Source organism: Cyprinus carpio, chromosome B15, assembly GCF_018340385.1.
Source record: "Cyprinus carpio isolate SPL01 chromosome B15, ASM1834038v1, whole genome shotgun sequence".
Taxonomy (NCBI): domain Eukaryota; kingdom Metazoa; phylum Chordata; class Actinopteri; order Cypriniformes; family Cyprinidae; genus Cyprinus; species Cyprinus carpio.
Genome location: NC_056611.1, coordinates 3,493,591 through 3,565,679, shown reverse-complemented (window position 1 = coordinate 3,565,679; position 72,089 = coordinate 3,493,591). Strand labels below are relative to the sequence as shown.

At 40.9% G+C, this 72,089-nt stretch overlaps 1 protein-coding gene across 4 annotated transcripts; it reads left to right on the top strand.

The window, feature by feature from the left end:
- The first annotated feature begins 33,961 nt into the window (after nt 1-33,961).
- LOC122139764 (elastin-like) lies at nt 33,962-71,618 on the top strand. Of its 4 annotated transcripts, none has more exons than XM_042738935.1 (24): nt 33,962-34,325; nt 44,823-44,900; nt 45,235-45,273; nt 45,678-45,740; nt 60,127-60,207; nt 60,289-60,351; nt 60,454-60,480; nt 61,094-61,135; nt 61,242-61,337; nt 61,444-61,491; nt 63,466-63,528; nt 63,616-63,651; nt 63,803-63,874; nt 64,847-64,885; nt 64,983-65,066; nt 65,743-65,814; nt 66,539-66,583; nt 69,659-69,727; nt 69,822-69,866; nt 69,963-70,031; nt 70,123-70,158; nt 70,257-70,322; nt 71,232-71,296; nt 71,459-71,618. In XM_042738935.1, the coding sequence occupies exons 1-24, from the start codon at nt 34,250-34,252 to the stop codon at nt 71,474-71,476; spliced, it is 1,392 nt and encodes a 463-aa protein (XP_042594869.1). In that variant the 5' UTR covers nt 33,962-34,249; the 3' UTR covers nt 71,477-71,618. The 4 variants fall into 4 exon arrangements, with proteins under 4 accessions (XP_042594869.1, XP_042594871.1, XP_042594870.1 ...); XM_042738934.1 differs by having other exon boundaries at nt 33,971-34,325; nt 45,675-45,740; nt 71,459-71,614; XM_042738936.1 differs by lacking the exon at nt 61,094-61,135 and having other exon boundaries at nt 33,970-34,325; nt 45,675-45,740; nt 71,459-71,615.
- The last annotated feature ends 471 nt before the right edge of the window (nt 71,619-72,089 follow it).

Sequence of the window (72,089 nt, the reverse complement as noted above, 5' to 3'; positions counted from 1 at the left end):
GAGAATTCATTATCTAACAGGTCAGCAGCACAAAAAACATGAACGTTAAAATCTCCTAATATCAAAAAGTTTATCATATTTTCGGTATAAGATTTTCTCCCAAAAAATCTGCAAATTCAGTTAAAAAAAACACTGTTGTAATTTGGGGGACGATATATTACTGCAATCAAAAGAGGCTCATGTAGTTCCAGTGTAAACAACTGTAATTCAAAACTGGTGACAAGGTGACTGTCACGAATCCGGTACGTGGCCTTCCATCCGATTGGCACCAGAAAGAAGCTGTTCCATTATGTTGACTCTCATACTACACAGACTGTTTCATGTTACCTTGGACTACATTTTCCACTTGCCATTTCACTACTCACATGCTCACCTGTAGTCAGTTACACACACTATATAACACCCACTTAGATCCTTTTCTCATTGGCAAGTATTGTTTTGCATTAATCACTCACTTAGCGGTAGCAACTTTACGGAGACTTTCAACGTTTTCATAGCTCTAGTCTAGTCATAGTCTGTTTATCCTGTGTTTAGAACCTTGCCTGGTATTCTCGTCTTGCCCAATTCTCAGCCTGCCCTGGAGTCTCAGATAGCCCCTCTTGTCTCGCCCTGTCTTGGACATTGTTTGCCCCTCCCCTGGACTCTATAGCACATTTATCTGGAATATCCCCTGCCTTGCCCACTGGATAACGTTTGCTGATCGTTGACCATGCATATCCTTGGGAATACTCTGTGTCTTGACTGTGATATTCCAGTTTGCTATGTTTTCGAACCGTGCCTGTTTTGACCATGTCATTTAATAAAAACCTTGCAAATGGATCCGCCCACCTCAGTTGTTCACTCCATAACAATAACAGGAAAACATGTCTTTGTAGACAGAGGCCAAATCTCCACATCGACCAGTCGAACGAGGAGTATTTAAAAACAGACAATTTGATGGAAGCAGTTCAGAAAAAGTGCTCAAATCCCCAGCAGAGAGCCAAGTTTCAGTTATGAATAAAAAATCAAAATCATGAGACGAGAAAAAAATATTAATGATGAAGATCTTGTTTACCAAAGAACTGGCGTTGATCAATGCCATTTTAAGCTGTGCCAAGTGCTCGTGGATTCCTTAGGCTGCTTTGCCCGAGGTAGCATGTGAAGATGGTCCGTGCACACTCCTTCATGGTAGAAACGCTGAAAGCAGAAAACAGGGAGTGGAGGTGCTACCGCTGTTAGAAACAAGGGAATGATCCACTTGCGTACTGGCTCCAGAGAGCGCCATTGGATGAAGTGGTTATTTTCAAGTCCCTCTGCGCAAAGCCCCAGTGGAGGCTGAGATTCCAGATAGAGTACCAGGGAGAGCTTGAGTTTCACAACTAAGCCTCGGTGTATTCCGCATCATCTCCTGTGCTTTCTCACCGGTAGGTAGCACAGCAACCGGCATAGACAGTCAGGTATTGGACATCAGTAAGGGAGGGGGAGCATAATACAAACCAGTTCTCCCTTACGAAAAAGAAGTTTATTCAAGTGTGCTATTAGTATACTTCTTTTTTAAACTAAAAAATAGGAAAGTATGCTTTTAGTTTACTTTTTTTTTGTACTTCTCAGAAATGGGCTTTATGTACTTCTCAGAAATATACTTAAAATGACATTTAAGTATACTTGACTTATACTTACAAAAAGTCTAAATATACTTGAACTTTACTTAAGTATACTTAATAAAATAAACTTGAAGTATACTACTTTTTGGTAAGGGCTTGCTCGATTAAGCAGTTTGTTTGAAACATCTTGCAAATTTAAAAGAGATAATCGATTATAGTTTAAAACTGGTGAAGCACACTGCGTCAAAAGAAACATAAAACAAAATAAAACAAGACATCGCAGCAAGCGAAAGACGGCAAGCTACATACAAAGGTGCCATCTTGAATCCCTAGCGTTAAGGTTTCTTTTTAGAGGATGTATTGAAGTCAGTTCTTCTCATATTCACATAGTTCTATCATGGCATCTCCCGGAAGATTTTAGCATGGTAATGCATATGACCGTGTTAATGATTGTGTGAAAATGTTGATTGTTATTGTGTTTGTGTACTGATGTCTTGTTGTTTTTTGTTTATATTTCTTAATATTTTAAAGGGTTCTGAAACAACTTGCCAAAGGACTGCATTTGAAAATTAGCTGGCTGGTTAACACTGGCACATTTACAGTAATGTTGATTAATGTGTGTTGTCATTATAAATTAAATTAAATAAAAAAATAAAATCTATTTGGTCTTGGCAGAATACCCTTACCAAAAAGTAGTATGCTTGGAGTTTATTTTGTTTTGTATACTTGTTTAAAGTTCAAGTATATTTAGACTTTTTGTAAGTATAAGTCAAGTATACTTAAATGTCATTTTAAGTATATTTCTGAGGAGTGCATAAAGCCCATTTCTGAGAAGTACATAAAAAGTAAACTAAAAGCATACTTTCCTATTTTTAGTTTAAAAGAAGTATACTAACAGCACACTTGAATAAACTTCTTTTTCATAAGGGTAGATCTGCTATGCTGTTGCTGAATAGCTGCTGCTGTTGGTTATTGCTGTTGTTTTAGATTATTTCTGCTGCACTGCATGGTCAGGGCTTGGCAGAGTTTGTGCATCTCCACATGCTAATGCTAATGACAGGTTCTTTGAGAAAGTTTTGAAGGAGTGCCTTGCCACTTGGAGAGCCTGGCTCTGACATCAGAGCCGTCCTCTTATATCATGCCAGAGTATAAGAGCAGAATTGAAGCCTAATTTCCCATTTCACACAGGATGCCTATGCAGAGAGGAATCAGTACAAGTACTAAAATGCAAGTAAACCCCCAACCTCCACCAGAAAAGCATGGCATGGAGGAGATAAGAGGACAACAACCCAGCAGGACCGGTAACTGATCCTTTGTGAAAGAAGGAACAGGAGGAACACTGCCAGAGCACTCAAAATGACCTCCAGCAGGCTACTGGTGTGCATGTTTCTGACTAAACATTTAGAAACAGACTCCAGAAACAGTCTTAACAAGTGTTAGCTTGATGTCCTGCAGTTGGACCTGTGATCACGTCTAGACATTGTTAGGAGTGCATACAGGCATGTAGGAGCCATACACACTACTGACTTACATTATGAGTTGCTTTGATGAAATTCATTCATGTTCGATCAGCCTGTAATTTTTTTTTTTTTTTTTACTTTTTTTCATGTATGATTTTGAATTCAGTTTAATTGTTTTCCTCTGACCACAGTGACATAATTTTGTTGTCAATTAATTAATACACAATGTATATAAGTAAAGTTTTTCAGCCAATGTGAGATTTAAGTGTTTCCTTTTTTTTTTTGGAATATAATATAATATAATATTACCAAGGTCACACAGGTTTGTTTGCACATTTAACATGTGGGCATGAAAAAAAGGTTATTGATCCCACAATATAAGATCACAAGGGCCACAACTGCAGATTGTGTAGTTTCAATGTAAGGATATTGTTATCCTGGCAAAATTGTATTGTGGTCAAAACATATTGTCACATTTCCAAGAATAAATATGTTGTAACAAAACTAAATGAAACGAAAATGTCCCTTCCTGGTCATAGAAGTTCTTAACTAGAGAAACAGCTCCAGTCACAGGCCTGTGATGATGACACAACCCTTCCAGATGCACACAGCCACTTCCATGCTTAGTGATTTGAAAACACTTGACCAACACCTGACAACATAAGTGACCGTATACTAAGTACCTAACACACTCAACCTGCTCTAATTTGCTTAGTGTCCAAACCGCTCTACGGACGATGCAGTACGCCTTCCCTCCAGCCTGACCATTAGCCACCTAGAGCACAGAGATTTGTCTATCGCTCTGTAACTGAAGCCTGGAATTTTTTAACTAGAGTTTTTCACTAAAATTGCTAATTGCTAACGGAAATTACACCCATATCCTACATTTCTTAACATCATCGCCAAAATGACTACAAATTGAATTTGAACAATATTACACTTGCATTATACTTTTTGGACAATTGGTTGTGTTCATTTAGGACAACAGATTTTGAATTTGATTGGCTTTGTTTTACACAATTACGTAACAGATGTACAATGAAGATAAGGAAAGCCAAAGCTGATTGTTTTTTTTGAATTAAACAACTCATAATCTATTTTGACTCTATTTCCTGTGTATAAAAAGGCTGCAGGATTTCCTTTATACTTAATGGACAATACCATAAAAATCTCGGATAAAGGAGCCATGCTGAACTGTTTTAATAAATATTTTGTTGCTGCAGGATCATCGTTTAAGGTACCTGAAACTATAGATATGAAAAACAATATGGAAAACACAAGAATGCATTTAATGGCTCTTAATTTTAGTTTTAAACCACGTTATACTTGTCAGATAAAAAAAAAAAAAATAAAATAAAAAATATTATTATTATTATTAGTTAAAGACTCAGCTGGTCCTGAAAAAATAGAATTATTATTATTATTATTTTTTTTTAAACTTAGCTGCAGATTACATGTAACGATTTTCAAGAAGGTGAGGAAGCAAGTGCGAGTTAGGGTATTTATTAAATGACAACACAAACAATGAACACGAAGACAGGTGGAACGGAGAATCTGGAAGGTCAGGGAGATATCCGGGAAGAGACTAGGCTCACGGGTGATCCAAGGTGCGATGGTGCGTTGGCAGCAGGAGAGTGTGACACAGGAACTGCGGGGGCAGAGCCGCGAAGGTGAGTGGTGAGATCCGGGGATGAGGAGGAGTGGATGGGGTTCCAGAGACAGGACAATCCAACGATGACGAACATAAACAGGAACACTAGAAAACATCGAGTAACACTCGAGACTGACAAACAACGCTCTGACAAACACGAGACGAAAGACAGGGCAATATGTAGGGACAGGGTAACGAGTGGCAGCTGGTGATCATTAACAATTAGCGGAGACGCCCACACGTAAACCCGAGACCATGGTTTACCAACCGTGACAGTACCCTCCCCTCTAGGAATGCCTCCTGGAGTTCCCAGACGGGCGTACCTGTTGATTGTACTCATCAATCAGGGAGTGATCCAGTATGTCCCTAGCAGGTACCCAACTCCTCTCCTCCGGACCGTAACCCTCCCAGTCCACCAAGTACTGGAATCCTCATCCCTCCACCTCGAGTCCAGAATACGAACCACCGAATAGGTGGGTTCCCCATCTACGAGTCGCGGCGGTGGGGGAACCGGGGTAGGCGGGTTAATACGTGAATAAAACACGGGTTTGATTTTGGATACATGGAAGGCGGGATGAATCCTCCTGTACGCTGGAGGTAGTTTGAGGCGGACTGTCACTGGACTAATGATCTTGGTGACAGGAAACGGGCCAATAAATTTGGGAGCTAACTTATTAGAAACGGAACGGAGCGGAATGTTGTTAGTAGAAAGCCACACTTTTTGACCCACGACGTATACGGGAGGCTTCGACCGGTGGCGATCGGCCTTGGCCTTGGTGCGCGCCCTTACCTGGAGCAGAGTCTCGCGGGCTCTGGTCCAGGTGCGGTGGCACCTCTGGACAAATGCATGAGCGGAGGGAACCGCGACTTCAGATTCCAGACTAGGAAAAACAGGTGGCTGGTAACCTATACTACCCTGAAACGGAGAGAGACCCGTGGCAGACACTGATAACGAGTTATGAGCGTACTCAACCATAGAGAGTTGTTGGCTCCTAACAATTTACAAAACTCTTCAAAATTTGGATACAAATTGGGATCCCCTGTCAGAAACCATGTCTACCGGGAGGCCATGTAACCGAAAGACGTGATCAATAGCAGTGACCGCTGTCTCCTTGGCTGAAGGTAATTTGGGCAAGGGAATGAAATGTGCCACCTTCGAGAACCGGTCCACTACGGTCAAAACAACTGTCATGCCATTAGAGGGCGGGAGGGCAGTAACAAAATCTAGTGCGATATGGGACCAGGTTCTCGAAGGGACAGACAGCGGTTGAAGAAGCCCATCCGGGGGTCGGTTAGACGACTTACCGCTGGCGCAAACTGAGTAAGCCAACACAAAATCGTGAACGTCGCGAGCGATCAGTGGCCACCAGAATTGTTGCTTTACTAAGCACTTGGTGCAGCTTATCCCTGGATGACAAGCCACATTAGAGCAGTGACCCCACTGAATAACGTCAGACCGTAACTCCTCCGGCACAAACAACCGATTCAGTGGGCACCCGGGCGGAGGCGTTACCCCTTCTAAGGCCGTCTTGACGTTCGATTCGACCTCCCATACGAGTGATGAGATGACTATACTCTCAGGTAAAATGCACTCGGGAGTCACCGGGCGTTCGGAAGGATCAAAAAGACATGACAAAGAATCGGGTTTGACGTTCTTGGATCCCGGACGGGACGATAGAGAAAAATCAAAACGTCCGAAAAAGTGCCCACCGAGCCTGCCTGGAATTGAGTCTTTTGGCAGTTCTAATGTATTCTAGATTCTTATGATCGGTCCAAATGATGAAAGGTACCCCTGACCCTTCCAACCAGTGACGCCACTCCTCTAATGCTAATTTGACGGCCAACATTTCTCTGTTACCAATGTCATAATTACGTTCTGCAGGAGATAAACGATGAGAAAAAAAACGTGCAAGGATGCATCTTGTTGTCTGAGGCAGCACGTTTGGAAAGAACTGCACCTACTCCCACCTCTGATGTGTTGACCTCCACCACAAACTGACGTGTGGGATCAGGGGCTATTAAGATGGGAGCTGAAACGAAGCGGCTCTTGAGGTTGGAAAATACAGTTTCGGCTGTATTAGACCACCTGAACGTAATACTGGGGGAGGTCAAGGCGGTCAGAGTTGAGACTAGTTGGCTGAAATTACGAATAAAACGTCGATAAAAATTGGTGAACCCCAGAAACCGCTGTAGGGCCTTACGGGAATCTGGGCTTGGCCAATCTATCACAGCCTTAACCTTATCAGGATCCATACGTATTCCCTCAGACGAGACGATGTACCCTAGGAAGGGAACAGACTGTGCATGGAATACGCATTTCTCTGCCTTGACAAAAAGACCATTCTCTAGCAATCTCTGGAGCACTCGTCTGACGTGTTGCACATGTTCCTGGAGAGATGAAGAAAAAAAATAAATAATAATAATAATAAATAATAAACTGATCTACCATGTCTCTCAACACGTCATTCACGAGTGCTTGGAAAACCCCTGGCGAGTTGGAGAGCCTGAACAGCATCACCAAGTATTCAAAGTGCCCTTTAGGGGTGTTAAAGGCGGTTTTCCACTCATCCCCCTTCCTGATGCGGACCAAATGATAAGCATTATGTAAATCCAATTTTGTGAAGACGGATGCTCCCTGTAACCTCTCGAACGCTGAAGACATCAACGGCAAAGGATAGGTATTCTTTACCGTGATGTTGTTCAGCTCTCGGTAATCAATACAAGGTCGCAGAGAAACCATCCTTCTTCCCCACAAAAAGAATCCCGCCCCCGCTGGAGAAGAGGAAGGGCGGATGAACCTCGATGCCAAAGAATCAGAAATATATTTCTCCATGGCCTCCCTCTGGAAAGAGAGTAAAGTTTGCCCTTAGGCGGAGACTTACCTGGAAGTAAATCTATGGCACAGTCATAGGGACGATGCGGAGGGAGAGGAGCAGCACGGGACTTACTGAACACTTCCTTCAGATACAGGTACTCCGCGGGCACGTTTGACAAAACCATGGTCTCCTCCTGTAAGACAGAAACAGACACAGCAGGACAAGCAAATACCAAACAAGACTCATGACAACTTTCACTCCACAAGGTGACAGTGTTGGAACCCCAATCCACTCGTGGGTTGTGCTTGACCAGCCAGGGGTGACCTAATACCAGGGGTTCCACAGGGGAGTTCATTTGGAGAAAGGATAGGGTTTCGTTGTGGTTGCCAGATGTGAGGAGAGTTATGGGTTCCGTGGTGTGGGTGACGGGCGGCAGTTCCTGGCCATTGAGTGCGCTGACATGGATCTGACGGGACAGGGGAAGGACAGGAAGGTTCAGGTGATGTGCAAGGTCAGTGTCAATTAAATTACCTTCGGCTCCAGAATCCAGAAGGGCATGACAGGTGTGAGTGTTGTTGCCCCACCGCAGTTTCACCAGGAGGAGAGTTGACGATGTAGTTGAGGACTTCCCGGCGGAGATCCCACCCGATAGTAGCCCCGATAGTAGCCTCAAACTTACTACCGGGCTGGCTCTTTTACCGGACACGTGCATAGGAGATGTCCCGAGCCACCGCAGTAGAGACATAGTCCGCGGGACTTCCGCCTCTCTCTCTCCTCCCGGGACAGTCGAGCTCTACCCACCTGCATGGGTTCGTGATCGATGACAGAACCGACCATGTTCTCTCGACTCGAGTTACCACTCTCCGGGATGCTGAGAAGGCCTGTGTGACTGGTCTGCGCCCCCAGGCGGTTAATCCGAGAGTCCACGCGGAGCGCCAAGTCGATGAGCCCGTTGAGACTGGTTGGCAACTCGAGGAGGTAGATCTCCTTGTGAACACGGTCGGCCAGCCCATGCAGGAATCTATTCCACTGCGCCTCCTTGTTCCACTTGCACTCGGCCGCCAAGGTGCGAAACTTGATGGAATAGTCAGCCACGGATAGATCTTCCTGCCTGAGATCTGCGAGCTGACGGGCTGCTTCCTGGCCAGCCGCGGCCCGATCAAACACTCTCTTCATCTCTTCCGAGAGGGAGTGGAACGAGGCGCAGCATGGATGGTGGTTCTCCCACACCGCCGTTCCCCACTAAGCGGCCCTACCGGAGAGTAATGTGAGGGCGAATGCTACCTTGGACTCCTCCGTCTCGAAGGTGCGAGGCTGTAGGGAAAAGTGCATGGAACACTTGGTTAGGAATGTTCTGCAGAAATCTGGCTCACCAGAATAACTCTCCGGCGCCGGAAGACGAGGTTCAGGTCGGTAGTGGGCTTCGGGATGTCCCAGGGAACGAGCGGTGCGAGGGACGCAGCGGGAGAGGTCAGCTGATGGATTTGCTGGGTAAGCTCAGACACCTGTGTCACAAGCGTTTGGACCGCGCGTCTGGTGTTGACTATACTCTCCTGTTACTGATCCATACGGGTGACACTGTGGTGAATGAAGTCCGTGAGAGAAGTGGTGCTAGCTGCCTCCATGGTGGGTCAGAGCGTTCTGTAACGATTTTCAAGAAGGTGAGGAAGCAAGTGCGAGTTAGGGTATTTATTAAATGACAACACAAACAATGAACACGAAGACAGGTGGAACGGAGAATCTGGAAGGTCAGGGAGATATCCAGGAAGAGACTAGGCTCACGGTTGATCCAATGTGCGATGGTGCATTGGCAGCAGGAGAGTCTGACACAGGACCTGGGGGGGCAGAGGTGAGTGGTGAGATCCGGGGATGAGGAGGAGTGGACAGGGTTCCAGAGACAGGACAATCCAACGACGAGCAGAACATAAACAGGAACACTAGAAAACATCGAGTAACACTCGAGACTGACAAACAACGCTCTGACAAACACGAGACGAAAGAGAGGCCAATATGTAGGGAAAGGGTAATGAGTGGCAGCTAGTGATCATTAACAATTAGCGGAGACGCCCACACGAAACAATTAGTGCTGACGCCAGACACTCACTCACTCCACCCACATAGTGCAAAACCCGAGACCATGGTTTACCAACCGTGACAGTACATTGCTGCCCCCTTTAAAATATATTTATAATCTCTCACTGAATTCCCTAAGATATGGAAGTCTACCTTTGCTGTCCAATTGTTCAAAGGAGGAGATCCATCCGATATGAATAACTATAGGCCAATTTCTAAACTCTGACCCTGAGTTTGTCTAAGGTTTTTGAATCTGTCTTTAGGAAGCAGCACAGCACAACTACAGCAGTGACTAGGGTTATAAATGATATCACTTGATAAAGGTCATTATTGTGTATCACTTTTTATTGATCTGTCCAAGGCTTTGAATACTGTTGATTTCAGTATATTAAAAACTAAACTGAAACAAACTGGATTGTCAAATGACACAATCTCTTGGCTTGAAAGCTACTTAGTGGGCAGAACACAATAGGCACTTTTCCACTGTCGGGCCAGTGCGAGCCAGTTATTTCAAAGGGCACTATTCTCTTCACGCACAGGACTTCTGCACTCTTTTGGTTCCATCTGCATGAACTGAACTTGGAAAACAGTCTTTTCAGTTTGCGGCAACCAATGAATGGAACTCTTTACAATACAACTTAAAGTTGCAGACCTTAAGTGTCAATGAACACTTACATTTTTGATCAACGAGCAGTTAAAGGAAGAATCAACTTGTAAATCTTTTTAATTGTGTTTGATACAGTGTTTTTGTGTTCTGCTTCTGATAATGTAGCACTCCATCTTGGCCAGGTCACTTCTGTAAAAGAGATGTTTAATGTCAGAAAGGTTTTTTTATTTATTTTTTATTTTATTTTTTTACCTGGTTAAATAAAGGACATGAATTAATGAATGAATGAATGAATGAATTTGCCTGAAATACTTTGGCACTAATGTCTCTGCTAAACAAAATAATAAACACAACCGCGCAGATCTAAAGCCAAAGGATCATTTACAGTAAATCATCTTCGAGTTGTCCAGCCCTAAAATGCCTCTATGTATGTTCCGTTACTGACAGTGTGATTTTCTGTGTAGCTGTTTTGAAAATATGTGTTTTGTGAAAAGTGCTGTCAAAATAAATTTGACTTGGCTTGACTTGACTTTGCGTGGAACAGGTCGGTAAAATAAAGTGCTACTCAAATACTTTTAGGGGTATTGCTTGGAGATTTTGCATAAAAGTTCCATTTTTAAATCTTTTGACAATTCTCAATATTTGGGCAAAAGAACAAAACACTTCAAGGGGAGATGCATCAAACACAAACATATAGTTTGAATAGAGCAAAGCATAAAGAAAAAAATGAAGTGTGCCAAGCATCAGCCTGTGGCCCCTCTCTCAGGCTAATCAATAGAGTAGTGTGACATTTATTTGGCTGCAGAATCAGAAACATATTAGCCCCTGCAGATTTCTGGGAACAGTTCTCCGTGCCGAAGACTGCGTGTTTTCTCTCCTAAAAGTAGTGGTGATCTCATTGACTGAGTATACAGAAAACGAGAAGAGAGAGAAGAAATGCAGAGATAGAATATTCATCAGATGGTCACAAACTGTAAAGTCATGACACCATAACATAACTTCAGACACATTTTTGGCTACACCGAATGAATTGCTCTTTGTGTGACAAAAAAGACTAGAGTGTTGATTGCATATTGTTTAGTCTCTTATGAGTTTGCATGCTTAGCTGTTGTGCATGTAGCCACGGTTCGATTTCACGAGGTCTCTGGCTTACAGAGAACACATCTGGCAGTGGAGAGCAGGAAAAATTACAAGTAAAGTCAAAATCTTGTCACGGTTGGTTGCACTGAAAAGTCAACTATATAAAATTACAGCTCAGTCTAAACCGAAGGGTCAATGTTTGGCCAGTTAGCATGGCCCAGTTAGTCCCTCCCGGTACATGCCGTACCTACACACTTTGTTTCCAAAAACATCATATTCCACTGACAGTTATTCAGAAGTAGCTGTGTGTTGTTCTTGTGGCTGCGGACACCAGGAGGGCAAACAATTGTGTACTTCGAAGGGAGCCTAAATCAGTAGGCAACTACCACTGAGAATGATTACTGGATAATGGATGGCTTTCTCCAGATATAAGAGATTCTTGGTCTAAACAGGTGTGAATTTGTTAGTAAACACAATATATGACAATATATTAGGAAATTGCTTTCAATTATTGGTTTGGAAACCAATGAGAAATCAAGGCCAAAAATCATTTAAATGTAACTTATGTCCCAGATAGTTATGGATCAACTTCTACTTGCCTTGAAAACAACTTATCTATTGTGCTTGAACTGTATATGGTCATAAAAAACAGATGCCTTACATTATTGGACACATCGCACATTTTAACTCCCACTTGGCTTGTCACTGAGGCAGAGTTATGGCTTGTGTGGGCCAGTGCAAGCAAAGGTGTTTACTGAGGAATTCTTGCATAAATTTCTTGTGGTTCTTTTTTCCCTTCTTTTGAACATAATAGTCTTTTTGTGATTATTTGTCAATTCTTTCATATTTCACAGATTTTCACAGATTTTCGGCCCTGTTCCCATAACTAAATGTTTTCGCTAAGAGCCTTCCTTCTACTTTAATTGCAATATTAAGTCAAATTCTCTTTGGCCATTACCAAACAAAATCACTTAAAGCTTTAAACTTTTAAGTAGGAAATTTAAGGAAAAGTTATTAGAAAATGCACTGCACCGAATTGGTCTGAATAGGCCTTGTAAAAGCTCCATTAGCAGATATCTCAAAAGACATTTCCTATAGTGTGACCACTCCTAACATTACACTGTGATGTTTTTACTTGTAAAACATGGGTCTGACTCAACGGACAGCATCTTCCAAGTAATCATTTTTACATTGCCAAAAATTGGCCACTTATGCGTCTTTGGTGTAATGACAGTCTCTGGTGAATTAACTTCATCATGACCTCTGCAACTTATCTACAATTTTAAATAATTTCATGCTTAATACTTCACATGTTCAAGACTGCATACCTGTGCACATGCCAAGAACAACCTAGTCTTGATTAAGGGCTGTATGTTAGTACATCATTGCCATGTCATATGTCATTACTGATGGCCATAAATATGTGGGATTTCCAGAGTGATGGTTACAAGCTGGCACCAGCTCATATTAGTATGTTTGACTAAATATACTGTCTTGGCATCTGTCTGTCTTAATTTTTTTTTTTTTTTTTTTTGAAAGTTTGAGTCAGTAGAAAGGAAAAATGGCTATAAAATTTGTGACAATGTGTTTTTTCCCCAACATGAAACATATGTCTTATTCCCTGTTTCCCCATGATTTAATTATGAATTCACATGGGAAAGTATCATTATGTGTCACAATTAATCCTGCCCTTGTGCAATTTAAAAGCCTTAATTTTCAGGATAGTGTTATTTGTTTATTTATTCTTGTTATCCATGCTTATCCAAACATACTTTCAGTGATCTCTCACCCCAGACCTTCACACTAATCCCCAAATCACCCAATGTAGATGCAACATTTTTTTAATCTTTGATCCAATAAACCCTCTTTGCATATTATTTCCTCTGCCGACAGTAAGCACAGAGGGAGGAAGCTCTATTCTTTTCTGAATAGTCCCTCATGTTTCCATCAAGTGGGCATTGTGCTGTTCATTTCCTCCATTATCCCTGTTCAGTGCCAGCCCCTGGGGATGGAGCTGAGGTGATGGCTGAATGTTATTTTCGGATTCTAGCCAAGTACTGCATTTCATGGTGATTGATTTGACACTTAATTGGTTCCCAAGGTGAACATGGCCAATCCTACTCAATTGTTCTAAGAGGGCTTGCTGGCAATCATTTGCTGTAAAGGGGGACCCACCCTGACTTGGCATGGGTAAATGTGAGAATGATTTAGTGGGGGAGCGGGGGGCTGATCTGGCCATTGTCCAGCAAGTGTGTGGACGGTATCAGAAATGAGAGTCTGTATAGACGCCTGAGAAGTAGGTCAAGGATTTGAGAGCTCAGTAGTGGAGCTGGGGATGTTTTTCACTATGAGACGTTTGAAAACATGTTTTTTCACTTTTCACATTGAAGTTGTTTTAAACACAACTTTCTTTCCATCTGTGGAACACAAAATTTTATATAAAATTTTATAGAGTCATTGAAGATTATTGAAAAGAGTTGGCTTTAAAGAACCACTCATTGAAGAGTTAATAGCAGTTTATAAGTAAACAAATAACAACTAAATTAGTCAAATTTTGGTTTTGTTCATCACATAAAACTATGAACTACTCAACGGAGTGAAGATTCTTAAAAATTCTCACTTTGTTCTCTAGTGCTCGAGTAGACCAACAGAATACAGAAATCATTACAGACATTTCATTTCCGGGTGAACTATCCCTTCAGTAACAAATTTTAAGGTCATTTTGAGGAGTTAAAGAATGATCTTTTCATTAACAACCCTCAAGGAACACCCTTTACACAAGCAAAACACTGATACATTTCTCCTAATCAGCTGCAGACATACAGAGATAAGCTAAGTTCCTTTCTACACTGCCTCTAAATAAAATAAAGGTTGCCAAGTTCCTGTTCTCACTTTCTATGGTCTGACATGCCTTGTGCATTTGAAGAACTCTGAGAAAAGTGGCTGCTGAGTCTCAGTGCATTCCAATAGCATTCTGATATGGTTTTAGCTTTGCCAAGCATTGTAGTCGTAAGGTCATCCTTGCGCATGATGAGTGTTTGTGTATGTCTTAAGCTAGATTGAGAGCTCTGTGAGAATTTAGATGTGGTAAACGAGTTGAGGGTGGGTGAAAGCTGGTGAAGAAAGACGTGAGGTTCATATGCAGACAGGATTTGAGGGTCAAGACAAATGCTTAAGGAGAGCTGTAGGGTGGACAGAACTCGACACCCTCTTTTGCTGGTCTTCATCTCATCTGTGATGGCCTAGCTATGGAGTGGGTCATTTGTAGAAAGCCACTTTGATCTTCCTGCACAATAAACTATTAGGAATCATTTCACTCAAGATTTAAAGTGTGCAGTTGGTAGTTTGGTCAAAAAACATGACAGCGGTAGAGCATTGTTTTTGAAATATCTAGGTTATTAGGAGGAAATGTGAAGTCATTGACTGACTCTGTCCAGACCAGCATACGTATATTGTGTTTTGGTGCTGGTTCTCAGTATGGGATATTGGTTTGCTGCCATCTACACTCGGCTTCCTTAATGAAGCAAAACCTCTTTTGACTTTGCTTTGGTTGGGCTGATCCCATAGGAAAATGCAATATACTGTATGATATCTGTTCGCCTATATTAAGAGTGATATTACCATGTACCGTATGTTACCTATAAGATTATATAATTGGGATTTGTGCAGGCCAGTCAAGCTCTTCCATAGCAGGTTTAGCTCTATATGGATCTAATATTATGCTCAGAGGTGTGGTGGTATGATAGTGGAGAGAAGGTAGAGTAAATATTGTAATCTAACGAGATTGCATGGCTGTATGCTTAATTCTTGTTACTGAAATGGCCAGATCTGCATTTTAAACATTTACCTGTATTCAACCTCAGGAGACCTTTTAGCTTTAAAAGCTATATTTAAAAAATCAAATTGAATAACTTTAAATAGTACATTACAAGTGCATATTTATGCTCATGTTTTATGTTGTTCAGTGTTCTGTTGTTTCACACAATATTGTGAATGGAAACAGATCTTAAATCAGTATGTCTGGCCACTTAAACCTTTGTGAGTGAAAGCATGATGCTTTTTAACTACTAGTTAGTACTAGTTAGTTGATTATGTCTGTGAGAAAATAAATGCATGATCATAGGGGCTGGGTTTTAATTAAAATGCTCCACATGACACTTAAAGGAAACAGTGCCTTCATTAAGTACTGTAGTTAAATCCCACTGGTTTTCTTCTTATTGCACAGTTGTATGTACACTGGGACAGTTGTGGTCTAATGGTTAGAGGGTCGGACTTGTAACCTGAAGGTTGTAGGTGTGATTTTCAGTACTGGCAGGAAATGTAAGTGAGGGGAGTTAATGACCAGCGCTGCCTTCCACAGCTTCAATATCCACCACTGAGGTGCCCTTGAGCAAAGCACCGAACCCCCAATTACTCCCCGGTGCCTCAGCAAAGGGCTGTCCACTGCTCTGGGTGTGTGTTCACTACTCACTGGTGTGTGTGTGTGGGTTAAATGCAGTATGGGCTACCATACTTGGGCTACATGTCACATTGTCATTGCACGCCCCAAATTAATACTTGATTCTTATTAGTCATATGCTGCTTTCAGCTGTTACTGCCATCTAGGGCATCACTGTATAACTGGCTGCTTTTTCGGGCAAACGTCCTCCTACATACTGGCAGGGCACAAATCCTTCACCACAAGCTCCCCGGTACATTGACTTTCCGTTGAAATCTGTGTCTAACATGGAGCTTTTGACTGATAGCTTCAAGTACCAGCATCTTCAGTCAAAGCAAGAATACAAAACATAACAACATAACAAAACCAATTGGATTAGAGAAAAATCTTAACGTGAATTTTAGATTAATTACTATATTTGAATGGATTTTAAAATTTGTTGGGTTTGTTTATTTATATAGCACTACTAAAGACCCCATGGGTTAACCACAGTGCTTTACATAAAAAGCTTAAAAAATATGTTACACACATATTGACAAATCAAACAATCACAAATACCACATATTCTAAAGTTTAACTGTCAGGCTGCCACCACAAATTGAGCTTTGAACAGATTCTTAAACACTGACAGAGGTTTCTGAAAATATCTCTGCAGTTCTCTTAAAGGTTTAGATTTTTTGCAGTGTTCATCTCATTGTCTTGCTGATTGTTTTCTTTGTTACAATTGGCTATTTTATTTATTTAGAATTAACTGTGTATCTATTTTTAGCAGAAGCTTTAGAGAGAATCTAAAAGGATGATAAGGTAATTTCTCAAATCAAAAATGCATTTCTAAGTAGCTGTGTTTGTTTATTTTCTTCTTAACGCCATTCCAGCTTCTATGGCTATGTTCATGGCGAGAACCAGTTAATCCATGAAATACACAAGTGTTTCTTATACACAAGTTGGGGAGGAACAATTTAGAATCTTCAGTTTACCTAACCTGCATACTTTGGGCTGTGGGAGGAAACCAGAGTCCCAAGAGTAAACCCACGCTGACACTGGGAGAACATCATCACCACACAGAAAGGCCTTTCATCCCTGCCCAGGCTCAAACCAGGGACCTTTTTGCTGTGAGACAACAGTGATAACCACGAGCCACTGTGCCACCTCCGAAGTAGGTGTGTAACAGATAGAGGTGATAAAAAACTCTCCATCCTCATATCGCTATCCTGATGACACTGTCAGGGTTGACCAGCTGTGTTTGTCAAATTAAAGCAAATTTGAATGAAATTTTTAAAACTTTTGTTTTTAAGAATATGTTTAATGAAAATTTAATGAAGAAGAAAATGTAATGGACTATGTAACGGATTATTTTCTGTCTATGTTTATTAACACTTTATTTTAGAGCCTCTTATTAGACTGCATATTACTAGAATATTAGACATTTATTAGTACTAATTAAGCACTTATTAATGCCTTGTTCTACATGACCTTATTCTACATCCCTAATCCTACCCAATACCTAAATTTAAAGGGGTCATCAGATGCCCACAAGTTGATATGATTCTTTAGGGTCTTAATGAAAACTCCATAACATACGTTGGTTAAAATCTCTCAATGGTAGTGTAAAAAAAAAAAAAAAAAAACTTTTTGCCCTGTCAAAATTAGCTCTGTTTTCAGCAAGCTATTTTTTTAGTCCATGTCACTTTAAATGCTAATGAGCTCTGCTGACCCCACCCCCTCTTCTGTGGGGTGATGAGCAGACTGTAAACTTCAGCAACGAAACTTGCTTTCTAGCACATTATAGACCCCTTAAAAGTTTGTAAACATTGCAACGTCTCCGGGTGGGCGGGGCTTAGCTGGAGGCAAAAAGAGGCGCGGACGCAATGTTGACAAGCGTAAACTAGCACGTTTTAGGAGGGATTTATTAAACATGGATGCAGAAGAAGGTTCGGAACTGTCTGAATATGTACAGTCACTGACTCTGCGGGACCGTGACAAAAAAATAATAATAAAAAAAGTGGGAGTTAGCATACATTTATCAATTAATTCAGTTGATCACTCAGTTCACTGACCAAACTGGTTATCTGACCAAAATATAATGACGAGTGGATAACATTACAGTAGCCTAATTTATTTATTTATTTATTTTTAGCTGGTGTAGTTCTTGAATCTTGTTCTCATTGGAAACTAGACAATACTTTCCTAGACAACATATGAATTACTTTCGGGTGGTTTGGGGAATTTTGTCAAGGCTTATTGTCTAATGTAACCTATCGCTGTGCTAACTATGATTAGCAATGTGGATTATTTTAAGAGACCATTCAAAGCATGGCACACACATCTATCGCTGTATGTTTGTTTAACATTTAAGCTAGCTATTGCGCTGAAGGTTGGCGACTTTTCACCTATAAAACATAAACTTGCTGATTTGTACTAGATAAAACCAACACACCAGTACATATGCATAGATTATTTTACCTAATATGAAGTGTGCACTGCAAACACGAGCATTATTTATGATCGTCTCTGTCTAGTCTGTACGCCGTATTGCATTCAACCACAATTGTCTTCTTGATTTCTGTGAAGGAATGTCGGCCGGGATCCGGTGAAACTTTAGTTTTGAACCAAAAGTGCTGTTCCTTCTATTCTGGCAGCCAAAAACACAACAAGACGACATTTTAAAGCCAAAACCTCAAACTTTTAGCGTGCCTGCTATGAGTTCTTCCTTATGTTTTGCCTCCAGCTAGAGCGGTGTCGTCACAGTGACGTAGGCGATTAAGGGGTCTATTAGGAAAGACAATTTGCAAAGATTCATAAAAAACTTTAATACTCACTTCTGTAGATTAAGCTGGATCATGAACGTTTCATGCAGTCTGTTTAAGCAGATCAGGATCGGTGCATTCCCTTCAAAAATGAAAGTTATGTTAATCTCAGATGTCGGGAGTAAATGACGAAATGCTTTATTCATTATTATATAATTCCATAAACAAAGCACCTCAATCGCTTAATCGGAGACATTCTTGTCTTCGCCCGCACCGGGGTCAACACAATGGCAAACAGCTCACAGCTCACTCAGGGCGGGTCTAAGGCAAGACAGCCTTGTCAATCAACTATTGTGGGAGGGGCCTGTGCAGAACTACGTCATACTGACAGGAATCTCAGAACAGCCTGATTTGAGGAAGGGGATTTTAAAATAGGGATTTAAAAAAAAAAAAAAAAAAACACTGGGTGGATTTTTCTCATTATAGGATGGATGTGTACACACACTTCCAACACACATTTATGTTCAAACAACTTGTAAAGTGAATTTTGCATCCGATGACCCCTTTAATGTGTGGATTTCTGACTATTAATAAGCAGCAAATTAGGAATTTATTGAGGGAAAAGTCATAGGTAATAGTGAATAATTGTTCCCTATTCTAAAGTGATACCCTATGTTTTAATTGATAAGTAATGGGAGTCATAAACTTTACAGGCCTTACTAAATGCATTCAAAATGATGGAGAAGATTATACAATGGTTTGGGAAAAAAATATTTATTTATTTATTTATTTATTTATTTATTTATTTATTTATTTATTTATTTATATATTATGACAAAATGAAAAAAAAAAAATTTATTTATTTATTTATTTGTATTATTTTCATAAGGTTATGATGATTAGGCAATTTAGATTAATAGGTGGGATAAGATGTCTAAACTTTGAGAGAATTGCAGAGCTTTTTGGCTGAAATGGCAGAAGCTGTCCAGACATCAACAAACTCTTCAGCACTTAATGGAGTTGGCCTCTTTGGGAAAGTTGCTAGAAGGAAGCCACTTCTGAGAAAGGCCAACATTAAGTCATAATGGTAGTTTGCTTTTGAACCCTGATACAAAACCTGAAACATTTTGGCGAAAGAAGAATATGGTCTGATGAGCTGGCCTGAAAGCAAAGCATTAAGTTTGGTACAAACCAAATGCCCAAAATGGCATAAGACCATCTCTGCATTCAAGCATGGTGATGGCAGTGTGATGTTCTGGGCTAACATTTTCAGCTGAAAGAACTGGAAAACATGTTGCCATCAAGTGCAACCAGAAGTCAAATACAGACAAAGGCCTAAAGAGAAGATGTCATCTAGTTCTACAAATCTACACTTAAGCCAAAGACACATTTTCTTTCTTGACAGTGGGCCAAAGCAGAAAATACTTTGAAGAAATTTTGGGACTGTCCTGCTCAGAGCCCAGAAAAAATTTGTAATTTGTATTGGTTAGAATTGGATTATCATTAAAAAAAAAAAAAATTGGTCCAAAATCTGTTTGCACAAAAATAAAACATAGGCAGCCAAGGAAACTGTAGACTTTTACCAAGACCATTGTGCATGGCTGGTTATCAGCACAATAGTGTGCTAATGAGTTTGTTGATTTTATGTTTATTTTATGTTTTAACTCGATAAAAACTTTTGAACATCAGATGGTCGGCTGAAGGACTATTTAATCAGGAACAGAATGGCTCAGAGAAAAGAGTTGCTGAGGAGAAAAAAAACAGCTTAATGTTTTATTATGGTGACCAAATTAGAGTACATTTCTGGTATGAGCTCACTGGCACAATAAAATGGATCGCACCTGTTTTATCTGGTAGTGTCTCCTGGATCCATCATATGTGTGTAATATCTGTGCACCTACATGCAACTCTGCATTACCCTGTGTATCATCCATCTTCACTTTTGTCTAAGCAGCATGGACAGACATCCATGTTGTCGAGTTGGAGGACTAGCATCAGTTTTTTTTAAGATACTTTGAAACACAGAACCATTAGATGGGAGAAATAAAGTACTTTTAAACTTCAGTTGATGGTATTATAATTTTACTTGACAATTGCTTTGGTACATCAACTCCCAAAAGCCAAATAAAGATTTGCTGATTTCCAAGATGAGTTAGCAGTTTTTTGGGTGATTTTACAGGAGGTTTAAACATTCATGGTTGCTGTCCACTAAGCATAGTGGCCAAAGAAATTTTGCTCACATTTTATTTTAAGGTCACTATTAACAAACCATTAACTATGACTTTTGCCTCAATAAAGTCCGAATTTGCTGATTATTAATAGTAAGGTAGTTGTTAAGTTTAGGTATGGGGAGGATTAGGGATGTAGAATATGGTCATGCAGAATATGTGCTTTATAAGTACTAATAAAAAGCCAATATGTTAATAATTGGCATGCTAATAAGTAATAGTGAGATTTTGTCCCTATACTAAAATGTTACCAAATGTTTTTAGCCTTATCAACTTTTTTGGTCACAGAATTTAAATAGCCCACTTTCTTGTATCTCTTTAAACTTGTATTTGATGTAATCAGAACTAGCTTGCTAAATAATAATAATAATAATAATAATAATAATAATGTAGTGTATCGAACATTTTGTACACCTGGAAACTATTCACAACATTCTCCTCTCTTCTCTGTTCCCCTTGACCTACTCCCACTTCTTCTCTGACTGCTGATGACTTGTAAACTATTTTACAGATAAAGTGGCAACCATCAACAACCAGTTCCACTACAGACCAGTCTCTCTTCTCTCTTTTCAGTCAAAAATGTTTAAAAGAGTCTTTTCAGCCAGGTCTCTGCTTTTTTCTCACAGAACAACCTACTTGACAACAACCAGTCTGGCTTTAAAAGTGGACACTTCAGGGAGACCACCCTGCTGACCATTGCTAAAATTCTTCATCTAGCAAGAGCAAACACAAATCATCTGCTCTTATTCTGATTGACCTGTCTGCAGCCTTTGACACTGTTAACCATAGATGTCTATAGGTAGATGCCACATCAACTGCTCCTGACATGTCAACGGGTCCGCCCTCTTGGTATATATATTGCCACTCAGTTTCGAGATGCAACAACATTGCACAGCATCTGGTTGTTAAAACCTCCTAAATTTAAATTCCCAAAGAAACTATATAAACTTTCCCATGTAAGAATGTGTTGCTTGGTGTTTTTTAATATGTATTAACTCAAATTCAGGTTTTTTAAACTAAAGTAGTGTACAATGGGGGCTTTTTACCCGGGGAGGGTAAAAGACACCTTTGATATTATTTTGCTCTAAAACTACTAGAACGTGGCGAAGCACTTTCCAAAACATCCGCCCATGTATATATGTCTGATACTTGACATGATCTTAGGCAGGAGGGCAAAGTTGATTTTGTGCTTTCCTTGATCTAATATTTTTTATGCTTTTTGTGTGTGTGTGTGTTAAAATGTTGTAGATTCAAGTAGCAAAATAGAATCGCTAAAATGAATGCATATATTTTGAGACAAAGGTCTTCTTAAAGGGGTCAAATGATGCAATTTCAAGTTTCCCTTTCTCTTTGGAGTGTTATAAGCTCCCTCCCTGAATAGATAAGATCCCTAAAGTTGCAAAGACTAAAGTCTCAAACTTAAAGAGATATTCTTTATAAAAGTTAAGACTCGTCCACGCCCTCCTAAAATGCCTCGTTTAAACACGCCGCTACATTTCCGTTACTGTGTGGGAAGATTTGCATAACACCTCCCAAATGTTCACGCAAAGAAAGAAGGGATAACTTTGATTCTCGCTGTAGTATTGTTGCTGCCGCCGTCATGTTGTGGAGACAGTGTATTTTCGTTGTCAAAGTGAAACTACTTTGTTTGGTCTTCCAAAAGAGGACACAAGCAGAAATCAAGCTGTATTTACAACACTGTTCCAGAACAGTTCAACCCAAATATTCAGATGTGTGCAACGAGGCGCGATTTAACGCAATGTGTAAAAAGACAGTATAAGTCATTATAATCAGTAATTATGTCCCCACTGGATGCTACAAATGTCTAGTTTGTAATGGGTTTTATTGGTTTTGTCTCATCGCACCAGGACACGGCATGACAGTATGTTTAAACAAAATAAACAACTTACAGTATATTATTTATTTTCACACAGAATCTGTTGCTTCATTAATGTCCAAAACAAACGTATATATTTTTTATGCAATTATAATTTTAGGCAAGGGAATACTTTTTTCTTAAAGTGTGCCTTTAGCCACCTTGTACCCCTACCTTTTAAATGCCTTGTTAGCTAAAGACTTTGTCTTGTTGTATTGTGTTAGTTTACCAAAAGCATCTTCTAAGGTCTATTGAAGATATAGATATTCATACACACATATAACAACTTGCTCTCGAGTGTTCTCGGACTGGCTTTGACCATTTCAGTATGGCAGATGGCTTACATATTGCAGCTCATAGAAACAGCCACTATCAGGGCATCTAGCTATACATATCTATGCTGTTAACCACCAGATCTAACTTAGGCATTGCAGGTACAGTACTTCGGTGGACCCATGTCACACCCCTCCTGATCTCAGTCTACTGGCTCCCAGTTGTGGCTAGAATCAAATATAAGGTTTTTAAGGTGGTTTTTAGGGCTGCCACTGGAAATGCTCCTCTCTACCTCAATTAATTTTGATGAATGAACATTGCCTTTTTGTTCCTCTTGTTTCCAATCATTTAAATGTTTTGATGTGTGGATCTTTCTCTGTCATCTTTCCATGACCTAATTTTGTTGAAGATCAGTTTATTGTAAGTAGCATTTTTACTACTATCTGTTAAGGGCTTTTCACACTGAATGTGAAAATTCTGCACAAATGTTCGGCGCGATGATGCTTTTGAATTTAAACAATAGATCCCTATGGGGCTAATAACAACAGGTGCAATCATTTATGGCTCGAAAAAGCCAAGATTTTTTTTTGTCCTGTGAATTGATTTTTTTTCTCTGCCGCTCTGCGATGAAATGGGCCATCCAATCAGATTTGAGCTTAGATCACGTGCAAGGAGCAGCTGCTGTTGCACAAAAAGGCAAGAAGAACAGGAGTATTCCGAGAGAGGAGAGAGTGGATGCCGAGTTCTTGTTATCTTTGGTATCTGAGAACAGATTTATTTTCACATGTTCTTAATATAATTTCATTATGTTATCTGGAGTGTCCGTTTTCTTCCACATGTGCGATTGTTATGAGTCAGAGTGCTACTTCTGTTTGTATTTTAAGATATTTTCTTGTAAGCATTATAGATAGTTTGTGTTTCTGGCATAGAACCAAACTTTATTATCTTAATTTAATGCTGTATGTTGAGCAGTGGACAATGTAAAATCCATATACGAGACACATATCTGAGGAAAAATGAATTGTTGGTCGGCGCCACCCAGCGTGCAGGCGTGAATTAGCAGAAGGCGATCAATCATTTTGTGCTCGGTGTGAAAACAACATTCGTCAGTGATTCGTTTTACTTTTTCACATTGCGGTCAGTGTCAAACGGCCTACGTATTGGTTTTGTTTCATTCTGTTTGGATTCAGTCTCCCCATTTCGGTATGCGTGTTTTTTCCCTGATTATGTTCCCCATGTATTTAAGCCCCAGGTCTCCCTCAGTTCTCTGTCCAGTATGGTTTGTATTGATTTTGATTTTTCCCTTGTGTTTTTCTCCTGGATTTATTAAAGTACTCTTTGGATTATATTCCTTCATTGTTTTGTTTATATCTAGCAGTACGTTACAGAATACTGGACCAAAAGTGAATAATTTGTGGCTAAAATATTGCTCCCCCTAGGACCATATGAGAGACTTTATCGAACTGGCAAATCTAACTTCCTTCCCGAACTACTTGCTTTATACTTTTTTATGAAGTCAGCCTCGGCAAGCAGCTATTTGTGGAGTGGGTGCTGGAGAATAATGGACTGTATTTTTCCATCTGCCCTGCAGAGGAAAGTCGTGGCCTAATGGTTAGAGAGTTGAACTAACTATTAGTTAGTTAGAAGGAAAGCCTCACCCACACTCCCGCTGCTGTGATTGAGTTGAGCTTGGCCTCTGGAACTTATTATGAGGAACTAAAGGACATTAAAAAAAAAAAAAGAAACTTTAGGACGACAAGATTATCCCCAATTTACCTGCATCTCCAGCACTCCCCGTATCTTATGTGTTACTGTTGGTTCCTTGCCACTCTGAATCTCCTGATTCTCTGCTGGTTCAGCCCAGCTCCTGTTCTCCCGTGTTCCCCCCGACCTCCATCTCCCGCCTCCTCTCCTAAAACCAGCCAATTCATCAGCCCTGTCTCCTGTCAGTCTTTGAGCTTGCCCTCAGTCAGCACCATCTGAGTATCCCCTGTGTCCACCTCCAGCCTCTCAGACTCCACCTCGGCCCTCCGACCCATAGGCTCTGTCTTGGTTCCTTGTTCCCTCATCTCCACCATGGCCTGTCATCCCACTGACTCCACCGGGCTCCCTCATCCCTCTAAGTCAAGTCAAGGCACCTTTATTTGTACAGTGCTTTTAATAATAGAGATTGTGTCAAAGCAGTTTTACAGTTTTAAATAGGAAAATAGTGTGTATTAATGTAAAAGGACAACAGTAAACACTAAATTTTCAGTTAAAATCAGTTCATCATTGATTTTAGTGATGTCATTGTCAAGCTCAGTCCAGTTCAAAAAGTATCTGTGCAATCAAGTAGATGATATTGCTGGAAATTAAGTGCCCCCCAACTAAGCAAGCCAGAGGTGTGAAAGCGGCATGGAACCAAAAATCCTTTCAATTAATGTAAAATTGACTAGTAGGGCTGAACGTTACAGTGGTTCCGAAACACGTTCTTAAACACATGTGAAATGTGCAGTGTTGTGTTTGGGAACCACTGCCTTAGGTTGCCATGCTCATTGATCTTCTATTTCTGATTGACGATTTCTGAAGTCCGAATGCTCTGGTTATTATCATTCCACTAGCTTTTATTATCTAGAACTAGCTTTTGGATTTGCCAAATTGTGAGGTTCATGGTAAAATATATTCAAGAGATATTTTAGTTCAGAAAACCACATAAAAGCAAACTATTTTGAGCATATAAATCCTGCTTTGCACTTATATTTGGTATATTTGAGTTATATTGTAGTGCGATATCCAATTTCAGATTTATCCATCTCTAAAGTAAACTATAGTTAGCATTTCAATTACATGGCCCCTTCCTGTCTGAGTGGGCCATTTTTGGCCTGAAGAAACTGCAGTATAGATCAGACTTTAGGCTGATATTCAAACATCTGGCCATGAGTCTGTGACACTAACTGATGACAACTGTCAACTTTTTTTAAAATAGTGTAGCTTTCAGTAAAGAGCTTTTTTTCTCACAGCAGCTCTGACATAGTACTGGTTGTTATATGTTATATTCTTATGTACTGTGCCCTGGAAATATGTTGCCTCATGTCCACTAAAAGCACTTTTCTTGTACATCACGCAAGAACCTCCATGATACCTATTGTGCAGGCTTATCCTGGACTAGTTTAGCATAATCGCCAAGTCAACTGGCCACACAACCTCTCATGAACAACTGGAACCCATACTAGCACACTTCTACTGTCTGTAGGCTTACCTGAAATGGCATACCTGGAAGAGTTTCCAGATAACTATTGTAGTGCAGTACCACTACAAAATACAAGTATATCTAACTGTGTCTGTAGGCAATTGAGCAATTGTGTACCAACCACTGTCTGCTTCTTTATAAAACATAAGGAATGAGATTTAAAATGAATTACTTTTCTACTACAAAACTATGCGATCCTGTGTGTAATACAAAGAATGAACTAAACTTGCCCTATTATTTCTAAGATATAACCACAAATATTCTGAGATGTGTCCAGATTTTTTTGAATGAAGTGTTGAATGTTTTAACAACATAACTATTTGACAAATGCAGGTCTGGATAGTATTCACATGCTCCTTGGATTCATAAACAAAGCTAAGTCTTTTGGCATCTCCAAGATGCTGAAAGGACAAGCGCCAGACATGAGCTAAAATAGAACAGCTGACAAAAAAGGAGAAAAAAAAGCACCCAGTGTCTTAACACAGGCTCATTAGGCAAAAGTTATTATCCTTAAGCTAAACACAGAACTAATGCGGTTGTGCAGGATGCAGAGAAAGGTTCAGAAAAAGGGTTCACAATCGCATAGATGCAAAACGACTCACCTTTAGGTGACAACTAAATTTTTTGAGATCAAAATAGGTCACCTATGAGATGTGATTGCATCATATAATAATTGCTGTTAATAGTGTTCATTATCTGTTTGATGATGTCTTTAATTGATTTTTCTGTACATTTCTGCCATATGCACATTAACTGACAGTCACCACTGGTCATAACTTTTTATATTCAGTTATGAAAAGGTAGACTGGTCTTATTTTTATTGGAAAAGTAAGACTGATAACCAGTTGGCAACTGCTAGTAAGTTTTGTATAGTATTTTCTTTACTCTTTAACAAACTATGTCTAAAAAGGGTAATATTTTATGTATTTGAGGTCTGAGATGTAGGAACAGTGAAGAGAGAGAGGGCAAACATTTTGCATTTTATCAGCTAGTCTTAAATAGCCTGCATAGCACTTCATCTTTTATAACATGGGATTTTGACCAAATATATTCAATCTTGATTTTCGTAAAATGTTGCAATATTGAAGATGTTTGAGGAAGCAACTAAAAGCAATTAAAAACTAAAGGTTCCCTTTCAGTCGGTCACTCTCGACATCACGTCGGTGACCGACTTATTCGGGATATCGCTTCGATAGGCAACACAATCTACTTCAAGTGTAAACTAAATGACCCAATGCAACATTGGCATGCAATTATTGCATCCAGCTGCCGCTGATCACAGCGTGAGTATAATAAGGCAGCAGGTGCAATGCATACCAGCTTTTTGCTTTGGAGCCGAGCGTTAGTATCGTTCTGCTCAACTGTGTCTGCTGTGAACTATGAGTTCAGCACGCTCTCAGAAGCTTTGTGTGTTTGGCAAGACCGGCTCTTCAGCGGTGGTCGTTCCAGCATCGAGTGGATTGCACACTTCAGGCTGCACTACCCCCTGGGGCTTGTTCTGGTGGCCGACAGACGAGAACCACTTCCAGCAGTAGTGCAGGTGGTTGAGGATTACAGTGGTGGCAAACCCCACAGGGGAACCAACCCTCCGGGGACCATCACTCCTCTTGCACATCCGATCCAGTGGAGCGACCCACAGAACACACTGGGACCTCTTCAAAGAGCGTACCAGTGGTATCCAGTGAACCTCCCCCCTTCCAGATGTCGATCTAAGCATCGGAGGGAGAGCTGTCTGATGAAGATTCGGCCGTGCTGCCGCCCCATGGGACGGTGGCAAAGACTGAATCAGATCCGGAGATGACAGCTATGCTTTCCCAGGGCGCCGAGAGGGTAGGGCTCGAGTGGAAATCTTGAATATGATCCAAGCCCTCGAGGCAGGTTGATTGGTTTCTCAAGGTGGCTCATGCTGGTTCTCAGCACCCCACCCCGGTGCCATTTCTTCCGGGAAGTGCATGATGAGCTCACCAGGTCGTGGATGGCACCTTTTACTGCCAGAAACCGGCTGGTGGGCTCCTCCTCCCTCACCCCCCTCGATGGTGGTGCAGCGAAGGGGTATTTGGTGATTCCCCCAGTGGAGCAGGCAGTAGCGATGCAATTGTGTCCTAAGTCTGCCTCTTGCTGGCAGGGAGACCCGGTGCTTCCTTCCCGTGCATGTAGGCATTCGTCTGGTCTAACCGGCAGTGCCTATATGGCTTGCGGGGAAGCTGCTTCCGCCCTTACACGCTATGGCGTTATGCAGGTGCACCATGCCAAGGTACTGAAGGACCTGCACGAGGGTGGTCACGATCCAGAAATTCTGAAAGAACTCCGAACCGCAACTGACCTCACGCTCAGTCCGACGAAGGTCACCGCGCGTTCTCTGGGTCATGCGATGTCCATGCTAGTGGTCCAGGGAACGCCATCTCTGGCTGAGTCTGGTTGAAATGAGGGACGCTGACAAAGATCGGTTCCTTAATGCCCCTGTGTCCGAGACCAGCCTCTTCGGCGATGCGGTCGAGAACCTGGCCCAGCAGTTCTGAGCTGCATGGGAGCAGACTGAGGCAGTCCAACCTTCTGCCTGTCGGGCAGCTGCTGCCTCCACCCATTCGCTGGCTCTGCAGCGCCCCAGCCTGCTTGTCGCCAAGGGTGGACCCCTGCATCCACCCCCGCTCCCACGCCGCATTTGCTGCAGCCTCCAGCAAGTGCCGCCATAGAGCTGGGCGTAGGCAGGCCGCCCCACCCGTCCTGGCCCCTGTCAAACCTGGCGGTGAGCAGAAGAGCAAGAGGCCCCAGGACAGGTGACCCAGAGAGAGGTAGCTGTTTTCTGGGGGATGGTGAAAGCACCTCTTCCTCCCCTGGAGGAGGGCCGGGTGGAGAATCTGGAAATCTCGACAAGAGAGCGGTTTTCTCTATCTCTGGGTCCCAGGAGGGCATGGAGATTTGCGGACAGCCAAGCACCGGACCTCACTCATCCTCCTCCTTCGCCAGATGGCAGCAGTGGGTGGTTCGAGTGCGTCAACGATGACCCTACTCACGCACCCTCTACCAACTTGTGGAACCAGGTGAGCCTTGCACCCCACACTCACACCCCTCTCCAGTCTGCTCACAAGCCTCCCGAGTTGGGTCCCTGTGTTCCACCTCGCTGCCCCACTGTGGGTACGGCTGTGGTTCTGTTGGTCCCGCTTGTATGGTTTCTAAGCGCCTGGTCAGCGCTACCCAGCCCGTCTCGCTGGCTTCTGCGGACCATCAGCCTCGGCTATGCGATTCAGTTCGCCCGGCATCCCCCCAAGTTCAGCGGTATCTGTTTCACTACAGTGAAAGCGTCCGATGCCCCTGTTCTGAGGGTAGAGATCGCAGTCCTATTGGCAAAGGACGCGATAGAGCTGGTCCCTCCAGCTGATATAGAAGACAGGGTTTTACAGCCCTTACTTCATTGTACCCAAGAAAGGCAGTGGGTTACGACCAATCTTGGATCTGCGAGTTTTGAACTGGGCCCTTCAATGGCTACCGTTCAAGATGTTGACGCAGAAACGCATCTTCGGGTGCATCCGTCCCCGAGATTGGTTTGCAGCGATCGACCTGAAGGATGCGTACTTTCATGTATCGATCCTTCCGTGCCACAGACCTTTTCTGGAGTTTGTGCTTGAAGGAAGAGCATATCAGTACAAGGTCCAGCCCTTTTGGCTGTCCCTGCCTCCCTATGTCTTCATGAAAGTCGCAGAGATGGCTCTTGTTCCCCTCAGAGAGCAGGGTGTTCGCATTCTCAACTATCTAGACGATTGGCTGATACTAGCACAATCTTGGGATAAGTTGTGCGAGCACAGGGACCTGGTGCTCCGGCACCTCAGCCTGTTGGGCTTTCGGGTCAACTGGGGAAAGAGCAAACTCTCGCTGACGCAGAGGATCTCTTTTCTCAGTATGGAGTTGGATTCTGTCGAATAGACAGCACGCCTCACAGAGGAACTTGCGTGGTCGGTGCTAGCCTGCTTGAATATGTTCAAGGGCAGGACAGCGGTCCCACTGAAACTTTTTCAGAGGCTCCTGGGGCATATGGCGGCTGCAGCAGCACTTACACTGCTCGGCCTGTTACATATGAGACCGCTCCAGCACTGGCCTTATGGCCAAGTCCCGAGGTGGGCGTGGAAGCGCGGCACTCACCGGGTCCAAGTTACACCGGCCTGTCACCAAACCCTCACCCCGTGGTCAGATCTTGCGTTTCTCTGGGCAGGGGTGCCCCTAGAGCAGATCTCCGGGCATGCTGTGGTTTACAGGGATGCCTCCACCACTGGCTGGGGGGCCACGCACAACGGGCATGTAGTCTCAGGGGTTTGGACGGGCCCACAGCTGCAGTGGCACATCAATTGCCTAGAGTTGTTAGCAGTGCGCCTTGCCTTGAACCGTCTCAAATGATGGCATGCATGAGGCAAGCATGTGCTGGTCCAAATGGACAATACAGCGACCATTGCGTACATCAACTGACAAGGTGGTCTGAAGTGGAACCTGTTCGTCGAGTGGTGTTCTTCTCGCCGAGAGGACCCCCGAAGATGCCCGATTGTGGTCGTGCTTTCCTTTCTGCAGCAAGGGCTGGAGTGAAGGCTGTCTCCCTCCACCCTCAAAGTCCAGGTTGCTGCTATTGCTGCATACCATGACCCGGTGAATGGGAAGTCTTTAGGTAAGCATCACCTCGTCATCAGGTTTCTTAGAGGGGCCAGGAGGTTAAATCATTCCCGGCCCCTCTCTGTACCCTATTGGGACTTGACTCTAGTGCTAAAATCACTACAGCAGGGCCCATTCGAGCCTTTGCATTCAGCTGAGCTAAAGTCTTTTTCATTGAAAACTCTGCTCCTGCTTGCACTGGCCTCCATCAAGAGGGTAGGGGACCTGCACCCATTTTCGGTCGACGATTCATGCCTAGAGTTTGGATCGGCTGACTCCCAGGTAATCCTGAGGCCCTGGCCCGTCTATGTGCCCAAGGTTCCCACTACACCCTTCAAAGACCATGTGGTGAACCTGCAAGCGTTGCCCCTGGAGGAGGCAGACCCAGCCCTGACTTTGCTCTGTCCCATCCGAGCACTGAGATGCTACATAGACCGGACACAAAGCTTCAGGACCTCAGACCAGCTCTTTGTCTGTTACGGAGGCTGGCAGAAGGGGAATGCTGTGTCTAAGAAAAGGATGGCCCACTGGATTGTGGATGCCATAACCCTGGCTTATCAGGCACAGGGTGTGCCCTGCCTGTTCAGGTTGCGAGCTCACTCAACTAGAAGTGTTGCATCCTCCTGGGCGCTGGCTCGTGGTGCCTTGCTGACAGATATTTGTAGAGCTGTGGGCTGGGCGACCCTTAACACGTTTGCTAGGTTCTATAGCCTTTGTGTAGAGCCGGTATCCTCCTGTGTTCTCACCTCAAATGGGTAGTGGCACCGAGAGGCCCCGGTTAGTGTCGGCTTGCTAAAACTGCTCCAGAGTGTCCATAGTGTAGACCCTGTTGAGATCCTCCATCACCCTTGGCAGCTGGACGTGGCGGAACGTCCGGCGCCAGGGCCTTCATGATGAATCCGTGAGAACCGTGGAAGGCTGGGTTCCATATTGATACCTAAGCGGTACTCTTATGCGTATAGTCCACGGTATAGCCTTAGAGCCCATGTTTCCCCGGCAGATTTCTGCCTTCCCAAGAGGGTTTGAATCACCACAAATTTCTCCATATACACCTAAACGGATGCTATATGTGCATTTGCTTCTGAAAATTCCTTCGGGAAGGATGGGGCTTCTGCAGCGTCCCTGTTCCAAGCGGAACGGGTACGTTTTCCCAGTGTTATCCAATCTCACCCAGTGACTTGTTCCGAGCCCCGGCCTACACCTAATAGGGGCGCAGGTGGCTCGCACAGGGCACTGGAAGGGGCAGCACCCATGGCGCTTTGGTAGGGATCTCCGGCTCGGCTCCTCAGCGAAAATCTAGTATGCATTGCACCTGCTGCCTTATTATACTCACACTGTGATCAGCGGCAGCTGGATGCAATAATTGCGTGCCAATGTGCCTTGGCTCGTTTAGTTTACACTCGAAGTAGATTGGTCTATCGAAGCGATATCCCGATTAGTCGGTCACCGACGTGACGTCTCCGTTCCCTCCTTCAGGGAACGAGGGTTACCATACATAACCGAGACGTTTTTAAGTTGAAGTTGGTGAAATGTGTTACAGTGTAATCATGGTTGTATAGAATGGTTAAAAAGGCTTTTAAAGATCTGTCTAGTGAACACCGTGTATAAGAAGGTAAATCTACTGCAGACATGTAAATACATTTCCTGAATTGGTGTTAAGTTAAAGTTCTACTGGAAACAAATATCTTTAAATTTATTTGGCTTGTCGATTAAAAACTGAAATCCAATCTCTGTCTGTGTGTCTTTATCTATCTGTTTCATTATCAGCGAGGATTTCAATGTGACCCCCTTCTTTCCATCTTACGTCATTTCTGGGAAAAATTACACTGGAGCCATTCAAATCTGTGGAGACAGGGCTTCCTTGAGGAAATCATCTTCACCATGCTTTGAAGGCCTGAAGAAGACTGAAAAAACAAACAAAACTTGGACTTAGGCTATAATTTTTTTTTTTTTGGATGATACTGAGGCACATCAGCTAGTCCATGGAGATTTTGTCTGTAACCAACAGCTTTAATTGTCACAATCTAATAAATCATTATCTTAGGAATAAATCTTAAGGAATAAATAATAAACATTGCGTATACTGTATGTGCCACATAGAGCATGGTGTGTTGCTTTAATACAGCTTTCTTTGAGATGTTTTAATTTTCTTTTTGATTCAGGCCATCTCAAACTGGCTGGAGTCCTGTATGTATGTCTCTGCTAGAGACATGTCTTTAGATCAGGGGTAGGCAACATCAGTCCTGAAAAAACCTCACCTGCCTGTAGCCTTAGTCATCCTAAAGACATTGATTAGATTGCTCAGGTGTGTTTGATTAGGGTTGAAGTGAAACTCTGCAAGACAACGGCACTCCAGGACCGACGTTGCCTATCCCTGCTTTGGATTGTAGGTAATAAGTATGTGAGAAGCAAATATACTCAGGCTTAATACTCGCTGTGAATGTAGGGTTGGCAGAGAGCTCAGGATTAGGGTTGGGAAGAGTGCAGTTGCTGAGCTGTACTGAGTTTGGCCATCCAGAGCATCTCTCCGTTCCCATCAATTGTCTCTTTTTCTGTTGACTCTCACAACTCTTACAAGTGCACAATGCTCATATTTATGAGAATGATTGCCTTCTTGTAGCATGCCCAGATTTTTTCTCTTTTGAGCAAGAGTTTGCTCTTCTTTCTTTCTTTTTTACCCGACCCATTAATGTCTAATTTTGGTTTTCAGCTTACAACAAGATTGTGTGCATTTTTGAAATGCTTCACAAAGGTCTTTTATTAGAGGTAATATGCAAGCAGTCACACTTTCATGTGTAACGAGTGTCAGTACAGTTACTCCTGGCAGGTGTAACAGATGCATTACAAAGCATTCAACATGCCCTTCTCAGAACAATGGGCTTTATTTCCCCCAAGTCTCTTAGACAAACATTGGTCAAGTTTCCCTTGACTGAGCAGCCATTGGAAAAAAAGACTCGTCATTTTACAGGAATGAGAACCATTGTAACTACTTGAGGATCGATGTGATGTGCATGAGCAGTTGTAAAGAAGAATCTCAGCGACGGAGTGAACATCATTATCTGAGTACTGATTTTGTTTTACTCCTCTGCTCTCATTAAAAAGTGAAGTTCTCTTAAAGTCCATGCAAATGTCTGGCAAGACAGTGAAATTCCTCTTGGACGAGAGAGTGGGAAAGCGGGTCTCTTGCTCTCCCTGTCTCTCCTGTTCTCTCTCGTCCTTCTCCTCCCTCCCCTCTCTCCTGTCTTTCCTCCCTGCATGTCTCTTTCTATTTCTCTCTCTCTCTCTCTCTCACTCTCTTTCTTTCTCTGGCAGCACTCAGCTTTTTTGGCAGGAGTGACCAGAATAAAAACAGCAACACCAGACATAGAAGAGAAAAAAGTGCAATGATCCATCGAACCAAAGGCTTTGCCCTTTCCTAATTACGTCGTGTCCAGTATCATTTTCTTTTTTTCCTCCCCCTCTTCATTTTTTTTGAGACATTTTTGAAGTGGTAATTAGCTCTTGGAGAATAAAACCAGCTGATTCGGGGAGGGCCAGTGCATTTTGGGACGAGATGGCTAACAGGAGGGTTGCGTTGCTCCTTCTCGGATTCATCCTCATCATACAGCTGAGTCCTTCACTCCAAGGAGGTAGGTGTGCACTTTGATGGCTCGTATGATCCGGAGATCCTGAGAAGCATTACTGGTGTAGAAGGGACACTGTGGGTTTCCCAAGTACTTTTTTTCTGCACATTTTGTAAAAAATTGAAGTGTGCGCTGTGCAGAAAGTGAAGCTGGAGGACTTGTGCAATCGAAGGGCGCTGCAGGTGGTCATGTTTTACTACTGAATGTAGTTGTGCATTTTCACTGGAGGTTTTAGGATAGTAATAATATGCAGGCAGACATACATTCAGTGTAATGAGTTTCATTACATTTACCTGTGACTGGCATGCTGACATGACACAGACGATTACAAAGCAATATTATACAAGCCCTACAATGCATAACTCAAAAAAAAATTTTTTTTTTTTTTAAATTTAAAAAAATCTATAGGATTTCAGAGGCATCCCTCAGATCTTGAGCATTACCATCATGCATGTTTACTGAGGAATCTGGTCCACATTAATGGGAAATAATCAGTGTGGGTACATTCACATGATCCACATTTGAGTATGTTCTGCTTTTGCCTAACAACATCCAGGTCATTTTCAAACCAAACAAAGGATGTTTTATTGCTGAGAAGAGTAAATTATGATATGATACAACCTGTTCTTTAGTTAGCTTAAAATGTCTAGTAAGTCACAGGATTCCCATATTAAACTTTTGTGGTTCATATACATTCACTTCATATACTTTTGTGGTTAATATGCATTCAAATGCTTGTTTAGGTGAGTTACACCATCAAGTTAAACTGCAGCGTCCAGTCTTTTGCAATCCAATTTAAAGAATTCAAGCTTGCAAAAACTGTAGTATGATCCAGCAAATGCGGACTGCAGAGATTTTACAACTAAATATCATGCACGTTAACTCAGCTACAGATGTTAGTTTAAGTTCTCCGCAGTCTCTTGCCAGAGTGCTCGACTGGGAATATGAATGTGGAGAGAGCTGTTTCTCTTGAAGGCCATTCCCCTCGATCGTAGAGTGCTTTGCTTAGCTGATGGGGAGGGTTGTGATGAGTTTGTTAATCGAAAACACAGCTCATGCATACTGAACTTCTGAAGACTACAGATGGACTCTTTCTGTCAGTTTGTGTAGATTTGACAAATAAAAAACCTTCCCAGTGGACATCAATGTCCAGTGAGCCTTGCAAGTGCCCATTAGGTCGCTGTCTTTGGTTGCACTCTGCTCAGAACCTGGCTTTTGCAAGTACCAAGGCAAACTGTGGTATGGAAGACGGAGAAGTCAAAAAATCTCCAACTCATTTTTTGGCCCCATCATTAAATTGGCAGTTGTTTTGATGTTCTTGGATGTGCGTTTTGTGCAATGTTTAGTCGTGATTGGAAAGGATGTGGGGGTCTGTTCCCAGTTTCCAAACAAAGCCAGAGTATTTCACAATGATTTATTTATTTTCACAAAAAAACTTTCTTCGGCACTTGCTGATGTATGTGTTTCCAAACTGCTCCTAAAAGAGAGCTCTCTCCGCACCGTCTCACTAATGCTGAATGAATTTATTACGGAGAAATACTGCTCTTGTTGCCTGTGAGGACTTGCAATTGTGTTATGTTTTCCATAAACGCCATCAGGCCCGCATCTTAATATCAGCAGTCTGCTATGTTCATTTTAATAATTGTATTTGAGGCCATAAAACAGCTCAGCTATTTCCTCCATACATCTCAAGCTCCATGACAAATTGGTGGTCTGTTCGAGTCAGGCCTGTCTGTAGGGCACCTGTGATATTTGCGTGCCGAAAGTGAAAACTATCAAGGCCGTGAATGGGGAAAGTGTTTCTAAAATGACATTCCACCCTCTCGGCATGCATTTATCAATTCGTCACCAAAGCCAACGCTAAGCAAAAGGTAACGCTGTTTGTAGGACAGAGCGTATACATACATTCAGTCAGACGAACTGACACAAAAGAGTCTAGAGTCATCTACCATTACCCCATAGAGAGATTTTTTTTTCTTTCTTTTTTTTCAGTGCTGTGCACAATAAACACATTGCTTTCTGGGTGCGTTGTTATCAAATGATCTCTGTACTGGATCGTTACCAAAATGTTCATCTGAATTTCAAAGTTCAGAGCCTGTGAGTCTGTTTGGACAGCTCTCACAGGTGGAATGTTTCTCTAATGGTGTGAGTGAGTTATGGGGCAGGTGGGAATTTGAGGACCTTGGGAAGTTACTATATGTCACCAGACACGTTGCTGTTACTGTGATGGTTTAAGCAAAGCCTAAATGTCTCTCTGCTTCCATTCCTGCTAAATGGTGATAGTTCTGACACATGGAACAGCCTCTGTCAGAGCTGAAGGAATGTCATTTTGGAGCCAAAAGGCTCACATCATGCACTACTTTGACCCCTTGAAAGCGTCATTTAAGGGCACAAGAGCACCCACTGTGAGACTTCATGTTAAACCATATAGTGTTACAAAGTATGCATTAAATGTTGTTGTTGAGTAATGATCTTGTGGGATCCCAAAGTTGTTTGCTTTATTGGAGCTGGCATTACGTCTAGTGTATCTAAACTGTTAATCGATTGTGTAAGCATACCTTAGCAGTTGGCAGTCACATCATACACAATGGAAAGCCCACGGTGGAAGTACCAATTACCACATATCAGCTTTCACTCTCACTCTCCAATACCCTCCTGTGGTAATTTATCACTCAGAAGTCTGTCATACATGTACTGTACAGTAAGTGTATGACAGCCAATCATTTTGTGCACAGTATCGGGTAACGGTGCCCTTCAAATACCATTGTTGTTCGGCTATTAGCACAGATGCTTCCAGTATGGCACTGCATGGCAGATGGGCCCCAAGTCTCACTCCTGCAGCCAAAATAATTAGACTGTTTTATGACAACCGCTATTAATGACATGCGGGCTATGAGAGGAGGGCCAGATGAAAGGAAAGAAAAGCAAGGCCTCCTTCTGGTCTTGTAAGAATTAAGAAGCCCCCCTTTCGCACACAAAAGCTTGAAATAAGGAGGGCACATTTTAAAAGGCACAACTTGGCCTAAGTCTCTGGCTCAGAACATCAGAGGAGTTCAATCCATTAGGTCTCCTCCTCATTGACACTCAGCTGGCTCTGCTTGAAGGTGTATGAAATCACCTCCAGATCAGATGGCACACCTCCGCTGTCAGATGGGATTATGATAAATTGCCCACCCTCCCCCTCCACGAATTCCCAATCTGATTAGCGACTCCTCCAGAGGTATTTTAAGGCAAATGTGTGCTGGGAGCGCCTCTCTGGACTCCATCCTGGAGATCTTGTTTTTCAGAGCTGGCTGTACTCGCCTAAAGGGAATTAATGCCTCGTGGTATGTCTAGTGGTGTGTTGATTGATTTGAACGGAGCGTTTGCTATGCTGTCCGCTGACTGGAGATGCTAACACAGTAATGCCTGTGATAGACAATGCATATGATGCTTTTCATGCACTAAGGCCGGTTTATGTGCTGGTCTAGCTGGTGGCACCAGAGCCATGATTTCCACCAGCAAAACTGTACTTGGGGACATCAGCATCTAATGCATATGTTGGAGACCAGCTATTTAGTGAGATTTTTAAGGATAACAGATAAGGCTGGGTTAATAAATCGATGCATCATGAATCAAGAAATTATATAACTTCTGAGATTTTACAAATGCATCACGATTCTTTCTCGATTGGATTCTGAGGTTAGTTTTGAACAGCAGATGGCGCTGCGTGCTTTTGAAACAGCCATACTCTGCTTGTTTTCAAATCCTTACACACACTTGAACCTAAAACAATCATTCATAAAATTAGAAAAGTTTGAAGCAAATTACAAGGGGCTGTGTTTACATTAATCCGGTGTCATAAAAGCATTCTGAGCCGAGGTGACATTACGGACTCAGCCAAATGCACAAGCGCTCTTCTTCATGAGCATTTGAGTGTCCAGATAAAAACTAGATTAGAGTGCCATCTGCTGTTAAAGAGAGAACCATGATGCATTCGGAAGATCTCAGAATCGATTTATCATCGCAGTCCTAGTAACAGATGCACACCGCAGAAAGTAGCAGAGCAGGTCTGAACAAAACCATAGTTCAACATATGAATCTTTCCCATCCCATCTGAACCTCTGGTTCTGGTAGCCTGAAATACCTCCCATGTTTCCTGCTCTCCAGTTAGCTATCCAGAATATGTACTTGTTGACTGATGTGATACTCTCTAAGTGGCCTTGCATAGAGAGAATAGCACAGGCCTGCAGAGAGAAGGCCTCTGTAGAGAGTTTTATCATGACCTCAGCTCTCAACGCCACACTCTGTTGGGCTCCTGCAGTGTTGGCAGTGGCTCTGTAAGAATGCTACCAAAGATAAGCGGCTTCATTTAGCTACATGAGTTTATACCGCCCCCTCATTCACAGTCTGAGGCCGCTAAAAGATCTGACAGTTTATCTCCCGTATCTTTGGCATTTTGAAACACAGCTCACTTGCCACGCACTCATATAACCAGCAGTCGCCGGCCCATCACAGGATGGCATTGCTGGGATATCACCTGATATTAAGGCCGGTCTGCTTAATGCAAGCTGTTGTGGACCGTATGTAAGGTGAGTTTCAATTTAAAATCAGGCTCTTTAGAGTGCTCTTGAGTTTGGACCAGTCTTATTTAGGTTTTGTTTACACATATGGATGGGTGGCTTATCTCTGTTCATAGTGGTGTTAACAGCAATTCAAGCGGGTTAATGACAGCTTCAATGGTCTTATTTACAATAAAAGCAATTTTGTCTGATAAAGCTGTTCACAGCAATTATGTCCTAAAACTGTACAGAACCAATACTCGATGTTACAGCACATTAGAATGTTATTTGCTCTATAACCACAAATTCCAGTGAGGCTAAATGTCAAAGTGAGAGTCCTGTCTACTTCCACTGAGAGAAGACGGAGCCAAAATTTAAACAAAGACCTGCACTTAAACCAGCCCGGATAGCTGTCATACCAGCCGATGTTGGGAGAGGACATGGACAGGGTTTCTGAATGGAATGTGCTTGGTCATGGGCTTAGGGCTTGATCTGATATCTGCTCTTCATTCAGTCATAATGCAAAAGGCCACAGGGTGAGCCTGGAAGATAATTAAGGTGGCCTATCCTTTTTTTTTTTTTTAATTGCTAATTGTAAACAGCAGGGGACAACCAGCAACCAAAGGCACATCCACCATAAATAATAATAATAATAATGATTACTTTAAGAACAACAAAAGCAGCAATAAAACAATGACACACACAAGGAGCAGGAATCGAGACAAAAAAGCACATAAAGGCATCAAAGAAGAATATAATATTTTGCTTCTATTTTGTTTTGTTTTTTTAAATACTTGAAGCTCTGAGACATTTTCACAAACTCAAAAAGAAATATAGTAAAGGAGGGCATACATTTTATTTTTCATTTGCATGTATGAATATGATATTTAGCCAGCAATAAAACAAAGTTGACAACATCCGTGAAATGAGAATTCACAATAAATCACACTTGTGTGTTTTCAGACACAGCATATGTTCTAATTACATTAAACCAGAACTGTGTTAAAACTAAATAGTTTGGGTTTTAGGGAACAGTATAACGTAATATTTCTTAAGACTTGATGCAAAGTCTCCAGAAATGGTTCATTAAATATGTTCTTGTATGACACATTTACAAGTTTTTTGCATAAACAGCATCCTCTCTTTCACCATTCCTCATTATTATGATTATGATTTTGGTTGGAAACATTGGAGCAATCAGCTCACCCTTTACTTAGCTATGGAACCTGTGGTGTTTCTGTTCCAAATGAAATCTGTAAAGCATGTCTAATGGCAAATCCATTCCTATTACAGCAAACCAACCAACGTGTGCTTCTGTCGCTTCATCAAGATCGCTGTAATGCACAGGGCATTTCATAGCCCACTGCTAATGCTGTTTACAAAATTCAGGCCTTTCTAATATTGCTGGATGAGATCTTTCTGGAGAAGGCTTGTGCTGATATATGGAAAAAGAAAAGGGAGCGCTTATCTCTGTCTGTATCGTTTACCTTCTCAGCCAAGGGAGAATAGAGGCAAATCATCTTTAATTTTCAAGCGACTTGAAGAATGTAGGACAGTCTGTGCATCATATGTTTATTTGCCTTAGCATTCCTCAAAGTTAACGCTGTCTCTGCACTGCAGCTCGGCTCGTGTCCAGGAGAAGAAAAGCAGGGAAGGGTGTTTCCCATCACAGAGATTTACTTTTCTAATTCTCAGGCTCACATCTTTCAGCCGTTCATCATCCTCCTTTTTATTTTCTTCAAGATAGGAATCTAGTGTCAAGATGTGACAGAATGTAGGTTTACCTACCACATGCTCAGCAAAGTGTGCAGTCCCTGAGTTCAAAATTGTTAATGTATATGAAAATAAAGCTACACAATTAGTACATTTAATGATTCACAAAATAATAATAATAATAAAAAAAAATCCTCAAGACGTCAGGCTCACATGCTCATTTACGGGGCTTGCAGGTTATACTGTATGTACTTACACGATCAATCAAAATCATTTGAATTTTTTATTTTATTTTTACTGTTCAATTGTAGTGATTGTTCATAGTGATTTCTGCATGCAATCTAGACAGAGAAGTTCAAAAATAAGTGTTTATTTGTGTCACTTTGAAATTTTCATGCTTCTGTCTGCTATGACTTTATGTTCAAATCTGTTTTTTGTTTCAGTATTTAATCAGTTAATCAGTTTAATCAGTTAGTCACGTCAAAGCTCTTTTAGATTCCAGATTTGATACAGTATCACATTTAAATAAAGGAATTAGTAAATAAGTAAAGGTGCATGATTTCACATGTCCGCATGATTTATTGCATGCACAATTGCAACGATGTTGCAAAAGTCCTAACTACTCTTTCATAACTACTCCTTTAATTGGCCTTACAGTTTTCTTTTAAGACTTAAGAAAGTATTAATCCATAGAAGAAAATTTTTCATCAACAAACTAATATGTTCCAAACAACGCTGTAAGCTGAAACTGTCAATCATTTGCAATGGAGCGAGGTGCTCTGAGTCATGCGTTCATTAATGTGTTAATTAGCCGTGACCTGGATGGGAATCAAGTCGTCCCACATAGAGAATGTGTAAATTTAATACAAGTCATTTATTTGCCAAACAAGTCACCAAAACAGCCTTAATGATTCCCAGTGCGTCAATTAAACCACCATTCAATGATTTATTACATTTATTCATTTATAACCTTATAAATTACGTTACTGATATAATTTAGATGTCCCAAAATTCATAGAGATTCCTTAATAAATTGGTGCCTTTATGAAGGGCCTTAATGAAAAGGCAAAATAGCAGTCACACTGGACTATAACTGCAGTCGTAAATATCACGCTTTCTATAAACACAAAACTGTCCTGATGCCAACTTCTAGATCTACTGGCAGCTCGGATTTGTACAAGCATTCATAATAGCTTTTTTGTTCAACTGCACGAAAACATTGAATGCAATAAGTAGGGCTAAAGTCATTAACTATTGGACGAAAGCAAAGCATGACTGACTAAATATTAGGAGCTACTGGACTGATTTCAGCACTTGACAAAGTGGAAAATATGAGCTGTGTTTGTCTACATCTTCAGTTAATCAACAAAAGGTACATTTAAACAGCGTACTTAAAGCATATTTGCGTTTGATCATGTGGTGATCCTGGTTTCCTCTGAGAGAGGTTCAGATGAGGCTGTACCGCAGCGGCGGCTCTAAAGGTCACTGAGGACGGCCGACTCGCTGTAGACACTAGCAGCTTGTTGCAGTCAGGTATCTGAGAACAACTCTGCTCTCACCACTCCAACAGAGACAGGAAATCCTCTCTTTGATGCTGATACGAGGCTGTGACATGGTTACCGTGGTGATCGGTCACTTCCTGTCCAGAGTGTGTTCAGAGGGTGGAGCTTCTCTCTGCACTCACCAATCAGCCAGTGGTTATGTTTTCAGTGCAGATCAGTATCACGCCATCCGTTCGCTCAGATGTTCCACCGCACTCAAACACGGCCCATTGTCTAACACGCATCAACACTTTCCCTCTTGAATATCTGACGTGTGTGTGCTTCAGTTACATTAGACACTAATTCTACAGATAACTTTACCTGACTTAAAACAGCAACATTTTCACAGTAAAGTGAATTAAATAAGAGCAACAGAAACACACCACTGGATTTTATATGCCCACATTATCACAGACTACTGTATAAATAAAGTATCGTTAAACATTCAGTAACAGCATACTAAGTTTCTTTTTTTTTCTTTTTTTATTGTAATAAAGAAAATTTCCTTGATCCCTAAATGTTATTTTATTTAAATTAGAATGAAAAATGCAATAATTTACCATCCATTTCTTTTGAGTCATTTTAAGGAAACAATTTCTATACAGTATTTTCTATAAACAACATATACAGTAGCAATCATTGAAAATCTCCAATATTTATTTGCTATCCCCAAAGACCTAGCTGATTTCTTACCAGCACAGTAAGTTCATACAGTATAACATGAAAGGATCATATTCATTTCTTGTGATATCTTGCATTTTGCATTTGCCTCTATGAATATTAATGTTTTTAAGGCAGACAGCTGATTGCAGATGTCACATTGGCTGATGTTAGCATTTAAAATGATTTTCTTTTGCATGTCACACTATTAATAGTGAAGTCTTCCCCATAATGTGATAAAGTTCAGTTCACTGTTACTGATATCAGCAGTAAGTCATAAAGACACATGCAGCACACAAATTGTACCATTTCCTGCAAGATTCTTTCAGACCACTTTGAAGGTAAATGAAAACCCAGCTTGTAAGCTGAATTTATTTTTTTATTAATTTTTTTTTTTTCCAACAGCAAAAGTGTAGCCTGCCTCAGACTAAACATTTTTGTCCCCCCAATCATGTTTTGAGGCTGTGCGATAATGTTCTGTCCTTGCAAAGCGTGTGAAGGTTTTGGCAAGATGACAGTATATTTAAACTTTCCACTAGCTTATTACTTCACTGCCTCATCTGCAAGTCAATGCCAGGGCATTTCACAGCTTGCTCTTGTAGTTTCAATCTCTGATCTGCCGACTGTGAGTGATTCTTCCCATGTGTGGCTTTCTCTTTCACATGACAACACTGGCCTTGAGTGGCTTTTTTTTTTTTGTAGGCCACAAAATAATAATAATAATGAAAATAAAGCATGTATAATCCTTTACTGAATAATGACAGGGTATTCGTGCAACTCCATAATAAAAGCTATGTTTTCTGCATTGCTGCTAATAAACACCAAAGAAGCTGGGACATATGGATTTGATTAAATGGCCTTCGAGGAACATGCAAAAACTATTAAAATCTTTGTCCTTGGAGGGTCTGTTCAATTTCAGATACCAATTTTGTGATGCAAACCGGATCTGGCTTCGAAATGTAACTTCATAATTGATGCCTGGGCTAACAAGACCTCCTGGGAGACTGTTAGCAGTCGTAAAGCATTGGGCCCACCGGCCCACCCATCGTGAGCCTTTTCCGGGCCCATGTACAGCAGCCCACTACATGAGACCAACCTTTGCTTACTGCATCGCTAATGCTTTTGTACTAACATACCATGGTACTCAATAATTACCATATTGGTCTATCATGGCATGATATGTCAAAGAATACATGCAATTACCGTAGTGCCTTTCCAAAACAAACAAACAGTCATGACATCACAAAATTGATATCTTTTGTTATTAATATTTCAATAAATATAATAAATAACAATAAACACAAACTCATTCGTGTATTCGTGTATTTGCAGGTAAAGTCTGTATTTGTTTTTGTCAGGGATGCAGTTCCATCATGAACCTCTAGGGGTTTGTGATTTTTCATGTACGAAGCACTTGGTTTGTACACATTTGGAATACTTCCGATTAAAACAAAGGACAAAGCTTTCAGGGAAAAAAGCACTTTCCACAAGCAGTTAACCAGCTTGCATGCACTCTGTTTTTCTCTCAGCATTTCTCCTCTTATCTAGCTTGCTTTCTAATCTAATTGTCTAATGATCCTGGCATTGCGTACACATTGTTGGTTCTTTGATGAATTGCTTCGTTCCTCTTTTGTAAGTGGCTTTGGATAAGTGCATCTGCTTAATGCATGAATGTAAAATAGCATTCTTTTAGCTGGTTTATAAGGCTTGTGCTACAATTATATCCACTATTATCCTCTGTAGCAGCACAAGGATGACAAAGCATTGGTTTCACACATATCGCCACCCATTCTGTTGTATTAGTGCTTTAAAGCATCCTGTTTTGTCAGGGAAGAAAAAAATGGAGAAAAAATGAAAATGACTTCACTTGAAGGCTGTGTGCGATTCCTGAACTCGTGAGGAGTGACTGACATCAGCTAGATGTCCAGAGAAATGCCTTTCAAGGCCTTCAGCGATTTCCTCAGAGATGCAGCTTTTGTCTGAATTCTTCTCTTTGCGTGTCTGTTGACATGAAAGACATCCTGACGATGTGTGTTTTTCTGTTTCAGGGGTGTATGTGCCACCGGGTTCAGCTGGAGCAGGACCAGGAGGTGCTGGATTGCTACCAGGTGCTGGATTTTACCCAGGTATAACCAATAACAGCCATGAGCCGCTCACCGCTTTCATTTATACCAAATGAAGAAATGACACTGGCCATGACAGCTGATTTCAATCTGAGCTCAGAATGGATTTCACATACAACAATCTGATACTACACACGTTATGCACACTTTAAAATTAATATCTTGTTTACTGGCTACTATGAGTCTCAAATAAAACTCTTGAAAGTCTTCCAAAGACTAGATGCATTTCACACGCTTTGTGGTGTCTGAGAGTAAAGCTGAACCATCTTCATCTTACACTTGACAAGATGTGAACTCATCTGCACTGATAGCGCTCTAACTTTACTTGTTTTAACAGGCGCTGGGGTGTCCCAATACAAAGCAGCAAAAGCAGCAGGTAAGATCATTTTGTTTTGACCATAAACACTCTAGAAGTGCAAATATTCAATAGCTTTTTATCTCAAGTCCAATCTAGCTTACTGCTATTATAAACCTGTTGTTCAGCAAGGATGATAACACTAGTGTCTCGTTATCCTTTCTCAAACTTGAAAGCAACAGTTAAGTTGCATGTGTTTGCAGGCAGGCTGTGTCAGTAAAAGTGAGCTGTCCTTACTTATAAAACTGCCATTAAAGGTCAAAGTCCACCTGTGTGGCAGTTGGCGAAGTCACATCTCTCCATGTGCAAATGCTGTGAGGAAGTTGATAGCATGTACTGTGTAATGTGAGCTGCTCGAGCGGACTCAGATAAAGCATGTTATAAGCATGAGACGGATGCTAATGAAGCAATCTCTTGTTCAGCAGGAGGATATGGAGGTGCTGCTGGGACTCAGACAGGAGCTTTAGGGGTTGGAGGTTATGGAGCTGGTAAGAGCTCTTCAAGGTCATCCATACAAGTACATTCATTTGCATGCATTTACTTATTTAGCAAAGCAATAAAAAGATGTCTAGCCTTCAAAAAAAAAAAAAAAAAAGAGGGGGGTTCTATGTGAATGTGTAATGTATTTCTGTGATGTGCAGCTGTATTTTCAGCATCATTACTCCAGTCTTCAGTGTCACATGATCTTCAGAAATCATTCTTATATACTGATTTGCTGCTCAAGAAACATTTCTGATTATTATCAATGTTGAAAACAGTTGTGTTGCTGAATGTTTTTCATGGAAACCGTGACATTTTATTTGTCAGGATTCACAGATGAATAGAAAGTTCAAAAACAACATTTATTTGAAATAGAAATCTTGTGTAACAATTCCTTAATAAAAAAAAAAAAAAAAAAAATGCTATCAGGAATACCAAAAATTATACATATGAATTGGAAATGGAGAGAGAGAGAAAAAAAAAATTTCATTAATTTTTTTTTTTAATACCAAAAAGCGCATTTCCCCCCTTATTAAGAGCTGGTGGAAATTCTCCTAAACCAGGTAAGCCCACTGAGGATTTTGGCAATGATTCAAATAAGAAATCTCAATAAAGCATTAGTCCCAGTGCCCAGAGTTCATCAGTAAAAGCATACTAGGATATCTGCTGTGAAATAATATTTGTGAAATATTGCCACAGTTCTCCAATTTCCAGTTTTACATCCACCGGCTCACCAGGTTTTGCCATGGAATATCCTTTTTTGGTGAAATGAGTTGGCGACCTGATCTTTTTTTATCCCAGCACCCTTGTCCACGAGCTGATTTAATCAGTGTAAACTTACATCAGCGCTACTCAAACAATGAGGCAGCAGCTCTATATGTGTTATTGGAAGACGCGCAATACAATAAGTGGAAATCTAGGCGCCTACCAAGTGCAAATGGACCCATTCTGATACTGTAATATAAATATTGTTGCTTTCTCTGTCAAACCGAGCACTATTGGTGCATTTAGCACCGTTTGGGTATAATTAAATTTCCTAAAAACAGTGCGGATTCCAGCGACATGTTTGGAAAGATAAGGAATTATACAAATGTAGCCAGGCTCGATAAACTTTGGAGCAGCTCACTGGCTCCTCTGAGAAAGACCCTTTTCACTCTGAAAGAGCTTCTCAACTCCCCGATATCAGATTTTGCAGTGGAAGTTGTCTTTTTGGCTGTGAGTGTTGGAACAAAGCAGGAGATAATAGTCTAATCTTTCGCCTATCATATTAAAGGTAAGGTAAACTCAGCAGTTCTGAGGGGAAGCAGACACGTTCAAACCCGAGGCCTCGCATCTAGCTGAACACACAACCTAGCATGAACGCAGTCCACAGATAAGACGAGTAAACGTATTTAAGATTAGATTGGCTGTAAGGCAGTGTATGAATAGGCTCGGTCCCTGCAGTTCAGTTGACCAAATTCAGAATGGCTCATGGCTGTGTGTTCCTGTATTTCATTCAGGCCGTGCACTTATCTGTGCCAGCAGAGCTCTGCAGAAAGACACGCAGATCTGCACAGTTCATTCACTGACCACCCAGCTGCACACACTCCCAGCCCCTCGTGTGTTCATTATTCAGTCATGATCCTAGCTTTAAGCGGATGACACTTCGATCTCCAGTGCTCAGATTTTGCACACGCCCAAACTAAAAAAAAAAACTACACATTCTTACTGGACCAAGGTAACTTTGGTTTAGAATGTTAAGAATCCATTATAAGTAGACAGACACATGCAGCCAGGCAACTCGAAACTATAGTTATGACTGCAGTGTTAGAATACATTTATTGATATTCGATCAGTTAGCTTGTGCCTCCAGGTGAATCTGAGAAAATTACACACCGCAAATCACGTCCATATGTAACAGAGGCCAGCGAGTAGGTGCTGTGCAGGTAAACCTCACTCCCCTGATCTCGAGAGACGCGCTAGTGGCTGCAGTCATTTAGCCTCCTTGTTAGTGCGTCCGCCTCCCATGCCGAAGACCTGGGATCGAGGCCAACTCGGAGCAAGTACGAGGTGTGGCGGTGTGGACCCGGGAGAGAGGGGTTACATATGAACAAAGCAAATGTGCATTGCAACAGTAACAATCAAAATAAATGTGTGTAGATCATTCCACGCAAAAATAATAACAAATTAGTTTGGTCATTATTATAGAAGACTATAGTGTAGAGCATGACTTGAAGCAATGTCTTGGATCTGAGGGTTTTGCATGAAGTGATAGGATTGGTGATTTATTTGATGAACACGGTCTGTGTTTATGACATCATACAACTGGATTTTTGTTTCTGGTAGGCAGTGATCTTGACCACCAACAAACAAACCACAATGACAGCAGACAAAACCCATGCTCTCTAAATCTACACGCCATAACACTGTACGCAAAGAGAAAACAACACGATCATACTAGCATAAATAATAAAGCAGTCAGTCATTGTTGTTATTTGAACGCACCCTCCAAAGAAGTGCTCTTTAAAAAAGATTGAGCTCATGCCATTGGTCCAAGGGTTGCCATAGAAACCACAGCTGGTGGCTTTGATTGGTTGTTAGGTCCATCTATCCCTTAGTTTTATAAAAAAAAAAAAAAAGCTCCCAGAATAAGGAGACTGTATACTAAACTCTTTGTGATGGTCCCCAATCTTAAATACATTTTAAGTAAAATCAAATTCTATCAAGTGTAAAATTTTAAAGGTCTAACTCACAACTGTTTATTAACTTAGAATAAGCATTCCCAGGTCCCCTATCCAGCCCTTCACAAACTAACCACTGAAAAGTTACAGGCTGAACATTACATGCATGTTTTTCAAATGTCCTATACGTCTTTGGCCCTCTAAGATGACAAACTTAATGTTAATGTACATTTAGAGACATTTACATATACATCATCAATCCCTGCACCTCTAACTAGGACGAGCAGTTTGGAGAATGAAGTTGAGAATAAAGAACCAATTCTGGTCACTTCAAATGTGTTCTAAATACTATACAAATAAAGGTTTAAATATTGAAAAAAAAAAAAAAATGATCCTGTAAAATTTACTTTATTCTGGTGGACTATCAGCATTTTCTTATATATGTTTATTACTTTTTATTTTAGCATTTAGACTTCTATTTGTGGTAAGTGCCACTGATTAAATGTTTTCCTTAAATACACTGAAAGCCACTTTGGCTTAAGCTGTTAATGTTTTTATTTCTTATTCATTAATCATATTCTTCTTCTTCTTCTTTTCTTTCATTTGATATATTTTTTTATTTTATTATTATTATTATTATTTCAGTAAAACTATACTTCATAACATAGATTATAGAATTTGTGAAAAACTGTTTGCTTCCCCTAGCCATCTGCTTTATTATAAGAAGTCATAACCATTTTATAATGTCATAGTAATTTGCTTTTAAAAGGCAAAGCAACGTATGTGTATATGATTAAAATCCCTTATAGCACAACACCATGGTTTATAGTTGTACCCAAGTCTCCTTGTACACAATACATTTTGGGATCACTTATAAACCATTTAAGACAGTGTTTGAAAAAGATCTATGCCGGCCACCCCTATGAACACCTCGACTGCGAAAAGATACCTGGTGTTTTATTAAAGCAAGGTGATGGCTAAGACGAGCAATGTGAGTCATGAGCTTGGCTCATGTGAGCCCTTGTAAAACAGACCTGATTGTGAGGCCTGTCATCATTGCTGGGATGAGCTGTTGAATTTGGGGAGGACTTTTGGAAACCATCTGCAAGTCACAGTGCCTGAAGCACAGGTGGATTCTGTGTCGCTTGCCGCTGCCATCGCCACACAAATGCCTTATTTTCCATAAATGTTGGGCAGCTTCTTGTCATAAACAGTTAGCTTGCATGTCGTGAGACCGTGGACATTTTTCTTTATTGCGCTTCTTGTGCTGGGATCGAACTCATAAACATCATGGCTAGATTGGCGGTGACGAGGAAAGATTTGGCTCACAAGACTTTTCACATTGAATTTATTGGATTCATTCTGCAATGGCTAAAAAGGCAGCTGCATTTTATTTAGTCACCTGATCTTAAAAGCAGACATTGTTTTTGATCTGTACAGAAACCAGAGCAGCACAACCCTAAGAAAGTATGTCAGGTTTTGCTTTCCACATGCGTTTCTATGTTGTCTCAGTGAGAGAAGCCAGTGTTTGTTTCAGACTTGAAAGGGAGCAAGGGCTGAATGCGGAGAGTTTGAAGGGTGTGGGCCAGGCAGAGATGAGCTGAGAAGAGCCAGAGAGTCTTGTGAAGCACATATGCTTTTCATTAGCGTGCTCAGGCCTGTCCTCAAACTGCTCGCTTCTGGCCTCTGATTGTGAATAATGGCCAATCCTCATGTCGCCGAGTCGACGCTGACATCCTTCACTCCCCCCGGGAGCCACGCATCACTTCCTGCGCTCGTCCCCAGGTGCGGACAATATGCTCGGATTCGGAAGACAAAATTTGCAAACAAGTCCGTGGAGTTCATTCTCACTTCTGATGAGATGCTTGTCTGTTTACGTTGTCAGAGGCAAACATTTTCCAAATGCAGAAGATTGCGTTTCGTTTCACCAGTCTTGTGCAACCGCTTTGGAGGAGCGCTGTTCCAAAAAAGAAGAAGAAAAAAACTCTGTTCATCACTATGTGGTCATCATCATAACAGCGTTCTCTACTTTTAGAGTATGATTTAGCATAAATCAAGAAGTTCTTTCATCTTAGTTCACTTCCTGAATGAAGAACCTTTCGGTGACACATATGCAGCCATAAAACACAAAGATGCATCCTTACTGGAAGAAGAGATGTGTGATGCTGGAAATAAATAAGAGGAAACATGGACATAAATAAATAATTAAAAGAGGGGAAGAAGGCAGCAGATCTTTATTATCTCAGATTTGGACTTCCTTTCTCAATGCAATGTGGATGCAATAAATTAGGCGGGGAAAGAGCAGTAATGTAAACATGCGAGGAGGAGGTTATTCCCCAAAACAGTTTCAAAGACTTATTCCTGACGATGCTTTTTCCGATTACTTTAAACTTGCACTGTTCAAGCATGGATACACAGAACATCTGATAAAACATATTTACTGCAGCAGTACTTTGTATTTTTTGTTTTGGACAGGTACCATGGTACTACCACTGTTCTGAGCATACATAATAGTACTGTGATGTTTTGTTGGTCAAAGAACCCCCGTACCATGGTCCTGTCACAGTATTGCTCTGTAAGGGACATTCATTTACGCAGACACATTGTAGTGCAGTGGTTCCTAACCTCATTCCTGGGAGCCCCCAACATTTCCATTTCAGGTCTTCGACTCTCTGCTCATGAGCTGATGATCTGATTCAGGGTGGAAACCACTGTACTAGAACCAGGACGCCCAATCCTGGAGATCTACCTTCCTGCAGAGTTCAGCTCCAAACCTATGCAAACACACCTGAACCAGCCAAGATCTCCAGGGACCTTTAATAATCACAGACACGTTTGTTAGAGCAGGATTGGCACTGAACAGGAAGGTCGAAGCAACACTGGGCACCCCTGATTTAGAGTCAGTACAAAAGTTCTCTGACATCCCTTAGGTCTGTCAGGAGCAAGAGTGGAGAGCTCATGTGAGCTCTGTTTATCGGTCGTATCATATCTCAGCCCTGACTTGTCAGAAAAGTATTCATCGTGCACAAACCCCATGCATATGTGAGCCATCTGGGACATGTTTCTCGCATCGCCAACTGATCAGACCGCCACAGTTGGCTCTCGCATTGACATTTTTTAACTTTGATTTGCACAGTACTGTTCTTTGAGATTTGATAAATAATAGCAATAAATGATCAAGTTAGTGTTAACAGTTAGTGCCAGCTCAGACTGCAGATATGTTCACGTTCTGCCTAGGGGGATGATGCGGATTGAAGGTATTTGTAGCATATTTCTGGAATCGCACGAGAAACAAAACTTGACAGGAGCAGATGGTGTGTTTCACCCCGGTGCACTCTGTCATAAAACCTACGTAAACATTGCGTAAGCATGTCTTTCTGTTTGTGACAAATGATGTCTTGAAATGAAGCCATGATGTCAGTGTTGGGTTGTCATCAGTGATTTTGATTATACAGCATGCAAGTGGGTTATGTTAAAGTTGTACACTTTCACCAAACACCACAATAATTACCATAAACCTATATAGTGAAGGTTTATGAGATATGCAGATACACTTTCAAGTGAATGACAGTAAACAGGGCAGTAAAAAAACGATTTCAGTAGCAGATATGGCTTTTCCTCTGTAACATAAGGGAGAACTCAGTACAAATGAGTCATGTTTTAGAAAATCTCGCTGAGGCAATGAGACTTGCTGATATTGTTACAATGGATTGTTTCGCAATCGCATGTAAATTGGATCTGTTCATATGGCAGTGCATTATTTTCTTTCCTGCACAAACACCTGCTCCCTTTGGGAGGAACAATCGTCCAAAACGATACTGGACACAGTAGGGGACATATGGTAATATTTTACTTTCACGTCCAATAAAGGGAAAAACAACAGCATATCGATAACTAGATTTGCATTTGCTAAGGAAATAGCAGTGCTTGTAGAACCACATCAAAGTTTTAGGTAAGTCTTGCTATAATGAAATCCTGCATAAGACCTCTTTTGCAGTTTTCTCAATTTCACTGGACTATGCTTGAAAATGAATTCACAATGTGACATTGGCTATAGGTGTGTGGAGGGAGTGACTATCGAACCCTGTCAAACAGGGAAAATCTTTTATGAATTGATCACCTACAAAGGGCACACAGGAACGTGGTTTAAAGACAGAGGCCTGAGATGTGGATAGTAAAGTACAAAAAGCTTTATTTCAACAATAATCAAGCGCTAATCTTAAAATCATTAAACTGTAGACCTGATTAGAAACATAGAAAAAGACAACAAGAAACAAAACAAAAACTGAGGCTTTTACCTATGGCAGGTAAGCTAGTTTACTGAGTGCAAGCTCCTATGTCGCAAGATCTTACAACCAGGTGCACAGGTCTCACTACACCACACACACTCACAATAAAATCAAGCATGAACACACTGCAATCTGTGACAAAGTCCCACCACCGCACACAAGGGCCTACTAGCGGCCTGCCTGGAGGCCTCGGTTTCCTGCAACAGAATACAAAATTAACCAAATAATCTCAAAACAAAAGAAATAATGCTAACAACTGTACAATGCTCAACACTTAAATGAAAAATCCAAGAAAATCAAGACACCTGCTATGAGGTTAAACAATGTCTCATCAAATGGAGGTAGATGTTCACTCCTATTTCATATTCCAATTTCAAGCATACCAATAAGTAAACAACAAAAATACAAACTAAACCAGGTTGAGCAGAGTAAAAAGAAATATAAATCAAGCAAAATCAGACTGAAACAAGGTTAAACCATATGAAACAAATACAAGAAACAAAAAGCAAATACAAACTAAAGAGGGATAAATCAATCAGCAATAAACACAACAACTGCACACAGAAGAACTGGTCTAATGGAGGAGGGCCGATAGACAGCGCAAACACGCCAAAAAGCAGTTTTAATTCACAGGAACTAATGTCAACAAAGTAGCAGCGTCAAAGAGCGTTGCCCTATAGGCTGCACTGAATGCAATGGATCCTAATCAAACTAATGTAAAATTATTACCACATAAAACACTATACATCAATAGCAGTAGTTGCACATACTGTACCTTCATGTTGTTGCTATAGTCATGAGTCCGGCCATGCACGCGAACGGACATCAACGCAGCAAAAAGGCACGGGATTACAGCCGGAGCATGTTGGATGAGAAAGGCAACTGCCAACCAACCATGGTGACGTTTGTCTGTCGGAAAACTTCAATCCAAAATAAACTATTTACCTTAAGCACACCTCTTGATGCTCACTAGTTAGCAGACACATACTTATGAGATGGGAAGAACCAAAACCGGAATGGGCAGGCCTCGGGCAGTGACACACATTCGGTGCTCCAACACAGAATGGTGCCTTAAAGGTCCTCTTTTATATACCCGTGAAAGTATATGATTGGACAACTCATGTATTCGTGGCATATTTAAAGAAACAACGCACCCACTGTCCATCCCACTACAATCGGTTTGGCAGACTGGTGGGCTTGATTTAGTAGCAACACCACTTGCTACTAAAACACCGCAAAATATCTCCTGGATGCAAATTATAAATTGCATAGCTCTCTTTAGGTGACCTTAAATGGCCTGTGAACCAGGTTCAACCACAGCTTTTCCGAAGCATATCATATCTACAGGATGTGTCGTGGAGCTGTAAAAACTCTGTGTTGAAGAGAGCTAGCATTATTTTGACTTATCTTTGCAGTATAGGAATGCACCCAGAATGTTCACGGTTCTGGACACAAAGTTCTAGAGACCCTCTGCCAGCCAATAATGTATTTCTGTCTGTAGCTGAAACAGCTTGCACCCAAATTTCATGATGGCTACTTAACTGAGCACCTTTAACTTGCTGTAGGGTTCACAAGGTATCTCAAGCTGGGTCTGAGATCCTTCCAATAATCTCACAGGACCTCCGTGCCATTTGAATTCCAGGATGCTGTAGTCGGTTCACTGCAGTTGCCGTCAGATACATGGACGAGGGCCATGGAATTCTCTGCTCTCTTAAATTAAATCTTCAGGCTTGTCCAGCTGCTCCAGCGAGGACGAGTAAAGGGTTGGAGGGGGTTTGTGGGTGTGGATTAAACTTTGCTTCTGCTTCGTACTCCTCACTCCCTCTATCTGCTGCTTTTAACAATCCGGCTCTCATCTGGGGACTCTGCTCAAAAGGTGTTTTTATTCAAAAAGAAATCATTGATGAATGGTTCTTTCTCATATGGAATGTGTTTACACCAGTTTATTCACATGATTGGCACCCAGCTCTACAAAACGCATGCCTGAGCCCAAGATGGATTGGATGACCACAAGCTTTAAGAATTGAAGGCTTGCTGCAGTCTTGATCATTTCATACTTGATAAATCTGTTATTATCTCCAAATGTTACCATGCCTAGTTGTTGTAAGTCTTGCTTGAAATAAATCACAGGAGAGAGAGCTGCATTACATTTTTCATCTTTTATGTAGACAAAGAGATGGCATCTTTCCACTATCTGCTAGAATGGTGAACAGTACCAAACAACTTGTCTTATATAACAAATGACTATTCGATATTCTCAGAAATCAGTGGAAATGAATTCACATTCATCATCCACATACATCCATGCAAAGTTCTGAAGTTCCTTTCATTATTCCTAGTATTGTTGCACTGGCTGGTGAAAATCTAATTGCAGACTAGCTGTAATGTATCCAGCTGCCCTGTTTTAGATTAGTATATAGCGATATCGTTGCATGTTAACATTTCGTGCAGGTTTTTGTGTTTATGCACAACTGATGGTCATTTGGCATCCGACATAGCGAGCATAGATCGGTGTGGTGCATGGTCAATTAGTGAATCAGCTGCAGGGTGGGGCAGATGAAAAATTAACACATTTACATTTGCAATTAGAGCAGTTTACTATGACAAGCAACAGCTGGAAACCTGATCCTAACATACCATTCATTATTTTTTCTGACACTACTGATAAGCTGTCACTATTTGGTAGGGATACTCAAAGCACTTCTGGACAGTACTTCACAATAACAGTGATAACTTCAAAATGACTGAACCTTAAGTTCTTCGAAATCTAACATTTTCACCTATACTGAGTGTTTCATCTTTGCCAGATCACATCATTTGACAAATGGCATCCAGCTTAAACTTACAGTGGTAGTTTTGTCTATCATCCATTAAAAAAAAAAAAGTATATGCTTCTTCTTCTTCTGTCCTCCTCTGGAAGTTTTTGTGAGTGGGTAGAGTTATGTTTCGATAACCTTCATGCACTCAGGGCTTTGTGGAAAGAGGGAGAATGAGATGACAGTAATATATTCCAGCTGCACTTGGACTGTCTTCATGTTCATCAGGATTGGTTGCGTTGCCTGAGCAGTACTCACAGTGCTTGAGGGAGGTTTGCTTTCTGACACCGGGAAACCAGGGGAGTGCATCATAAACTAATGGCAGACGCACCCGTCTGAGCATCTGATCCACGTGTCTGAGAGTCGCTCTAATTGATATATTAGTAAAGATTAGATGCACTAAGAAACGAATGGATCACAGCTCCATCTAAAGATCTGAGCTCATGATGAACAAAAGGAAATTAGCCACAATTAGTCCAAGACCATTCCACATTTCTTGAGCCTCTGTGAGTTCAGATGTGCTAGCGGGGACTTTCAGTAGTGTCACGTAGCCCATCTTTTATCATGAAGTCTGGCCCATTTTACAACTTATTCTGGCCCAGAATTGTCCACTTAGGCTGACTGAAAAATAAAGCGACCAGTGTACTTTTTTGTTATTAAGAGCTGTTAAGAAGCAAGTTATTCTGAAATAATCCACCCAGGCTCACTTTAAAAACACTCTTGTTACTTTCCTATGATATTATGCTGCTTCTTGCATGTTTATTGGCACTTTTAGAGCAAAATGTCCAGTGAGTGGCACTAAAAGAGCATTCAGTTTTCTCCAAATCAGACGAACATGAATATGGAAACATTTATTTTTGGTTTTTGTAGGTGTCACATTCACATCTACACTAAACCCTACCCTGAATCTATTAGTGTTAACAAAAGCAAATGTGACACAAACAAAGCAACCACACCCCTTTAACTTGCTACTACAAGTCTTTGAGCTCTTTTAATGTGACTTGCGCTCCATATCGCAAGTGCAATGCCATACCAGATGAGCTACTGAGCAAGCTTACCACATCATAAAAGCCTCACATATGGAACTGGTTATGTGATACAAATTTTATAATGCTTTGGTTAAAAGCATTATGAGGTCATAACATACAGTAGTATTGTGCAAAGAACTGTGCAAAAATAAGTGTCATTACTGCCTCTGTAATCATGATTTGTGTGAAAAGGTTATTGGTGTTTTTATGGGCACTAGTGTCTGCAATTTCTGCATTCTTGGACTTTTTTTCTTTGAAAATAATGCAATTGTATTATCCAACTGAAAACAGTTATTATATACAGTGATTGTGCTATCTAGTAAGTCACCTTGCTGATGATCCTGGAATTTCAGACGAATAATGTTGTTTTACTGTGTAAAAAAAAATATATATATATATATTCCATCAAATACTCCTTTATATACATAAATATACATTACTGTATAGACAAGATAAAGCAATGCAGATGCTGTAAGAAAAACAAATAAAACTTAACAGTCACTACAATAGTTCTGTCCTCTGCCATGTTTAAAGCTCGTGGCCCACCCAACTTAAAAACTGGGTATCAAAATTACCCCAGAGGTTCGCAGTCATAAATACAACTTGAGAGGCCTTTCACAAAATAAATGATTTGACGATATATTGCACTGATAATTAAGTAGGCACGAAGGTTGAACCTGATCAATTACACAACAGCCAGCAGCATAACCGTACACAGCCAAGAGAAAAATATGTAACATATGGAGAGACTTTAAATGGCAAAATATGTCATTGCACTGTTGATTTTCCAGAAAAAAAAGCAAAAAAAAAAAACAACAAAAAAAAAAACAATCAAAACGGATTAATATCCATCAAAGAGGCAGATATTGTTCTAATGGAAACATTTCATAAGTTTAACACCAGTTTCTCTGCCTAGGCATGCTTGTCCAAACAAAAATCACTCCAAGAGCAAAACATATGAAATTTTAGGAGGTCACAAAAACCCCAGAGCACAGCATCTAAGGATCTAGAGGCCTCTCTTGAAATGGCTAAAGTTGGTGTGTGTGTGTTTTTTTTTTTTTCACAATCAGGCAAGACAGCTCTACAAGAAGAACATTTCTACTGACCTGAAATGTGCCTAAAACCATGTGAATGAGAAAGAACATTTGTGGGAGCAATGAGAAGACAGAATTTGATTGTAAATGAGAACCATTAGATTTGGTTACAACAAAATTAAATGTTTCCGGATGGCCAAGTCAAACTCACTTAAGCGGATGTGCAGGACTGATCCGCAGTTACTGGAAATGTTTCTTTTCTAGTATTAATGATCAAGGGGGTCACACCAGATGCTCAAGACAAAGCTTCTTTTCCAGAATTTCTTTTATGTGTAGTACTAAGTCACATTGGAACTGATGATTTCAGTCCGTTGACATTGTCTGTGGGTATGTTGCTTGAGGCTGAGATTAGCGGAGACCTTTCTTTAGCATGTACTAGACATTTAACTGATCCAAAAGTTTGGAGCCAAATGTAGACAAGCTGTTTAATATTCCATAACAGGTCAAAATATGGTTACATCCTCAGCTCTGTACAATTGTGGCATTGTTCTGCAGAGCAATGTGGATGTTTTTTCCCAAGTTAATGATCTGTTGTCTGTGACCCTCTGCAATTTATGCTTGGAAAGCATGAGTGTGTAGCCTCCTTTTGCCATGATCCACTATAAAAAGTTTCATCTCTTTCTCTTCTGTCAGAAGTTCCAACACCAGAATTTCAAGGCTTTTAAAGCTACTCTCAGATTTATAATGGCAAAAAGGCAAAAGAAAGACTCATAAGCAAAGCATTTTACTGCACATCCTTTCCATTCCTGTATTCCTCCCTCTACCATAAAATACGGATGCAAACTTCATGACCTCATTTGTTTAGGGTTTCCTTGTTGAAGGAGGACACAATGTGGCAATAATTTTCAATCATGCTAACTCCTCATTTACTTAGCCAAAAAGATCCACTGTATCCTCTGAGCCCTCACTTTCCATCTCTTAAAAAATGTATTGTCTTTTGTTCTCTCTCTTCATTCTTTCCCATCCAGCCCCTTCCAGTCTCATTGCTAAATCACTCCATAACATTTACAGTCCAAGCCATTTGGAGGCAGATCATCTTCATATGGGGGCAGATCATCTTCAAAATTTATAATGATTCATATGTGACATCCTTCCTGTTAGATATCACTTCTAACTTGTTATTCCACTATCCAGAATCATGGATTCAAATGGTCTAGAGAGGCATACTCATGATCACAACAGTCAAGTCAAGTCTGCTTTTTTGTCAATTCTTCCACATGTACAGTAATACATACAGAGAAATAAATTTGCGTTACTCTCAGACCCCCGGTGCATACAAATAACACTAACAGTAGAGCCTAAAAATCTAGATCAAATATAAAATATGAGATACAACTATACAATAAGGAAATGTAAAAAATAAAAATAAAGTTAAATAAAGCAGTGCAAGGCACATGGCAGATAGAGTGCAAACCAGTGAACAAACAGTGCAGACAAAAAGATTTTTAGTGCAAAAAAAGAATGATTAAGCCTGATTAAAGTGACAAAAGGGCTCAAGAGCAGTTATTTTATTTAAACTGACTGATGAGGTAGTAGAATGAAGTCAGTTCCATGGTGAATGAGGTAGTGAGCAGACCAATGCTGCACAAAGTGTCTGGTGCATTTCATCGAATGTTAGTGGGAGGGGGGGTTGGAAGGACCTGGGGATGTGGGATCTGGGGGGGGGTTCATAGTTCAGTGGTGCCTGGGGCAGAAGAGGGATGGGGGGGGGGCAAGTTTGGGAGCGAGTTCAGCTTCCTGACAGCCTGATGGATGAAGCTGTCCTTCAGTCTGCTGGTCCTGGCCTGGAGACTCCCCTGTCTCCTCCCTGATGGCAGCAGACTGAAGAAGCTGTGTGACGGGTGGGGGGGGGGGGTCACCTGCGATGCAGAGGGCTTTTCGAGTGAGAAGGGTTCCGTAAATTTCCTGGAGAGAGAGGGAGGGAGACACCAATGATCTTCTCAGCTGCTCTCACTATGCGTTGCAGAGTCTTCCGGCAGGATGAGTTGCAGACACCATACCACACAGTGATGCAGCTAGTCAGAATGCTGTATTTCTAGAACATTCACTTCATTGCTTAGAGGCTACCACAGATCTAGCTTCCATGCTGCTTCCTTTAACTTCACTGTCTTCTCTTGTTGTTAGGGTTAGTAGAATAAGTAGACATACTTGAAAGTGACTTATAGTTTGTTGGTGGACTTTGAAATAAAGTGTCAGCAGATATTAAGCTGACGGTCTACTGATACTCAAATAACTGCTAGTTGTATGTAGCTGTAAAGTTACTAATAGTCAGTAGAATGCTTAAGTGGGCTAAAAATAAAGTGTGACCAATAAGTTGAAAAGCAGCAAATGCTGCTGATTGAGTTGTATTGAACCCAGAACATTCCTTCAATGAAAATTATACATTGTCCTTTAATTTCCTCAAGTTAACCATGTTAAACATTGCTGACACTTTTAATGCCAGTAAATTTCCATGCCTGGCATACAGGTTTTCTGAATTTTGTTGCTCTATGTCTCTTCTGCTGTAGGTGGTTATGGGGCTTATGGTGCATATGGTGGTGCTGGAAGATTGTACCCAGTGGCTGGAGGTCTGAAACCGGCTAAACCAGGTGCTCATCATCCAGTGAATAGTCAGCAGTGTTTAAAGTGCAGTCAAGGAATTAAATATAACCATTAGGGATTCTCTTTAGGTGCTGGGTTACCTGGAGGAGGTCTTCCTGGAGGAGGTCTGCCTGGAGGAGGTCTTCCTGGAGGTGCCATTCATTCAACAAGCCTATTAATGATTTGGGTTTTCTTTGTGGCTAAGTAACAAAAAACTACATGGCTCTCTTCTAAGTCTGATTCTCTTGATTCAGGTGCCGGTGGAAAGCCTGCTAAAGGAGGTAATATACATTTTTCAGAGTCCATTGTTTCCATTGTACAAACACATTGTGAATTAAACGTCTTTCGAGAAAATTGAAATGGAAAAAGTAGGAGGTGATCTGACCTCATTTTCCAGAGGAAACATTCATACAATAAAAACATACAGGTCCCTTTTTAACACCTTTTTAACAAATAGCTTACTCTGCTGGTATTCACGCGGCTATGACTCTTTTCATGGTACTAGACCCAGTTGGCTTGAAGTTGAATTAAGGAGCCTTAGATCATGAGCCAAATCAACAAACATGTCCCCTCTGGGAACCCGCTGGTGGTGTTCATGTACCGAAAGCCAGCACATTACTTCAGCATGTCCTTGGCAAAATCTAAAAGCAGCATGCAATGTCTGTTCTTCTGTGTTTGATATCGGTTGGGAAAAGGGTTAAACAAATAAATGAACAGCCTGAAACATCAGCTTCCAGGCACTGAAATCAGATAAGACGACTTGTTTCATGTCAAAGGGACGGAGCAAGTGAGGCAAACTAAATTACTAAGGAAGCATAAGGAATATCTGCAGGCCAGATTTGCACCCAATGTGTTTAGTGATCTGACTGAATGTGTTGTTGGGTTTTCATTCAGGGCCAGGTGCAGGAGGAACTGGCCCTGGTTCTGGCCTCCCAGGTGCAGTCAATGTATATTTAGCAAATACTTGCATGAGTTCATTCGAATGACTAGCCAGCAGTGATAGTCTTGTCTAAGGTAGTCTGACCTTTCAATTGTTTGTTAGGTCTTGTCATTCCTCAGACCGGGGTACAAGGACTGGGCCCTGGTGGGGTTGGACCTGGGGGAAAAGCCGCAAAGCCTGGAAAAGCTCCAGTGCCGGGTGAGTGTGGGGGGTCTGACGTTGTATCTATACATGGAAATAAGCATGATTATAGATCAACTTTCGATCTTGTTGGGTTTTTTTTTTTGGTGGGTTTTTTTTGCAGGAGTGGGAGTGCCTGGACCTTATCAAGGAGGACTTGTTCCTGGACAAGGTTTGATAATTTCTCTCTGTTTATGTACTGCAATATGACCACCAGGCCCACAAGGACACTGAGAAGTTGTTTTTTACATTTATGGTGCGGATTGTGAGGAACATATGCCGAATTCTGTGAAATGGATCTGCTCATGGCAAAATATGTTCAACTGAGCTGAGGATGCTACACTCTTCGGTCAGAAAACATATTATATGCAAGAATGCAAACCTACAAATTCTTGGCACACTTAAGGGAGCAATAGAGTTACCTTCACAGTGTGTAATGGATTATTCAGATAGCTTGTTAAAGGGGTCATATGATGCGAATTCAAGTTTTCCTTTCTCTTTGGAGTGTTACAAGCTGTTAGTGAATAGATAAGATCCCTAAAGGTGCAAAGACTAAAGTCTCAAATCCAAAGAGATATTCTTTATAAAAATTAAGACTTGTCCACGCCCTCCTAAAACGCCTCCACATGTCTATGTCATAATGTGGGAAGATTTGCATAACGCCGCCTAAATGTTCACGTAAAGAAAGAATATAAATAACTTTATTGTTGTTGCTGCCGCCGCCATGTTGTGAAGAGGCTGTGTGTTTTCGTTGTGAAAGCGAAAATACTTTGTTTGGCCTTCCAAAAGAGGACACAACTAGAAATCAGTGGTTAAGTTGTATTTACAACAATGTTCCAGGACAGTTCAACCCAAATATTTAGATGTGTGCAGCACATTTTATGGAGGAATGTTTCCTGAACCTGGGAGAGAAGACTACAATGCCGGCTGTTCTGACTCACAGTATGTTTTCATATTTAAAGGATTCGCCAATGACGATTCAAACATGAGTTTTGAGCAGTGAAGAGCAGTGCTTACTGTTTGTCGTTTCTCCGATCACAAATGTAGGACATGGTTTTATGTTTTAAGCAGCGCAATGCAATGCAATGCATTAAAAACACAGTATAAGTCATTATAATCCGTAATTATGTTCCCCACAGGATACAACAAATGCCTTATTTGTAATGGGTTTTATTGATTTTGTCTCGTCGCGCCAGTGTTCTGATGATTTGTGCTACCCTGTCAGATTTTGCTACCTCTCATTAAAACAGATGGTAGCATAATTCGGAAGCAATTATCATTAACATGTACAACTAATGTAATCCCAGTGGGTCTCAATTCCAGTCCTCACGCATATTTTGCACGTCTCTCTTTGTTAACAGACCTGATTCAGATAATCAGCTTGTTAGAAGTGAGCTCCATCCATGAACTGATTCCCGTTGACATGGTCCCTACACAGTGTTCATTGCTCCCTACTCCTTGAGCAGGGGAAATCTGTTGAAGTTTACATCACTTCAGAACATTCATTCACGGCATAACAGCATGTTAAGGGGCGTAACATTTCTGTCACACGCTTGAGGTATTCGGGCCAATCACAACCCACTTGACAGCTGCCCACATCAGATCACACCTCGCTTTTCAAACCGATGAGCTTTTTTAAAAATCGACACGTTTCAAAAAGGCAGGTCATAGAGGAGAAACAATAATGTACAGTATGTGGAAAATAAAGTTGTTGTTTTTTTTACCTTAAACCGCATAATGTTTTTTTTTTTTAGCAACATCATATGACCCCTTTGAAGAGTGTTGAACTTAACATTAATTTATTTGTCTTGCTCATCAAGATTGACTCCTCCATAACAGCAGTTGCCCTAAGTAAAATCATGCTATAGAAGACTCTAATGTTAGCAGAAACAGGCAGAAATTATGCATTGAATGTATATTGCACATACATGCATATAATAAATTTTGTCCGTTATCAAATTTGCCAAGACATCTCATAAACAAAGGTATGTGTAGAACCTGAATGATTTCTCCAGACATCTGTGGGGCTTTCTGTGCTCACAGATTTAGTGCAGGCCTGCTACTCAGTCATTTGGATAAAACCCAAATTAAAATTGCACACATGGCCTTCATTTGGTCTTGATCACTTGGATTTGAATGATTACAGGCTTCAATGGGCGGGGTGTTCTTCCTGGTGTAGCCACAGGAGCTGGACTCAAACCTAAATCAGGTGAAGTCTCAATGAACAATGACATCAGCCAATGCAATGAAATAAAATTCTACCATATCTTTATGACTGACTGAATCTTTCCTATAGCTGCTGGTGGAGGGCAGGGTCTGGTACCAGGTGGTGGTTAGTACAGTACATGAGCATACAGCAACAATGTAAACAGAATATTAATGATATCTGGATAGTCTGGAAGTATCTGCAAATCTGAACAACACCTGTTTTCAAAAAGTTTACATTGTCTGTTGACATTCAAACAATTATCCTTTTGTTGTAGGTGGGCGTGGATATGGACCACTGCAACAAGGAGTAGTTCACGGATACCCTCTCAAATCTCCCAAAGCCCCAGGTGGAACATTTGATTCTTTTGATCAGACTCACAAATCGTGCTCAGCCCAGTTCTACCATGCCTTGAAAAGAAACATTTATTGACTGATTGCACTTTTGGTATTACAGCTATTAAGCAATACAATATGAGGTTGACAGAATTAAGAAAGTAAGAATGTCTTTCATCAAATGCTCCAGATGAAACCCAGTATATTGGATCAGTGTTTAGACTTGCATCGCTAGTCATCCATTTATGTGGTAGATTGCTCTCCGGGTGCACCGAAACGTTGTGTGATTTCTTCTACATAGAGGTTCAGCAGTTGAAGTGCTCAATTAATTAGTTTTGAGCACTAACCTCAGATGGATGATGTGCTCTCTGGAAAGTGACATCTCACTTGAAAGTGCCTTGACAAAGTTAAATTAATTAATTAATGTTAAGTTCAAGTTCATAGTCATAGTTTTCATAGTCACAACTGAAAATATTTTCATAAATGTTTCCATTTGAAGCTTGAAATGAAGTACATATTTTCATGTCTCTCTTATCAGCGCATTATCAACCTTAATCATGGACTAGGAATACATCCAATGAAATTAAGAGAAATTGATTGCGGTATTAATATGTGAGACTCTAGTGGAAGAGAGCTTTTCCAAACTTGCATATTTGTTCTGATAAAAACAGGATACAATGTTGATAAAAATGTGTGTCAACTTCAACATGTTTACAGGTTATGTGAAAGTGAGCTCGTACGTCAACAGAAATTTATTCAGAGGCTTATTTATCATCTAATATTTTGCATATGTTTTATCTGTAGCAATTTTATCTGTATGTGCTCTTTGTTCAAATACTGGCCATGTGTTACTGTAGTTATCGTCAAACTCTACTGTTGTGAATAGCTATAGTATGTACCGGATACAACATATTTTGTTGACACAGTATTTTTAGTATGTCTTTAGTATGTCTCGATAAGTTTTATGTCATGACTTGTCCTAACAGGTGCTGGGTTACCCTACACTGGTAGTAAACTTCCTTACGGTAGGCTACAGTGATGACCTCGATCACATGCATGTGCTGTATACCTTGTTTGTGATGTGTATGAGTTGTGTGCTGATTCTCGCCTGCTATGCCAAAGGTTATGGTGGTTTTGGTGGAGGTGCTGGACTCCCTGGTGGGAAAGGTGGAGCTGGCTCCAAGCCCGGTTATCCAACAGGGACTGGTGTGTTATGTCAGAGCCACCATATTTAAATAATTATAATACACTATGAATCTTAAAAATCTTAGCCTGTACAGAACACATTATGTTTTAGCTCAATAATATATTATTTTGTTTTTGTTTGTGTGTGTGTGTGTGTGTATGCTTGACAAATGGCAAATTCTTTAATTTAAAAATCACAGTTGTATTTATTTTTTTGTTTAGTTGTATGAACGATAATGTCCCAATGCAAAATGTACTCAATGTTAATGCAAAAATATAATTTCTTATCTATGTAGTCAGATTGTGTGGTGAAATAAAACCCACACATGCTCTTGACTTCATGAGATTCACCCTAGAAGAGTTGGAAAGATACTGAAATGACTGTCATTTTCCATGGCTGCAAACAGCACGCACACACATGCACTACAAATGCATGACCAGTAGCTGATCTGATGTCTCTGTACATACTGTAGGTGTGGGGACTTTTAGGTGTCTCTGCTGCTCAGGCCAAAGCTGCTAAATATGGTAATAATAATCATTTTAAATGATTTTGAAGTCCACATGCTTTATCCAAAGAACAAGACCATTAACATTGTAATTCAGTTGTTTTGTGCATAAGGTTTTTTTTTTTTTTTTTTGTTTTTTTTTTTTTCAAGAGCTAATATTAGAAGTTCACTGTTTGCTCCCATTTCTTCAGGTACTGGAGCTGGTTTAGGTGGGGCTGGAGCTTTTCTGGGTGGTGCTGGTGGACTTTACCCTGGCATAGGAGGTAAGAATGCATTTTCCTTTGAAATCCCCTAAAACCACAATCAACATTTTTATATTAAAAAAAATTGTCCATATTGAAATATAAGTCATTTACTCAAGTGGCTAGTTTAGGGTTTACATATTTTCTTGGGTGTTGGAGCTGGTTTAGGTGGTGTTGGAGCAGGTGGTGCTGGGTGGAGTTTACCCAGGGGCAGGATGTGAAAAATCCTTTTGCTAAAGAATGGTTTAGGAGCTGCAATCAGACATTGTTTTTTTGTTTAAAGGAAATCATTTACTCACCCGTATGCCATTCCAAAGTGTGGAACACAAATGTCAGTCCCAAAAACAAAATAAAAAAACAATTAGTGTTGTTGTTGAGGACAGACCAGACCTTTGTTGTTTGTTAAAAAGCTTCAAAATCTAAATCCAACTTTAATTTGTCCCTGCATTTACTCCATTGTGCTGATACTTGTATCAAAAGAAATGAGTAAATTCATGTATACATTTTATCCATATGTGCACTCCCTTTTAGAAACCTATAGGTATTTAGAAACTACAAGGAATTTAGGAATAACAGGAGCTACCAGAGCAATTGTGCAATCAAACATTGCATGCAAAGACACGTTGCGATAGGTTTGATGTCAATGCACATGGGGCATGAGATCTGTGACATTCAATGGCCTGTGATATTATTGATGTTTTTCTGTTTTCTATAAGCAAAATTTGGATTTGTCCTCTCTGAGCAGGTGCGGGTGTTCTTACTCCAGCTCAAGCTAAAGCAGCTAAATATGGTGAGTACACTGACTGATTATCTTGCTTTATTATGTGGCTCATAACTGACTGATGGGCGATTCAGGCTTGTTGACTATATTATATAGTCAAGTCAAGTCACCTTTATTTTTATAGTGCTTTTAACAATACAGATTGTGTCAGAGCACTTTACAGTATTAAAAAGGAAAAATAGTGTGTAATAATAGTGCAAAAGGACAACAGTAAATGCTCAATTTTCTGTTAAAGACAGTTTATCATTGATTCAGTGATGGTCCAGCTCAGTTCAGTTTAAATAGTATCTGTGCAATCAAGTTGACAATTTCACTGTTAAGTGTCCTAAAGTAAGCAAGCCAGAGGCAACAGCTGCAAGGAACCAAAAATCTATCAGTGGCAGAAACTGAGAAAAAAACCTTGAGAAAAACCAAGCTCAGTCGGGGGCCAGTTCTTCTCTGGCCAGACAAAACCAGCAGTTTAATTCAAGTCACTTTGTGCAGAGGAGTCTTCTGGTCCCCGTGGTCTTGTCCCAATGGCAGTCTAGCTGACGAGGTCTTCGCTGGGGATGTTTTTGGGGCACATCTAGTTGTCCTGGTCTCCGCTGACATTCAGGGCTGTAGACGTCATCTCTAGGTGGTGATGCACCTTCTGGTCTGGATATGTACTAGATCAAGGTGACTGCAGTGACCATCTGATCTGGATACAGTCTGCATCTGGATGGCTAAGGTGACCTCGGGAATAAGAATGAAACAAATGAATATTAGCGTAGATGCCATTCCTCTTATGATGTAACAGTACATCGGGTGTTATGGGAGGAAGTTCCTGGTTCCAGTTGACCTAAATAATGCAGACTAACAATCCTTTAAAAGAATAATAGAAATGTGTTAGTGTGTTATGTGTAAACCAGGTTAAAGAGATGGGTCTTTAATCTAGATTTAAACTGACAGAGTGTGTCTGCCTCCTGAACAATGTTAGGTAGATTGTTCCAGAGTTTGGGCGCTAAAAAGGAAAAGGTTCTGTTGCCCGCAGTTGATTTTGATATTCTAGGTATTATCAAATGGCCAGAGTTTTGAGAACACAGCGGATGTGAAGGACTTTTGTGCGATAAGAGCTCACTCAAGTACTGAGGTGCTAAACCATTCAGGGCTTTATAAGTAATTAGCAAGATTTTGAAATGTGCACAAAGTTTAATAGGATATAATTTAGATATATTTTTGAGATGGAAAAATGTGGTTTTACAAATGCTAGAAACATGGCTTTTGAAGGAAAGATTGTTATTGTTATCAAATAGCACACCTAGGTTCCTAACTGATGACTAAGAATTGACAGAGCAGCCAACGAGTGTTAGACAGTATTCTAGGTCATTACATGTGGAGGTTTTTGGCCCGATTATTTATTTATTTATTTTCTGAATTTAGCAGTAAGAAGTTACTATTCATCCAGTTTTTTATTTTAACTATGCATTCCGTTAGTTTTGCAAATTGATATGTTTTTGTCAGACCACAAAGAAATATAGAGCTGAGTATCATCAGCATTACAGTGAACGCTAACACCATGTTTCATGATGATATCTCCCACGGGTAACATGTAAAGCATGAAAAGCAAGGGTCCTAGTACTGAGCCTTGAGGTACTTCATACTGCACTTGTCGTCGGTATGATACCTCTTCATTCACTGCTATGACTGATGATGGTCAGATACATATGATTTGAACCATGCCAATGCACTTCCTAGAGAATGTTGTGGTCAATATTGTCAAATGCAGCACTAAGATCCAGTAGCACTGATAGTGAGATACAACCACATTTGGATGATAAGAGGTCATTTGTAACTCTAATGAGAGCAGTCTCAGTACTATGATACTAAGTCTAAATTGGGACTGGAAAACCTCATAGATACCATTTTTTTCTCTAGGAAGGTGTCACACCCCTTTGGATGTTTTGTTGTGTTTTTCATCCCTCATGTGTTCATTGATCCTGTTTCTGTCTCTCATTCATTAGTTAGTTCCTTGTGCACATATTTTGTTATGTTCCTGTTCCTGTTCTTATGTCATTATTAGTTCATCCTCCTCACCTGCCTGTCCCTCAGCAAGCTCCCCTTTATTTTGTTCATTGTGCACATATTTTGTTATGTTCCTGTTCCTGGTTGAGTTGTGCATGACCTGACTACCATCTGTGGATTCCTTCTGTGTGGATTATATTAAAGATTATTCTCCTTCATCTTCGTCATAATCGTGCGTTTCTCACACCGGACTGTGACAGAAGGAACATAGTTGTGAGGATACTACATTTTCTAATATCTTTGAAAGAAAAGGGAGATTCAAGATCAGTCTGTAATTAACTAATTATTTTGGGTCAGGTTGTGTTCTATTAATAAGAGGCTTTAATAACAGCCAGTTTGAAGGTTTTTTGGGACACATCCTAATGACAGTGACAAATTTATAATAGTTAGTAAGCTATGGCTTCTGGAAGCACCTCTTTTAGGAGCTTAGATAGAATAGGGTCTAACATACATGTTGTTGGTTTAGATGATTTAACAAGTTTATATGGTACAATTCTTTCTCTCGTATTGTAGAGAATGAGTGTAATTGTTCCTCAGTGGATCTATGGTGCACTATCTGATACAGTACTGTAGCTGATGGATGCATGGTTTTTGGCTGCACAATTTTATCTCAAGTAGTATCGATCTTGGAAGTGTGCTTGTTATACCACAGTGTCGGACTGTTTTTTCTTAATCTTCCTTAAGCATAAAGGAGCAACCCTATCTAAAGTGCAATAAAAGAGAGAGTCTATAGTTTCTGTTAAATCAAGATTTTCTGAGCTATTGGATATGCTAAGAAATTAGATAAATCAGGAAGATTATTTGCAAAGAAGTCTTTTGTGGTAGAAGTGATGATTCTACCATATTTGTAACAAGTAGTTACATTTGCAGCTTTAGCTATATGGAGTACACACCACTATATAATGATCTGAAATATCATCACTCTGCTGCAGAATTTCAATGCCATTAACATAAATTCCATGCAACAGTATTAAATCTAGAGCATGATTTTGACAATGTTAAACAATAATCTCAATCTGATAGCAAACCTTCTTTCGCTAGGTGCTGGTCCTGGTGTTACTGGTATTGGTGGTGTACCAGGCGCAGGTGGACTCTTTCCTGGGGCAGGGGGTGAGATAAATTGTGTGCCGTTGTGTTAAATGACAGTCACTTTATTAGAATGATTCGCCACTGATAAATGTTTTGTGTTTTGCCATGTGTCAAGGTCCTGCTGCACTCTCCCCTGCTCAGGCAAAAGCTGCTAAATACGGTAAGCATGTATCCATATTTAGGATCCTTCTTATTCAGATATACCATGGTTCTAATTTCTGTCAAACTGAGAGATCATGGCCCTGCCTTGTTCCAGGTGCAGGAGTAGTTCCTGGTGGAGCTGGGATTGTTCCAGGAGCTGGAGGGGTTTATCCTGCAACGGGAGGTTAAAAAAAACTGTCTATGCAAAATATCTAGAAGAACATTTAAACATTATAATGATCATGGAGTCTCAAAACCATTTCTTTTTTTCTAAGGTCTTACTCCCGCTCAAGCCAAAGCAGCTAAATATGGTAACATTTATTTGTGGTGGGATTTCACAGAGATTTATATAGTTTATTCTAAGACCACATTTATAAAGCAATGTTTAGATTCTTCCTCGATCTCCTAGGTTTGGGTGGGGCAGCTGGAACTGGTGTTGTTCCCGGTGTTGGAGGACTGTACCCTGGAGCTGGAGGTGAGTGGGAACAAACAATCAAATCACTTCTTGAGGCAATTTGGAGCCACCGCACACAAAATCTCCATAGCTGCATTTCCACTGCTAGTGTGCTAGTGCATGCCAGGGCCAGTCCCGTTTCCACTGTCACTTCTGGGGCTTGATTGTGCCTCGTTGGGGCTTCCTCTGGGCCAACGGCCAGGGTTTTTTGGCCCGCCGAATATCTTGGGCCAAAGCGGGCCAACTGAGGCTTGAGGTGTGGTCAAGGTGAAAGGCGGAGTTTATCTCCAGTAAGCGAGTTGTCAGGTTAGAGTGTCTGTGGCAAGATGCGCATTTGGCTGTATTACGTCATGCAAAGAACTTGAACTAAACTGAAAATGGAGAATCGCCAGTACTGGGTCTGTGGAAGATACCAGGGCTTTTCTAAGCATCTGGGCCGAGGACGATGTACAACGCCAATTTGATGGCGTCTGCAGGAACGAAGAAGTAATAAAATACATTTTTGCTGAATTCGCAAAGCTAAGTATCCAGCGCACTACGATGCAAGTTTGAGATAAGGTAAAGAAATTGCAGGCGCAGTATAAAACCATTAAAACACACAATGGACACACTGGCATGCTGTTAGCCATGGCTCACACTGGCCCCACAGTGGAAAAAGCAAACTCATGAGTACAACTGTGCTTTGTCTTCAGATTTCGGATGTATCTGATTTCACATGTACAATGCCCCTAAATATCAGTTTTACATTTTGGTCATGCAATCTCTTCTGCCTATGATGGGTGCTTCGTGGTTCCAAAATTGGGCACTATACATACTAGATGCCTTTATGATCAAGTCACAGAAGTGACTGAATGGATTTTAATATCCCAGGGGCATTTTTCAAAGTAGTAGATTGGTTTGCTGCTTATTTTACTAAAATATTTTGAAAAGGTGCACCAGTCGGTGGAGTAGTGGGGGGAGCCGGGGGATTCCAGGAACAGCTCCAGGAGCTGGAGGTGAGTTTTACACTACATTAATATTGCATCTGGTGAAACCTACAGTTCATGTCATAATGTTAAAATGTTGCTTATAATGAAGGATTAATCTTTTGGACAAAGTTCATGAAATAATAACAATAGAAATTACTTTTTTTACTTTAATTACAAATTATTTTTTAGTGTATCCAGGTGGAGTGAAGCCTCCTAAATATGGTAAGAGCTTTTACACATGTTTCAGGTGTAAATGGAATTTTACAATGTAGTGCGGACAAACACAGAATAAAAAAAAATTCAGTTTAACACTTTTGCTTGGAATTCTCTTCCAGTTATGGTTTATAGGTGCATGACATTTTGATTTCAGACACTGCATGTACAGCACCGGCTTGAATAGGCTGGGGAGCCTGGACAATAGTGGGAACTTGGTGCTGCAAGCTACTAGTGTTTTAGTCTTGCTAGCATGTTTTTCTGATGTTATATTATAAATGAAAAATAAAACCTAGTTTGCCATGGTATTAAATCAAAGTGTGAGTAAGAGAAAGAAAGTATAACTTTTAAAAAAATTATTCAGTACAAGTAGAGTACTTGAGATAGTTAGGTAGTACACTCTAAAAATGCTGGGTTAAAAACAACCCATTTTGGGTTATTTGGCAACCCAGCACTGGGTAAATATTGGACAGAAGACATGCTGGGTTATTTTGACCCATCTGGTTGGGTTAAACATTTTTCCCACCATGCTGGGTTGTTTTAATTTAAGTCATCTATTGTTTAAAAATTATTATATTGCTGGCTTAAAATGGGCTGGGAATTAAAA

Coding starts and splice junctions, on each gene's coding strand:
- LOC122139764 (XM_042738934.1), top strand. CDS start 34,250: ATGGCTAACAGGAGGGTTGCGTTGCTCCTTCTCGGATTCATCCTCATC. Junction 45,741..60,126: donor GGTTGGAGGTTATGGAGCTG/GTAAGAGCTCTT, acceptor CTTCTGCTGTAG/GTGGTTATGGGGCTTATGGT. Junction 63,875..64,846: donor CAAATCTCCCAAAGCCCCAG/GTGGAACATTTG, acceptor TTGTCCTAACAG/GTGCTGGGTTACCCTACACT.